Here is a 72,089-nt window from a genome sequence, read left to right on the forward strand (position 1 = left end):
ACTGAAACGGTTATTTAACATCTAACCTATTGATTAGGTCATACAAACTTGGATGTAGGGAAAAATATATACCAGCTTTATCCAAAACTTTTGTGTCCATAAGAAGTTTTTAACGATGAGCCTTCAATCAACACTATGCACTCCTACCATCAAATGATACGGAAGAATGGTTGAACGGCATGGATGAAATACATACATCATCGGGGCCATAGAGCATCAACCACTGTCCAATGGGTCAGTAGCCAATCCGTTTCCCAATTATTTCTTCCCCACGGGACTGCATCCGGCACGCTGTCAAACGGATGGGCTACTGCCGCTGCCACTAGCCCGGTGGCCAGTGGACGGTGCTCTGCGGCCCCCATCATGAAGTATGCCTTTTAACCAGGCCGTTTATCCATTTTTATGGATCATTTTAGGGCTTGGTCCAAAAAATGAGAGGGATATAAATCTTAGGTGACCACATCACAGGAAAACAATAGTGATTGGACATCCACCCTTAAAATCTTCATACAGACCTGGATGAATGGGAAAAAACAAAGATCAGCTTGATCCAAAACTTTTGTGCCCAAAAAAGTTTTTAATGGTTGAGGTTAAATTTGTGATGTGGTCCACTTGAGATGGGGATATATCTTATTTTTGGGATCATACCATGAAATGATCTAAAAATATTTTAATTGAGGGCATCAATGAAACACATACATCATGGTGGGGCCAACAGAGCACTGACCTGGACGGCATCAATGAAACACATACATCATGGCGGGGCCCACAGAGCACCGACGTTGGGGGTTAGCAATTCGTTCTCGTGAATTGAATATCTCGAGCGCGACTTGGCTGCGACCCCTAACCGGCAACGTGGTGGGACCCTGACAGTGTGGATTGAATATCTCGAGCGCGACTTGGCTGCGACACCTAACCGGCAACGTGGTGGGACCCTGACAGTAGGGCTCAAATCGATGTACTCATTGTATATCCAGGGAACGGATTGGCTACGCCCCCTGCCACCAGCCCCGTGGCTGGTGGTCAGTGGTCTGTGGGCCCCACCATGATGTATGTTTTTCATCCATTCTGTTCATCCATTTTTACTGATCATTTTAGAGCTGGATACCAAAAATGAGAGGGAAATAAATTTCATGTGGACCACTCCACATGAAAACAATATTGATTGGATATCCACCATTAAAATCCTCCTAAGGCCCAATGTACTGTTTATTTGACATCCAATCTTTTAATTAGTTCATACAGGCCCAGATGAGGGGAAAAAACAAAAATCAGCTTGATCCAAAACTTTTATGGCCCCCAAAATGTTTTTAATGTTCGACGCTCATTCAACACAGTTTCCTGTAATGTGGCCCACTTGAGATTGGGATATATCTCATTTTTGGTCTGATACCGTAAAATGATCTATAAAAATAGATGAATGGCATGGATGAAAAATATACGTCATGGTGGGGCCAAAGGGCACCAACCACTAGCCATTGGCTGGTGTCAGGGGCAGTCGCCGATCCGTTTCCGTATATGTCCATCGGTTTTTCCGTATTATTTCAGGCCCGAAAAATGAACTAGATAAAAATTTCAGGCGGAACACACCGTAAGAAAGATTGGTTATAAAAACCTTCCGTGGGCCACAGAAGTTTTGGATCAAGCTGATATTTGTTTTTTTTCTTTTCCATCCAGATCTATGCCACTTTATCAACCGCCTGGATGATCGATAAACATTACGGTGGATTTTAGAAAGTTTTTAATGGTGGCTTTCAATGAAGACTGTTTTCTATAATATGGTCCACCTGAAAGTTGTATCTTCTTCATTTTTGGGATAATCACCTAAAATAATATGGAAAAACCGATGGACGGCGTGGATATACAATTTATATATCGAGATGGGCCCTACAGTCATGGTCGCACCCACCTCGTTGGTTCAGGGGTCGCAGCCAAGTCGCGCTCGATCCCTCTGCCCACGAGAGGGACTCAGTGATTGGTCTGCGTCTCGACTGTACTATCAAACGGTAACGTCTTTTGGAAAATGGTATGATAGAGCTGGTCCTTTTTCCTTACACGTGGCATTGTATATGGTGAATCTGGACCGTCCATCTAGTTTTAATTACCATAGATGGCCATTGGCAAAGAACTAAAACAATATGGATGATCATATGCATTCGTTCCGCCAACGAAAAATTGACGGCTGAAGCAATGTTAGTTAACGATTGAAATTTAGCACTATAAACAGATTGATATTGGTATTTTGTCCTCGTAATTTTTAACTTTGATGTCTTTGAGAGATCCCACTTACATGGACGGACCCGATCAACAGTATCTCCTGCCATATGTACGGTGGAGAGGGTTCTCTGCGATAGAGCCGGTCCACCTTTTTTTTTTCCTGGTCATCTAGAGACTGATCGGTACTGCGATCAGCACCTGAAGCAGCTTAGGCCCTGTTTGGCCGGGCAGATTGGATGGGATTGGATGGTATTAGAGTGGATTGCATGGATTTCAAGATAACGACAGCTGCATCACCGGATTAGTGCAAGATCTATGCGATTACTATACCTGGAGATTGCTTTATCTGGTCTGTTTGGCACGCCGGGCCAATCCCGGGATTAAACCTTTCAATCCTTTTCAATCCCTTGAACCAAACACGTCCCAGGCAATTTTGAAGGCATTAGGGTGGATTGGATGGGATTTAAAGGCCTATTTGGCAGAGCAGATTGGATGAGATTAGATTGTATTGGAAGGGACAATCCAGGGATTGGCCAGGCATGCTTAACAGGCATGTTGAACTTCTGCTTAGATTGGAGCAATCCCCTGGGATTGCCAGCAATTCACTGACATCACCATCATTACCTTGAAATCCACCCAATCCCTCCTAATCTCACCTATTTTGCTTGGGACATGTTTGGGTGGACGGATTGGTGGGGATTGGTGGGGTGTAATCCCCAAATTGACCAGGCGGATGAAACATACTCAGTGGTAAATTCCCTGGATATAGGGATTTCATGAGATTGCTAGCAATCCACTAACGCAGCCATCATTACTTGTCATCCACTCTAATACAATCTAATCCCATTGAATGACCCGTCCAAACACGCACTAGAGGTAATGATAGTGATGTTAGTGGATTGTCTTAAGATCCATGCGATTGCTATATCCCGGATCAGATCCCGTGTCTATTTGGCATGCTTGGCCAATCCTGGGATCTACCCTCCAATCCCTTCCAGTCTGCCTGGCCAGACCGGCCCTTACTGTAATGCGTCATTTTTGCCCGCTATAAAGTCACGTGTAGAACATCCCAGCCGTCAAAAAGGTCTATCTAACCATCACGATCACCTGGAGTGAAAGTCAGACTCTTCATTTCATCCAGTGGACCCAGTTGTCAAAAGCAATAGAGGGACGAAGATATGACCCAGAACACAGTTTTGGGCCCACCTGATGAGTGGATTTTCCGGAAGCGGATGGCGTGGTGTGACACACATCACCGACCTGGGTGGTGTGTTGACGTCACTAAGTTTTATCAACTCCACCATGATTCATTTGCTATATCCACACCGTCCCTTCATTTTTCAATATCATTTCAGGGTATTTACTAAAAAAATGAGGCAAATACAAAGCTAAAGCAGTCCACATCATAGAAAGCAGTGGGGATTGACCACCTACCATTGAAAACGTTCCGAGGCTACATAAGTTTTGGATGAAGTTTATATTTGTGTTTTCTCTTGATTCAGGTCTGTGCGAGCTTATAAACGGCTTGTATTGCAAATAAACATCAGGATGGGACTTATTAAGGTTTCAATGGTAGGCGTCATTGTCCTACTTCTTTATGTGGTGTGGCCCACTTGAGTTTTGTATCTGCCTAATTTTTTGTACCATAACCTAAAATGATCTCGAAAAATGTATGAACGGTGTGGATATAACACATACATCATGTCGGGCTTGGTGACGTCAACACGCAACCTACGTCGGTGGTCTGTAGCACACCATGCAATCCGTTTTCAGTTTTCCTGACGTTCACGAAAATGTATTCACAGTAACAGGCCAAACGTTTGATGGCTCAGGTGTGATAACGTGACAGGCTGGCGGTTGTACCTTATCGTTTCTCATCTTTAATAGAACCGCGATTCAACGAGGGCCCTCATTTGCGAGAAGCGGAACACGTGTAAAGATCTGGGTCATTCATCAGGTGGGGCATACGTGCCAAAAAAATTCCAACCGTCCAAAATAAACGAACGTGTGTGGCTCACTGGATGAGTGTACTACCTTATTTTTGGTGCATTTCGTGTTCTCAGGCCGCGCTACCCGATAAATGGTCCTTATCTCTGACACGTGTGGCTCTGGCCGGATATCAAACACGTGTCCCGAGTCCTCCCGCGAGGTGCCCCACGTTGAATCAAGGTCCTCTGTAATACGGGGTTAACCTCCCAACGACGGTCCCCCGCATATCAAGCCAGCCGTCGGCTTTCTAACCTGCGCTTTGTGCGCAGCATAACCCTCCCCGTAAATTACGACAGTGCGATGTATATCGTGTGCCGCTTTCGCACCCTGCGCATCCTGGCAACACCCATCAGCACTCTCGCAAGTCGCAAGCCTGTAAATGAAAAAAAAAAAGAAAAAAGAAGAGAGAGAATCCTATAAAATCCCTCTATCAGATTCCCGCTGAAGAAAAAAAAGAAAAAAAAAAAACATTTCACTTTCATCTGCTCTCTCTATCTGTCGCCGGCCATGGAATCTCGATCGAGAAGCGTCTCCAGCTGCAGATTTCTTCTCATTTCTATCTTACAGGTAAGCAAGAGATCGATCTCATCTCAATCCCCCAAGCCTCCTCTCTCTCTCTCTCTCTCCCTACTGCAAGATTTCTCTCAGTTTTGAAATCTCACTTGATTGATCTGTATCTGTTTCAGATATCTTCGTTCTTGCTAATTCTTGTTACAATTTCAATTTCAGATGATGATGAATCCAATTTCTGATTAGGGTTTATCGTTCCTTAATGTTGTTTCGGTCATTTAGGGATGAATTCTCATGGTTATGATTACTGTTTGTCCGAAAACATCGTTCCATAGAATTCGAATTGTGTCAGATTATGTTTAGCCTTAAAATCAAGAAAATCCGTGGTTTCTTTGATTTTTCGCTTTTGTTTGGATTTCGTCTTACTGTGGATAAAATGAGATTGTATACGGAGTTCAGTAGCTAAGACAATATAATAAGGTAGCCTTCTGTTCATTATGCTTTTGATCATACTGATCCAGCTAATTTGCATCTTGCTTCCCAAAGATGCTTCGATTCGAGAATCCTGATCATTTGATTGTTGAAAATCTCAAGAAAACCTTGTTTATTATTATTATTATTGATTGATTGATTTTTCGCTTTTGTTTGGACTTTGTCTTAGTGTGGAAAATGCTAGATCCTATAAAGAGTTCAGAAGCCAAGACAATATAATAAGGTTACTCACCTTCAGTTCATTATGCTGTTGATTACACAGATACAGCTAATTTGCATTTTACTCCCAAACGATGCTTTAATTGAAGAAACTCTGACTGTATGGCCATTGGAAAACTCAAGAGAATTGTGATTTCTTTGATTTTTTATTTTATTTTATTTTATTTTTTTTTTCAAAAAAAATTTATTTTTTATATTTTTTATTGTCTTTTTTTTAGTTGGGAAAATGCAAGATCCTACACATCGTTCAGAAGCCAAGGACAATATAATAAGGTTACTTGCCTTCTGTTCATTATGCTTTTGATCACCCAGATACAGCTAATTGCATTTTACATCCAAAAGATGCTTTCATTAGAGCATGGTCTAAAATTGGTGTATCGGGTATCATATTGTTCACCACCAATGCAGTCATGTATAGCTGTATCAGGCTATTTTGGGCCAATATGGACTGATACAGCCATATCATACATGGTTGATATGGGAATGTCTTGGGCGATGCGCAGTTTCAGAGAATCCTTTAAACCTTGGGTTGGAGAATCCTGAGTGTTTGATAGTTGAGAGCTTCTCCTGTTAAATGTGAACTGTGGCCCATTTTCTGTCAGCTGGCTATTTGCAGGCCTTTCCTTAAATGGCTATCATAGTCCTTGATTTTTGGGCCATGCATGCCAAATCAAATGTTCTGATCATCATTGCATGTGCCATATGTACGGTGGAGATGTTCTGGATGGTACTCCATGGAGTTCTTAATAAGAGTAACATTGCACTCCCTTTAATTTTTGGGAGTGATTAGACTATTTTGATTTTTGGACTGAATGACCCTACTGTCACATGATTCCAAAGCTGGTAGCGTCATTAGGTTTAGGATGATAAGGAGAGATTAAGGTGGTGTTTTTAGGACCAGTGGGTTTGGGGAACTGAAAAAGAAGAAGAAGAAGAAGAAGCAGAGATCTGGGTATTAAGAGACTGGGAATTTTTGAAGCATCTTCTTCTCTGCTGGTTACAGTGGAAGGAGGCTTAAATGATGCTATTATTTGGTTCATCTTAAAATCTGGAAACATAGAAATGTTTTTATTTATTTATTTATTTTTAAATTTTAAATTTTATTTACTATAAATGAGATTACAGACTTAGTACTTGGCATTCACGTTTCAGTTAGACACACACATACAAGAAAAAAAGACAGCATGTTTCCTTTAGTCATATTTTGAGGGAGGTTATTGTGATAGTCTATGCACTATCGAAAGAGTGTTGGATGTGATCCACTTGATGTATTCGACCACCGTTTCCTTTATGTGGATGTAACATTCATACTCTCTATATTACTTTAACGTAGTTGTTTATGAGTAAAAACAATCATACTAAGGAGATAATCAAAACAGCTAATGTGCTCTTGGCCTCATAAAAATGCGCATTGGAGATTGATTCTGGGTGATGGATGAATTGGGATTGTGTTTGTGCAAAGTTCCAAACATTGGATCTTAGTTTCTCCAGCACATCTGTGTAATGTATAAAGAGATATGCTGGGAAATCTGAGCTTTTATATCTGAAGTTGTACTTGAGCCAGATGTGCTTTTAGATTTGGAACCAGGTTCATGCCGGATCTTGAACTTGATCTGTGCAAATTTGTTTCTTTTCTTTAGCTGGAAAAAGCTACGATCCTTGGATCCTTCACAAAACTGGACCAACCAAGTTGGATACTCGGGTACTTTGGATAAGGGTAATGATGAAGGATCCCCTGTGAACACTGTGAACATGGTCTTTGCTAAATATGCCCCTTAGTTTCATCATAACCTCTCTATCAGGCTACTTGAGTACCTAATTCTGGGCTTGTAAGCACAGTTCTAAACATCGGTTTGGAGTAAGACTTAATTGGAGGCCAAAACTGATACCACTCACCCTGGCTTGCTCTGATTCGGTTGGAATCACTCCAACTTTCTCTCGTTTTGAAGTTCGACTCACCTGGTTGCTTCTTTAATTCACCAGAATACTGGGTCAACTTGGCTTTGGACGATATTTCAAACCATGCATGTGAGCCACCACCTTGGACTTTCTTATTTGTAATTTTATATGTATTTTTTTAGCACATTTCACTAATGCTGGGACAACTGGACAAGTCTAATGATGATGATGGCGGCAGCGGCAGCGGCAATGATTTCACATTAGTCACAATGTTGTGATTGAGCTAGCTAACTCATTCTAATTAAATATTATTTATTGGTTTATAACTCACCTCATTTCAAATGCCGAGCTATGGGTTGTGTGTGATGTCCCAATGATGATGCCTATGAAGCACAGCTATTATAAAATTGATTGCCTAATTATTAGGTTTGTTGATTCGCTCCCTTGAGAAAGTTTCTATGTTCTCTGCTGGCAGTTCTGTTATTGTTGTTTCTCCTATATATTCTATGTACATTAAAAGGTTTGCTCATGCTATGCTTGTTGTATAACAGTATTTTTCTGACCCTTTACAAGTCATTCATGTTGCTGTAGGTCATGTTATTTATATCTGTGGTGGGAGCAGACACATCAGAGGCAGGTTCCCATATAAAGTCTGATACTCCAGCACTGTAAGATCACTTAACATGAGCATGCCACCATGCCCACATATATTGATCGAAGGAAAAGATTTTTGTGAAGACCAATGAAATATATGTTTATGATTATCTATATAATCCTAACTTCATGTCAAATCACCATATTGGTAAATAGTTGGCTTTTGTCACAACTTGAGTCACAAGCTCACGCAATCTAATGCTGATACACAATCCGACTCATGTATATTTAACTTTGTATTTGTACTTTAAACTTTTTTGGTTTACATGTCAAAACCATGGTTCATAGTATCTTCCAAGAGTTGGATTTTTATCTGCACAGTTGTGCTGGACTTGATTGGAACTGGGATGATATGTCTTGAGAATTGTCATGATTTGAACTTCTGTACTTCCGCAAATTTTGATGCTTTTTCTGTATTTACTTTTCCTTTTTCTGTAATTTCTGATCTTTATATTCTCTATTATTTAAATGATTTCGATGCCATTTCGATGCCGGACCCATTCAAATTGGGTTGGTTTGAGCACTGTGATCTGGCTTGGTTCCTGATGATGGGCGCTGAGATGGATATTTTGAACCAAGGTCCAGACTCTTTTTTTAGTTACTTTGTTAGGATAACTTGATTTAGTTTGCGTTAGTTGGTGTAAGGAAATATGAATCATGCTTGTGACATGTTGTGGATAATCCCATGTTATGTTTTTATTTCCCTTTCTTTTACTGATTCCTATCAATGATCGCTCAGCCAATGTAGTATTGCTATTAGGATTTTTAACTTCCCCGAGCTTTAGGAGACTAATTTTCCTTTCATTTCCATTATATCATTCCTTGTCGTTTGTATGACATTCGTAGCTTGAACATGCTAGTTTATACATAGACACACCCACACACATAACAGTACACATCTGAACACATCTGTGTATTTATGCATGTATCTGTTGACATGCTGTTTTCATTCAATAGCCTGTGTAATTTGCTGTGAATTTTACTTTTTCCAGCCAAAGCAATTCTGGAGGATATCGACACCTGTCTGGTTGTGAGAAATGTGGTGATGGAAAGGTTTAACTCAGCTCATGACTTTTTTCTTTCTATACTAGCATTTGCCTTTGATTTTTTTTTTTTTTTTTTCACTCCTTTCGGTTTCATATATTGTTGAGAACACAATCAACACCAAACAAAAATTATGCATTTTGAAACATAATTGCTCAACTTAAACTAATGTACAAATTAAACTAAGTAAAGCAATTTAACACTACGGCTTCCAAGCCATTAGTGGGTCCAAGCACACAGACTATAAAGGATGTGACAATTAAGCAACTAGTCTATAAACATGATAGTGCACATGTGTGTGTGTGTGTGTGAGATGTGCTACCTAACAACTCTTAGTATTCATTTAATCATGCATACATATAATTAAATATTCACCACATAAGCATAATTAAACAAGTGCTCAAATACAATTCAAAACACAAGCGTGTATGGTGGTTTAATTTCCCTACTTCACTCCCGGTGGACCCACTCAACACATAAGTGTATCGGATTTCACTATCGGAGGTTTTAAATCACGTTCACCTCTAACTTTTACAATCCTACACAAGGACCGGCTTGCTTAGAGACTTGTGTGGTTTTGTATAGGCTCACCACGAACCTCGGTCATAGTCTAAAGATTTATGTTTACTGCCGACGGAGGCTTCCATGGAGATTAACATGTACGCACCCGTGTCAGGTGGATTCGGCTCTACACAAGAGGTTAGGTCTTACACAAGAACCTATTCGAATTTGAGTTACAAACTTTTACCCTGAATCATACACAGGGAAAGAGAGTATTGACTAACTCAATAACACTTGTTGAATTGAGACTCGTTGATGTGCCGTATTAGGTTGCTTGATTGATGCTCTTCCATGCTTCAATCAACCCCCCTTTACTCCCTCGATCATGATGTCGATGCTTTACCAAGGCTTCAAATCCAATATCATCCACCTTGCATGTAGTGCTCCTTAAAGGTGATCAAGGTGATGGAATGTTGGGTAGAATATTCTACAACTAATGAAAAGTTGAAATTCCTAGGGGATTTTACTATATGGACACTCTAGAGGTTGATAAACGCTAAAATTTGCCAATAGAAACAGTGTCTAAATTCTAGAGAAGGCTTGGGATCATGATCTTCTTGTAGAGGAGCATATAATGCTCTTTAGAGTGAATAATCATTAAGAAGAGAGTAAGGATTTCATTGGGATAGAGCCTATGAGGTTTTGTAGTGCTTGTGATGCAATAGGGTATATGCAATGCCAAAATCCACCATTTCCACATGGATCCGATTGCTAGATTTATAGGAAAAATGCTCTAACGGATCTATAACAACTAGTCTTTGTTCGCATCGAATTAGCCTATGGAAAAACCATAAATGTTGCTGGACAAATTTTGGTGCCTTTGGTCGGACCGAACATGACCTTCGATCTCACCAAATCCAGCCGAAGGTCTTTCCAGTTGGAGCCGAAATACACTATTTTTCAAGAAGGCTTGCTGACCCTTTTTTGTTCATTTTCGATCGAACTGAATTCACAGTTCAGTGGCACCAAGTCTAGCTGGAGGTCTATTCGGCTATAGCCAAATTATGATGAAATTTAGGGCTGTGCTTGCTGTCTTGTTCCGACCAATTTCGGTGGGACCGAAGGGGTATTCGGAGGAACCAAAGGTTGCTAAATTTGTGCAGTTATTATAACAACTCGGGATTGCTAAAGCCAATCTAAGGTTGATCAATTTAGGCTCCCATGGCGTGAGGGATGATCGATAGAATATTTACCTATTAAGGTTAAGATCATCTAGAGGTTTAGGTTGTTTTGAGTTAAGGGTTAAGATCACCAAGGCACCTCATACACTCGTTCTTTTGCTCTTGATGCTTTAACTTCACTTGTGTCTTCGGTCTTCAGCTTCCAAGGGTTCAACCGATTACATGACATATGGACTCACGTGATTGACAAATAGGGTGCATAAATCAGTGTACTAACACTTTCTACTATCCTTTTGGATATTTCACCAAAGGTATCTTGTGGAGTTTGTGAAAAGTTGGGGTGTTGGTCCCTTCAAGGAAAGGGGAAGTATCCTTTGTTGAGTATCACCCCTGGGGAATATAGGAAGAGCAAAATAATCACATTTTCAACAATGTGATGGAGTTTATCCGGAAGACTCTGAAGATAAAAGTGCTAATTGATAAAGTGCGCTCTTATTATGCTTGAGTTTCGTTGGGTTCATGATATTTGTTTTTATGTGGATCTCATTGCAAATTCTGAATCGAGGAGGGCCAAGGATGTCTTGAGGTGGATGAACCCTCATAATTGTTGGAGTGGAGGTTTTGATGGTTCTTGTATGGGTAATTGGGCCCTTTTGGTGTGGGAGGAATTCTTCGTCAGGATAATAGCCAAGTTTGAATGTTTTTCTCCGGCCCCATCTAATGGTTGGTGGAATTTGAATTTTGATGGTTCTCTGGTAACCCTGGCCCCTATGTTGTGGGAGGAATCCTTTGCTATGATGATGGTCAAGCTTGCAGCTTGCATGTCTCTCTCCAGACATGCTTAGTTGGGGGATACATTACAAGTGGAGGCTATGGGCCTAAGGCCCTTTTGGGGAAGGGTTAGGGATTTTTAAGATTTTTTTGGGGGGCTGCTTATTGTTGAAGGATACTCTAGGAATGTCATTTCTGAGCTCCTAGGACCATTTGGAACCGTGGTCTAGTCTTCATCTTTGATGAGATTCACTGATATCCATGTCAATGGTGAACGGTTTGTTTACCCATGCAAAGAGATGGGCTAACAAGTTGGTCAATAGGTTGGTCAAAATAGAATATTATTACCCAACCTTTTTATTGGGATTTCTTTTCCTATTTCTTGTGCTTCGTTTCACCTTAAATAAAAAATTTGCTCTCTCCCCCTCTCCCTCTCTTTAATGAAGAAGAAGAAGAAATTATATCAAATGGTCAATTGGTCATTTGAAGAAGAAATTATATCAAATGGACGTGTGAAGACACAAACTGGCAACATCTAAGAACTAATATTATGCATGCAGACTTCCATCATCAATTCTTTGAGCAATTATATCAAATGGACATGTGAAGACACAAACTGGCAACATGTAAACCAATATTAGAAGTGTGGGTTGGTAAACCAATATTGGATATGTGAAGACACAAACTGGCAACATGTAGACCAATATTACCAAGTACAATTATATCAAATGACATAGTGAAGATACGAAATGGCAACATGTAAGCCAATATTAGCAATTATGGTTGGTAATAACTTCTTGACACGGATGTTTGAACTGGCAAAAGGTACAAATTTTGTTTAGATGAGTATCAAATGATTATTCACCTATGAATAGTGCATGTAGAAACTTAAAATGGACTTAATATTTAAAAAAGATATTGTTTCATTGTTTGTGTGATACAAATGAAATAATTCTTTGAACTTCCCTCCTCAATTCTACATATTTCTTGACACAGATGTTTGAACTGGCAACAGATACAAATTTTGTTTAGAAAAGTATCAGGTGATTATCATCTACTAAGTAGATGTGGTTGTGTGCAGATACTGCCTTTGTCTTAGTCATCATTACTGGATGTTGGATGAATGAGGACAAAATATGACAAGGGTGCCTCAGTTGGAAAAATTAACATCCACTGAATCAGAACAATATATTTTCTTTAAGAAAGCAGATATAGTCATAATCCAGTAACCATCTTTATCTTTATGCAGGACATTGACATTATTGTGACTTACACGGATGTTTCTGGTGACATTCGAATAGCTAACATCAAATCAAAGGACTTGTCCCCTTCCTGGGTCTGGGAGGATCCGAACAATAAGAACCATGACTGGATAAATGACAGTCAGGTGCCCCCTCCCTCTCTATCTTACTGTTGAATTTGGTATGAATCATCAGAAATACATGTCCAATCATTTAAGGTTGTTGCAGTGTCAGAAAATAGGAATGCCATATGTTTCATGTGAAGCACCAGAAAACTTCTCTTCATATTAGGATTTCATGTAATAGATTTTGACTTCCTGGCTGTTTTGTTTGTTTCCTTCAATTTTACTCTCTCTCTCTCTCTCTCTCTCTCTCTCTCTCTCTAACTGGTGGCTATGGTTCGGTTGCATTTAGATCAAGAAGTTGTGATTGATTTGTGATCTATTTTCGTTATTTAGGACACTATCTTACATTTTCTTCATCTCCCACTCTGTCAGGGGAGAGAAAAGCCATTTCATGTGACGGATGGATCGGAAGAGAGCAATAGAACTTTTACTGATGAACATAGTGAAGGAGCAGTTCAATATAAACGAGACACACAAGTTAGTCCAGTAAAGATACAGCGTCGGGTAAGAAATGCCAAATTCTTCTACTCCCATTCTCTCCATTTTTGTGGCATGACGTGTTACATTTTCTCATCTTGCAGAAAATGCGACAGAAAAGACGAGAAGAGCGAACTGCAGAACTAATCCGACAGAACCCACAGACAGAAAACCAGATGCAAGAAGCAGCCATCGAACGCGCAAAGCAGTTTAACAACACTGTCAGGGGGAAATACAGCATATGGAGAAGAGAGTACAGCAACCGGCACTCTGATTCGATTTTGAAACTTATGCGGGATCAGATCATAATGGCCAAAGCATATGGGAGCATTGCTCGGTCCAAAAATGAGAATTATCTGTACAACTCTCTGAAGAAACATATCAGAGAAAGTCAAAGGGCTATTGGAGAAGCAAATTCAGATGTTGAATTGCAGCCGGGGTATTTCTCTCATCTTTTCCCGCCAGTTTTACCACATTCTGCATTCATAGTAGTCACGCTAGAAATCTCTCTAATTACAGTGCGTTTGAACGAGTGAAAGAAATGGGTAATGCTTTATCAATGGCAAAAGACAAGTTATATGACTGCGCTCTAGTTGCAAGGAAGTTACGGGCCATGCTTCAGACAACCGAAGAGAGTATTACTGCACTGAAGAAGCAAAGCGCATTCTTGATTCAACTTGCAGCGAAGACACTCCCCAAGTCCATACACTGCCTCTCTCTACAGCTCACAACAGATTACTTACTGCAGGATCGTGGTAGCAGAGAGGTTCTGGATGCAGACAAGATTGAGGACCCTGCTCTCCACCATTATGCCATATTCTCGGATAACGTGCTTGCCACATCTGTGGTTGTTAATTCCACTACGCAACATGCACAGGAACCTGAGAAGCATGTCTTCCATATTGTCACAGATAGGCTGAATGTTGCAGCTATGAAGATGTGGTTTCTTGTCAATGCTCCAGCAGATGTAACGATCGAAGTTAAGAACATTGATGATTTCAAGTGGCTCAATTCTTCATATTGTTCTGTTCTCCGCCAGCTTGAATCTGCACGGATAAAAGAATACTACTTCAAGGCAAATCACCCGTCCACCCTCTCTGCCGGGGATGAGAATCTCAAATATAGGAACCCAAAGTACCTGTCTATGCTGAACCATTTGAGATTCTACCTACCTGAGGTGTACCCGAAGCTTGACAAGATACTGTTTTTGGATGATGATATCGTCGTTCAGAAGGATCTGACACCTCTTTGGTCCATCGATCTTCAAGGGATGGTGAATGGTGCAGTAGAGACCTGTAAAGAAAGCTTCCATCGGTTTGATAAATATCTCAACTTCTCGAACCCATTGATATCTCAGAATTTTGATCCAAATGCTTGTGGATGGGCGTTTGGAATGAATATGTTTGACCTCAAGGAGTGGAAGAAGCGGAACATGACTGGAGTCTATCATCGGTGGCAAGATATGGTAAGGAACTTCTTCTTTCTTTTTCTCTGCAAGCTCTTTCCCCATTTTCTGGGAAAATGGAACCTGGGTATACTGCACAAATTTCCTTATTTGGTTCCTTGTACTCAAACCGGACACATGGTAAAGTAGTCGATAATGCAGATTGTTCATTAAGTGGTCCCATCATGAATGGAACACTTGATTGGTGGACGTTCCCCGTTTGATACATGCTGTTTCCAATTATCATTTTGATCATGGCTGATCTGTTTTTGATGGTTAAAATCATCTGATCAGTTAGATTCTAGTAGGGTGGGACCCACCCAATGAACAATCTAGAATCAGGGTCATGGACCTTTGTACCACTTGTGCATTATTTATTTATTTTGTGGGAGCAGAGGGAGCAACACTGATTAATGGTGTTCTAAATAAATAATGTCTTTTTCCTCTTTACACTGTTTTGCCATGTAGCACCAGTGGCCGAAGCGTGCTGCTTTTCTTGTTGTCCCACATGCCAATGCTTCTTTTCCCTGGAGACCTACATGTTGGTGTTTGCACTAGGATGAGGTGTTTGTCATAGAGGTGGGCATCGAGCCGAGCCGAGTCAAGTTGAGGTGGGCCAAGCTCGGCTCGGCTTGTCCATGCTATACTTGAGTTCGAGCTCGAGCTCGAGCTCGGCCTCGAGCTCAACATTGAAGCTTGGCTTGTTTGCCAAATCTATCGAGTCGAGTTTGAGTCGAGCTAGTGGTTCGAGTCGAGTCGAGTTTACCTCGGAGCTCGAGCTTGTTGGGTGAGATATTAATGGATTCTGTTCTTGATCCTCCTCCATTGATGAAAAATTCAAAAATCTTAGGAGAATCAAGGCAAAACCTGATGAAAAAATCAAACAAAGCTTCGAATCAGATGAGGAAACTTGTAAGAACCGATCTGCTCTTGATCTTCTTCCACCAGCAGAAATCCAAGTACTAAAAAAGAAACAGAGCAGAACACAGATCAGAAATCCAAGTAAAGAGCTCTAGCCAAGCAGATCATTGGATTTCCTTGAAGCTCTAACAAATCTGAGAAGAACCCATCTCGGATTTCTTAGGTTTCTTGCCCAAGAAGTAGATCTCAAGAGATTGAAATCATACTATTGTGGAGCTGAAATGAAAACTGGTGATGGTGGTCCGGGCGGGCGGGCATGCAGCTGGCAGCGGGTAGAGAAAGAGTAGAAAGGGAAACGGGGGCGCGTGCGGTCGGGTAGAGACTTTAGGGTTTTATTTATTTATTTATTTATTTTAAGTTAAAAGTTAAAACTTATATTAATATAATATATATAATATATAATATATTTATTAATTGAGCCGAGTTGAGCTTGAGTTCGAGCTTCGAGTCGAGTCGAGTTGAAATGCCCCCTGGTCGAACTCGGCTCCAACTCAACTCGAGCTTCAAATAATTAGATTGACTCGGCCTGAATCGGCCATTCAAGCCGAGTCAATCCGAGTTGACTCGAGCCGAGTCGAGCGAGTTTTTCGAGCTAGCTCGACTTGTGAACAGCCCTAGTTTGTCATGAGCTAGGATCCTTTGGCCTATCAGGATGCCTGAGCATGGATTGCAGGGGATATGCCTAAAAAGACATGAATACAAAGGATTGTTCTACCATATATTATGAAATGATTTACTGCACATCCAGCTCTCGTTCCATATATGGATACAACAACATGCAACACAAGCAGACAATGAACTCTCCTTTTCCGGTTATTTATTTATTTTTTAGAGCATGAACTTGAAGCAAATAGATGGCTCTTTTCCATGCTGGCTCTGATGATGACTTGCTTGGATGAGAGTCTCTGAATCCTAAGTTTTGGGTCTCCACTTCCATGAGAAAATATGTTTGGAGATCTCTGTCAGGGACTGCTCGTCAAGTGTCTACCTCAAGAAACCAATTAGAGCATCTCTCAGGATTTTTATAGTTCCTTAGCAGCTGCTTCACTCACCACCAGCGTCTTCTTAGTAACATCTCTCCTTTCTCTTCCCCAGTCCATAGAAGCCAAGGCCTCAGCTCAGGGCATTTACAAAGTTCATACCATGTGTTTCTGGATTGTTAGCCTGCTGGAGTCTTATTGCTCCTGATTCAGTCCCATCTATTACTCTTGCCTGATGATGATTGCTGCCCATCAATTGGGGGTGATTCTGAGATTGCTCTGCACTGCGCAACTCCTTTGCAAAATCAACATGGATGATTCTGCCCCTAAACCCACCTCGTTGAGATGATTGATAGCTCTCTGGGCTTCCCACTCCCATTTGAATCTAATAAAATAAAACCACGATGTCTGCCAGATATTTTGTCCCTTGGTAAGAAGGTATCAATCACCTCCCCAAATGGTTTGAAGCATCTGGTCAATTCTTCTTTTTTGTTGTTGAAAGGAAGCTTGATAGGAGAGGGTGATCAGATCCTTCTTTGGATGCCTTTCAAGTTCAAGAGCTCTCCTGCAGTCCACCTTCGTGGAGTTGTTCTTCTTCTGTTAGCACAATGCTCGATTTGTCCAGTAGTTGACACATCCGGACAAAAGAGTAATGGCCTTGGTGTAAGCATCAATGGCAGCTCCAAATTGATCTTTCTCAAAGGTGTTGCTGTCTTGATTCAGAAGTTCGGCTTGCTTGGCTGTGATTGGCACCACCGGTACCATCCCCCTCCCTCCTTCCCTCTGAGATCTCAGAAAAGTAGAATAAAATCAGAGGGATTTTATTTATATTTATATTTTTCAGTCACCGTAGACATCTATTGATTTTCTGAAAGTCAAATCTGACACCTTCCAACTATGTCGGCGCCAATAAATGCATCATTCTCTTAGCAAAATGAAGTACTCACAATGTGTTTTTTTTTTGGTTATGCAGAATGAAGAGCGGACCCTTTGGAAGCTCGGGTCGCTGCCGCCTGGTTTGATAACATTTTACAACCTGACCTACCCGCTGGAACGAAGCTGGCATGTGTTGGGGCTTGGTTATGACCCTGCTCTCAACCAAACCGAGATCGAGAATGCGGCTGTCATTCACTACAACGGGAACTACAAGCCGTGGCTAGATCTGGCCATCACCAAATACAAGGTATACTGGTCCAAGTTTGTCATGTCAGATAATCCTTACCTTCAACACTGCAACATTAACGAGTGGACTCTTCAGCCTTAACAGACAACAACAGGACGAGCAAGCTGTGTGACTGACTATTCTTTCTTTTTTACATCCATTCATTCTTTTCCTGCTAATGCTAGTCCTCTCTGTATAGCCAAATGGCAGTCAAGGAGTACTTTTAATGCCAATACTGGGAAAGCAATTCATTCTGTGAGATATGTTCCATTCATGCTGATATAAAGAAGAAAAAGAAAAAAGAAATTACAAGTTGTAGTGATGAATGCTTGTCACTTATTGAGATATTTTTGCTGTCTTCGATTCCAAACCTTTTGTTGATTTCACAGATGCGCTTCCTTAAACTCCCGAATTGGAATCTGATGATCAGAGAGTCTGCGATGAAAATGCAGTGGGAAGAAGTCCTTTCTCACTGCTATGAAATGAGAAGGGCAGGAGTTGTTATCGCAGATCCTTCCTTGCTCCCTCCGATCCTTAAAGCCTGCACGAAGCTTCAGTTGAAGAAGCATGGCGTCTCTGTCCACACAGCTGTAATCAAGAAAGGGTTTCAATTGTGTACTTCTGTTGCCAATTCCATCTTGGATTTTTACATCAAGTGCGTGGAAGTTGAGTCTGCTTTGAATGCTTTTCATTGCATGGGAATCAAAGACTCTGTTTCGTGGAATGTGATGATTCATGGGTGCCTTAATCATGGTTTGACTGTGGAAGGGCTTAACTTGTATGGGCAAGCGAGGCTGGCGGGCTTCATACCCAATGTCTCCACTTTGATTCTTCTAGTTCAGGCTTGCTGGAGTCTTGGACCCATGCAGGTAGGTTTTTGCATCCATGGTCTCATAATCCGAAGCGGGTTTCTATCTGTTGTTTCAGTTCAGAATTCTTTGTTGAGTATGTATGTAAAATTATGTGACATGGAATCTGCACGGAGGCTGTTTGATGAGATGTCTGAGAGAGATGTGATCTCTTGGAGTGTGATGATCAGTGCATGTGCACAGAGTGGGGAAGCTTGTGTTGCGTTGTGGTTGTTTCAGGAGATGTGTTCTGTAGGTGTTGTTCCAGATGGGCACACTACGGTGAGCATTCTTGGTGCTTGCACTGCTCTAGGGGACATTGGTAGAGGGAGAGTAATCCATGGCTATGTGATTCGTCATGGTTTTGAATTTGATTTGCATGTGGGGAATGCCCTAGTTGATATGTATTCAAAGTGCACAGACGTCGAGTCTGCATATGAAGTCTTTGATGCCATGCCGCAAAAGAATACTGTTTCGTGGAATTCTTTTTTATCTGGATTGGTCCATAATGAGCAGTATTCAGAGGCATTGAGACTGTTTGATTCAATGGAAAAGGTGGGAATTGAGTCAGACGGGGTGACTCTGGTGAATCTTCTTCAATTGTGTAAGAATGTTGGAGATGCAGTTGGATGCAAGTGCATCCATTCAGTTATAATTCGAAAAGGATTTGGGATGAATGAAACAGTGTTGAATTCCTTACTGGATGCGTATGCAAAGTGCCAACTAGTAGAGCTTGCTTGGAAGTTGTTCGAACGGATGGGCAAAAGGAACATGATCTCGTGGACTGTGATGATTGGCGGCTTTGCCCGTTGTGGCAAGCCTGATGAAGCCATATCCCTATTTGAAGAGATGAAGCTGGCACAAGAGAAGCCCAATGCAGTTACAATGCTGGGCCTTATAGATGCGTGCTTGACTTTGGCAGATTTAAATAGATCAAAATGGGCACATGGTTTGGTTATTAGAAATGGGATGGCGGATGAAGTGGTGGTCGGCACCGTGCTTTTGGAGATGTATGCTAAATGTGGGGATGTAGATGCCTCGAGAAGAGTGTTTGACGAAATGCCTGAGAGAAATGTAGTATCATGGAGTGCCATGATAGCCGCATATGGTATAAATGGTCATGCACGAGAAGCTCTTGCCTTGCTCCGTGAAATGAAATTTCATGGTGTGAAGCCGAACAAGATAACGATGCTTTCAGCGTTGTCAGCATGCAGCCATGGAGGGCTCCTTGAGGAGGGACGCTCTTGTTTTGAAGAAATGATCCGCGAGCATGGTTTTGATCCTGGTTCAGAGCATTACTCATGCATGGTGGACATGTTGGGACGGGCCGGGGATCTCAACAAGGCAATGGAAATGATTGAGAACATGCCCCAAGGCATTGCGGCCGGTGCTAGCTTGTGGGGCGCACTATTGAGTGCTTGTAGGAACCACGGGAACAGCGAGCTCGGGAGTGGAGCTGCGTCCCATGTTCTTGAGCTAGAGCCATCAAGCTCGGCGGGTTATCTGATTGCATCGAGCATGTATGCCGCAGGCGGGTTGTGGAGGGATGCGGCGAGGATGAGATGGTTGGTCAAGGAGAAAGGGGTGAAGGTGGTGGCTGGTTACAGTTTGGTGCATGTTGATCAGAGGGCTCATAGGTTTGTGGCTGGAGATAGGGCCCACCCACAATCTGCAGAGATATATGCAATGGTTGAGCATTTGCACGGTTGTATGAGGGAAAGGAAAAATGATTCCTCCTACACTATCTAGGATTCTGCAAAATTGTTCTTTTGCAACAACTTACTCGCAAGGCTTGATTAGATGAGAAACACTCTAGCAATTTCAGTGACATAAAGAATAGCTGATCTGTGGTATTCATGCTAAGTAGAGATCCTGACAATCCGTTAAATGGGGTCCACATCAAACATGCCCTTGCCAAAAATCTGACGTCTGTCTGTCTCTCTCTCTCTCTCTCTCTCTCTCTCTCTCTCTCTCATAGACGATAGTCGTACCCATGTTGGCCTCGCATAGTGCGTGTATTCATCCAAACCGTTCAGCCTGGTCACTCCACAGTGAAAATGGGACACCCCAAAAATCAGGCTGATGAAACCATCAGGTGGCCCATCACGTGATTTTGGGTGGTTGTCCATGGTCTTATTTTCCATGATGATGGGATGGGCTGATTTTTGCGCATCCAATATTTATGGTGGAAGCTGATGTAGGGGTTAGATGGCATCTACGTAACTGTGGGGCCCACATGCAGGCAAAACGAAACTCCTCTAGACAGGGGTATTATTTCTTGTCACTTGGTACAGATTCGGCTCGGCAGAGGGGAGGGGAGGGGAGGGGAGGGGCTTGCAATATTTGAAAACAGAGGGTAGGTGTTTACAAATATCTCCATCAATGTAAGTTGGATAAACAGGCTCGTTATAAATGAAGTGGGAAAGCAACACAGTTTGATGAGCGGCCCATCCTACACTACATCTGATCATGGCTCACATTGCTTCCAGTTACCAATTCTCATCATTTGACAAAGTTCTTCCAAACGGGAAGGGGACGGTCGAGGTTGAACTAACAAAAATCTATAATCTATTGGTCAATGGGCTGGATCAGGGCCAATGAAATTCAAATTTTGAATAGGTCCCAGCCCGTTAATGGCCGTAGATGGTAGCAGTTGGGCAATTTGCCAATTGACACTCCTGCTTACCATGTTGTGGACCCCACCATGATCTGTGTTATATCCAAACCTTCCATCCATTTGGAGAGATCATTTTAGAGCAATGAGCCCAAAAAATGTGGCAGATCCAAAGCTCAAGTAGACCGCACCACAGAAAGCAGTGGGGGATTGAACGCCTACCATTGAAAACTTCTTGGGGGCCACGGAAGCTTTGGATCAAGATGATATTTGTGTTTTCCCTTCATCCAAACCTTATAAACAGGTTGGATGTCAAATAAACATTATGGTGGGCCCTAGGAAGGTTTCAACGGTGGGGGTCACTGTCCCCGCTGCTTTCTGTGGTCTGATATGCTTGAGCTTTGTATCTGCCTCATTTTTGGGTTCATCCACTAAAATGATCTCTCCTAATGGGACGGTGTGTATATAACACATACATTATGGTGGGTCCACATAACTTGGTGACATCAACACACCACCAAGGTCGGTGGTGTGTGCCACACCACGCAATCCGCTTCCGGTCGAGGTGCAGAACTATGAACATTTGGGGTCCAATAGTTCGTTACTTAGCGGATTGATCTGATGGGCTGCAATGATTTATCGCCCATCTATTTTTATTCCTCCGATGAAGGGTTAGGATCATCCAATCGGGGATTTTTTTGCGTCATCACCAACTGCGTGGGCCCATCAGAACAACGGTTCAGATCACTGAATCAAGGGCCCTGTGCGCAGAATGTAGACCATTGCTGCATTTCCTCCTTAACCGTCTACTTTCAGCCCACGAATCGAAAGGTCAGGATTATCCTATACGGGAGATTTTTAGGGCCATGATCCATCCATGGTCTGGACCAACATACCAACGGTTTGGATCAATGGACGGTCCCACCTATCCTGGGTGTAAGAACTTAGAATTCTTCCATACAATATTCAAATATGAAATAATAAATGATGTGGGCAAAAAGGGCAAAAAGGGAGGCGACAACCCCAAGTAAAATCATCAAAGGTGTGCGGAAAAAATAAGGCAAAAAAGTTTGAAAAATTCCAGCTAAATGCATTGTCTTAGTGTCCATGACAGCGATTTTCCTTGACCTGATCCATATGATGACAATGTATTTGGACGACTGATAACGACACCCATGTCAGTGTGTCCCACCAACCTTTCGCTTTCCCTGAAAAAAATAAAAATAAAAATGAAGATTTCATCTTCATCAATCTTGCATTGACATGGATCTGTTGAAGATGACGATATTGTCTGTGATTAGGCCATATGATCTTTGTAGCGTCACTATCGTCACCAATCTCTACGGGTCCATCAAGGAGACGTGGCTCACATTGTGATGGAGACTTCACTGCTCGCGTATCAGATTGGAACAGTGGTAGTGGTTGGAGTGGTCCCTGTAAGGCTGTGTTTGGATGCACAAACGAGTTGAATTGTGAAAGTCTCTGTTAATCAAGAAGGTATGACAAAAGCTAGTGATGGTTTCTACAATTCAAGAAAAGGAAATGAAGATGGTGTCGTTAATGCCGAATGACTTAGACAATTGTTCACATGTGAGGCTTGTCATAGTAGAAGAGTGTAGAGACATGAGAATTTTAAAAGGCTATCACATATGCCATTTTAAAAAGATGGACTACATAGTGGATTATATGGTTTTTGAACTGTTGGCTTTATGTGATCACACGGAGAAATATGCGACCGCGTAAGTTATGCTTATGCGATTATGCCATTGCATACTTATGTAATGACATGATGTCCCAACTGTAGCACTGTTCATTGATAGGGGTTTTTAAGCTAGCTACTATAAGTAGCGCGCAGTGTACTAGTGGATAGGAAAAGCAGATTGAGATTATTAATGATAGATGGAGGTCAATGATAGAACATGTTCAATGCCTCACCCTTGTTTCCTTCGCCTAATATTGCTAATGAAGGAAATCTTATCAATGAAGAGGAGGCATAAGCATCGCCTCTCGATCCAATCCGTCTTACTTGGCCTCCCCAACAAACTCTTGATACGAAATCAACGTCCCGCCATAGAGATCTAAAGTCTTTAGATTTCTGACCATTGGGACTTAAATTTTTTTTTTTTTCTTCCATTTCTCTAAATTTTTTTTTTCTTCCATTTCTCTCCCACTTTGCTCACCCCCGCATTTTCCTTACTCTACTGCTCTCTCTTACTTTTTTTTTTTCTCTCACATTAACGCAAATGTACAATATCTTAACCCTCTCTCTCTCTCTCTCTCTCTCTCTCTCTCTCTCTCTCTCTCTCTATAATATTCTAATACTCTCAGTCTCACTTAGATCTCTTTACTCTCTTACTCTTCATCTCCCATTCCATCCAAGGCTATAAGTTTACAAGGCTCAAGTAGAAGGTTTTGACTTTATGTTTCAAGAATTAAGGGTTTCATTTTTTTTTTTTTTCAAGTTACAAGGCTAGAATAACAAGGTTAGATTTCTCTCCTACAAGACTAGGAGGCTCTCTCCCTCGTAGAATACAAGGCTAGAAGGCTCCCTTTCAGATTTTTTTTTTTTTTTTTCATAAATTTGAAAAAAAAGTTCAGGGAGCTGTGGGACCACATGTGTGATACGCATCACATATGCGCGCAGTCCCCATGGGTCGCACGGGATCACTTATGCCACTTGACAACATTGGTGTAGACAATACTCTGGGAGTCTACATTCTGATAGAATATTCTAGAGTTCTCTTGTTAGTTCCGGAGCCAGCTACTTAAGCATGTTCTTTCCATTTGGTTTGGTGGTGAAACATGCATGTGTCTAGTGAGCTCTAGACCTTAATTATTCGCAAATTAGCATTTTTTGGGTTAGTCCATGGTAATTGAGCTAAGGGGGGCTGGAATGTGAGTGGTGTTTGGTAAACATTTAGTCAATCTATCCATTGCCTCTGTTCTATTTCATGCAGTAACATGACCCTCTGTGTCTCCTTTGCTTACTTAATCAGCTAAAAAGGCAATGGTCAACGTCTGCTGGGCAGGCAATCACAAAACTTTTGCCAATCCACCATTTAAAAGCCAACACTAAATTGCTAAAATGAAATACTAAGATGACGACGGCAATGATGATGGATAGGATGCTCCTGTAAAGGGTGATCGATGCACAATGCTCTAATGATTTAGAGGATGGCCCGACTACCTGATGCTGTTATACTCAATGCCAACACCCCCACAGGTGCATGCCATCATTCCATCTTCACCCCCGCTCTAGAAACTAAGAAAAGAAGTACATCAAAAACAGTGTTTGTATGCACAAGTGAGTTGAATTCAGTTTAATATGGAGGAAGTGACAAAAACCGAAGATAGTTTTTGGCATTAGGAAATAAACCTTTACATTCCTCCAAGGCCCGTGAGTAAACTATGAGAATGCAAGGGAAAGTGAAATTGTGACATTCGCGGATGGTCAACTGACATCGGCGCTAGGGGAAGGAAGCCCCTTGTTTGTTTTGCTAGAGAAAAAGTGAAGGAAAGTACTTTACATTTTCTATAGTTTGGGCTGCAATTTTCAAATGGGAGTGTCACACAGAGGGAAACCTCCTTTGAAACCATTTGACTTTTTGAAAAAAAAAGGAAGGGTTTTACTCCCTTGCCAAGGACGGCAAATGGATTTCCTTCTGTTTTTATGTAATCCAAACAGGGGAAATGTCAAATCAAAGGGAAATTGTTCACTTTCCCTAGTTTACCTCCAATTCAAATGAGCGGAATGCAATTTGGAGCCCAGTCCCTCAATATGAATGCGTAAGAAGATAATCACACTATGGTATTTCTACTTCTGTTGATCAACTATGCAATTCAACTTGAAAGTGCATCCAAACACACCGAAAAGACAAAAATAGGAAGTGATTTTTCTCAACTCCAAGTTTCTGCACTAATTTCAACAGGTATGATAGCATGTGTAACAGTTGAAGTACAGCTTTACAAACTTACCAGTGCTCCCTCTCAGTTATAGAGACGCGCAATGACTATTCTTACAAGATCCAACTCTACCATCAAACCTTTACCATTCGCACCAGGGGTGAGAACTTCCACCGGCACAATACAATCTGGGTTTCGAGTCCTCTGCAAACGGGTTGAGGTTTAAATTTCCTAGCCTGTAGCTTATCCAAGGGATTAAAATAAATAAAATCACAAGATTGTAATAACACGTACCAGAACCTCCATAAAGGAAATTATTTAGAATGATGGAAGCTTCCCAGTTCTTGCACCACTGATTTCATCATCCACACGCCTCGATCTAAACGGCATCAGTGTGGCGTCCGAAGAAGCCTAAAGCATAGAGGGATGGTAGTTGCGTGTTGCTTTCTCAAACACCTTACTGATCACTTACCGAACCAATATAACAAGAATACCACATTTGCAGGATCATTGGGATGGGATCCAATCTAACCAAACACCCCATCTCTCAAAGGCCGTGTATAAACGTCGTCTCTCTGATCTATAACAGCCATGATAAGTTGATAACAGACCCTATTGTATCAAGGTATTCAAAAATGGTTACTTAACGGCTGTAAACGGTGGGGCCTGTTACGCGATACAGGGCTCTAACGCCTAATTTGAAAAAAAAAAAAAAACAAATGGCCCGTAACAGGAAGATACATTTTTTCCTTTAGGAAAAAAATTGACAGTTACAGGGCTGTAACAGCTGCTATGGCCTGTATTATGGTTCATACAGCTGGCTGTTACTGTTACCAAATACATTGGTTGTAATCATGTCATGCTTTTATTTCAAGGCATCCTCAAGTACTGGTGTATATGCATTTCTTTCATCCGATAATCTCTAGTTGCAGGCTTTCTCATTACCCCTATGGAACTGACATGCCTCGCTTATGCCATCATGCTACATCCACAACACCCAAACAAGAATTCATGGAAGAAATACTCTGCTTCGACTGCAACCTACTGACTACTGTTAAACAACAATAGGCTTTCCATCGAAGTCAAGATGGCCCACGTTGGCCCAAAGAATTTCTGGTCTTTGGATGTGCGACATGGTGTATGGATAGTTTCATGGCATGAGCACCGGACGATCTATACACATCTTTGCACTCATGTAGATCCGCGTCGCACGTCAACAGCACCCACTCGGAGTCATCGTCCAGGTACTTGAGATCCATCATACTTGTATCATCTATACTAAATCGCTTCGCAATCTCTTGTTGTAGTTCTTGGAAGCCCCAAGAAGGATGCAATCTGAACCGTATGTTCTCTTCCCCAAATGCGACTTTCACTCTGAAAATACTGTCATCTCTAGATACATGGGTGGGCTTAGGCCAAGAAGATAGGCTTCCAAGAGAAGGATGCTCACTGAGGGATTTGTGGCTATGGGACCGAGCAGGAGGTTTTTGTTCCTCTTTGCTTGAGTCATGCAACTCTGCCTCACTATAAGCTCTCTTCAGCATGCCGCTTTGGTTCTTGTGCAACTCTGCCACAGCATGTGAGTTCTGGTGGGCCATGGTGGAGCAAGAGAGGCTTGAGCTAGAGGTCTGACTGCACGAAGAAGAAGGTGATTTTTTGCGAGCAGTTGAAGTGCCTAAGACGCCTTCGGCTTGTGTGGTTGAGGACTTCGAATGATGATTTGTCTGTTTCAATGTGGAAAACGTGCTGCTTCCTGATAGATTTTGAGAGGTCAGATCAGAACCATAAGGTTTTGTGAAATTTGGGTATAGTGAATCAATGTTGAAAACTCCCTCGGCACCTTGGACTGAGTCAATCACCACCTTTAGTTTCCTCAAGGAGTGGCCAACTTTCTTGATCTTTCGTGAAGGCCAGCGAGTGATGCCGTGTTGCCTGCATATCCTTTTCAAAGTGGTTGGGCACACTGCAATAGAGAAAAATATGCAAGCAATCAGGCTTGAATCTCATTTTTAACATTCTAAGATCATGGATCTTGCATGGAGTAACGGATAGAGGTGCAACCATTGTTACGAAACCAGCATATAGAAACAAAAATCTTGTCTGATGCACATTTTCACACATGTCAAAATGGTAATCAAGAATTACAATGTATATCTAATTTAGGAGCTTGTTAAGCCCACACGTGGGTACAACTCGGCCAATGCACACACATTCATCACCACATGCCAGTGTGGCAGACATGTACAAAATCCAAGCCATTCATCAAAAGGGTATCACTGTACTTTTCCCACCACAAGAATCAGGTCAGCCCATTAGTCAAGTGGACCAAAATTAACTGAAAAAATGTATGGTTGTAAGAAAATTGGCTGAAGAACCCATCCACTTATTTCTACATCATGGCAGACCGAGTGGACCACCTTTGTCTTGGGTAGTAAGATCTACGCGGTGAATCCTACATGATGGATGGCTCGGTATTGCACATGTGCTAGGCTTGCATATATAATGATGTGTGCATTAGCTGAATTGTAGATGCATGTGGGCTTAGAAAAACTCTTAGTTTAGATTGTTACTTTGTTTTTATTGCGGGTTCGGATGCTCAATTGAATCGAATTGCAACAGAGTAACTCTATAATGTGGAAGTGAACTAAGGGGGGCTGGCCACTTTCAGTTCATAGTTGTTAAGGGATAAATTGTGCTAAGCCATATATTTACAAGAATGCCACTACAATATCTTTACAAGAATGCTACAATGGCACAACTCATCTGTCTACAATAACGAAGCCATATGGATAATTTTAAGTCCAACTTGTAACTCATGGAATTGTAAACGGGGGTTGCTTTTAATTGCGAATTAAAATGGTCCCACTTCCATCTTTGTTATTTCCTCTAAATTTGATTGAATTATTGCAAACCAGTCAAGTTGTCTAGTTGACTATCCAAATGCAACCTAAATATTAGAAATATCATGTATAATTATTTATGCAATTATATTATGTGTGTGATCACCAAAAGCAATTGGGGCCATCAGTAAAAGGAAATATATACGAAGCCAAATAACAACCATGAACAAGGTTTTGAAAGAAAATGGGGCCATTAGTAAAAGGAAATACAGACAAAGCCAAATAAGAACCTGAACAAGGTTTTTTTTTTTTCTTTAAAATTTTTTTAAGGTAACATAGTCTCGAACGCAAGACCTTGATGTTGAAACATGCCCCATCAACCACTGAGCTATGGGCTTGAACCCCAACTATGAACAAGGTTAAAAAACACCATTTTCTAACCGCACACCAAACACAAGTGTTATGATGATGATGCATCAGATGATAAACATGATACAGAAATCTAACTATAGAAGGTGTGCTTCTCTTCTCACTGCATACCACATTTGAAAAGCACTTCTCAAAGATGAACTATGGGAGATTATGTATAACATGAGCATCTTGGTTAAAAAATATTGGCAACAACACAATAATGAATGTGAAATGCCCCAGTAAGCCAAGCAATAATAATAAAAAAAAAAAAAAAGAAAAAGAAAAAAGAGAAAAGAATAGGTGTAGTACCATGAAAGTGTAAGCATGTCCTCTTATAACAGAAAATATAGAATTGCATAGAACAAGAATAGGAAAAAGTGAAGACCAATGCAACCTTGAAAAAATTATCCAAAGGAAGCCGGCATTTTTAAAAACCAGGCCTCATCTCCTACAGTGGCTAAATGGCGCACACATGAATAGGTCACGTACACACATGTGTACGTAGTGTTTTTAAATAGCTTATGCTACATAGAGTAGCAGCTTAGCTTTTATGCTACGTAGCTCATGAAAATAGCTCAAGTCAGGTGTAACCTACGATACATGCTATGTAGCTTACACTACATGTTATTTATTTATTTTTTATTTTATGAAACATTAAAATTAATTAATGTTTTAATGATTTGTTACATCTTTCTATTTTAAATAAACACTAGTCAATATTTTCAATGATTTCTGATAAAATAATATAAGTACCATAATTAAATCAGTTTCTTCGCTGCTACTTTAGTTTTATACTTAATCTTTGCCCTACTTTTCCCATTATTTTAAAATTTGTTTAGTCGCACCAAATATCATGAAATTTCATGATATGTGGTGCAACCAAGCACGACCTTAATTATAAATTTAGTAGTAATATGTAGCTTGTGCTAAATACAATGTAGCTCACATCTCGCGCTTCAAAGGGGTGAATGCCACGCTACACGCTATTTGCTATTTAAAACATTGGTTTTGATTCATGAGGGAAGTTATGGTAATAAGTTTAATGCTAATATAAGTTTCATCACATGCATGGATGTGGATGGAGGTAGTAAGAAAAGACTTGATGACCTATGGTCTAACAGAAGGTCTGGACCTCTATAAAGTGGAACGGCGGAATGGGATTCTTGTAGCCAACCCCAATTAATTGGTATAAGGCTTAGATGATATATAATCAGCATAAGGTCTTATATACTTTGCTAGAAATAATCTTTTTACAATCAATACTTTCTACAATATTTTTTTTTTTATTAAAAGAAGAAGAAGCTTAAAAGCTTCACTTTTTCCATCATCTTTTCACTATACAATCATAATAGAATTATTATACAATATTACAATGTTATGCTATGTACAGTGAAAGCAATCCAGCTACATGTAAATGGAAGAAAAATCCAAGGCTGTGTTTGGATGCTCAAATACCAGTTTATTTTTTATTTTTTATTTTTTCACATGCACTCACACCCCCACACACACCCACGCACTCATGCCACGGTGGGATTTCACCACAATGGGTACTCGAACCCATGACCTCGTGTTGAAACTCTTGTGAGTCTACCACCCAGGCATGAGTAAGGACCCAATAATATGAGATGTTTCAGAATTCCCCTCATCTTCTCCTCTCTCTTCTCTCTCTTACCACGGCTCGAACCTGCGAGCGTCTGAAGATGGCCTTTAACCTTTTTCCATGCGAGCGAGATGAGCCGTGGTGGATGCACCACTCCACTCACAATAAAGGACTAAACCCCAAATTGCAAGTTCAACTTGAAAAGCATGAAATTCCAATCAGTGATTGGTCATAATTACAAATGAAAATGATCCAACCTCCATTCCGGTCATTTCTTTTCAGCTCAATTGATAATCCAAATGCTCCCAAATTATAATGCATGAGAGTTACCTCCAATACTCTTTGCAGCATCTTTCAGGTTCCCGGCAAAGTATTGCTGAAGAACTTGCAAGCTGATAGTCTTCTCTGTTTTTGTTCGTTTCTTTTCCCTTGCATTTCCAGAACTCTGACTGCGAGGTTTGCGAAAAGAAGAATCCCCACCACTGACATTATCCTTGGTCGAATCATGGCGGTGATCGCTATGAGCAGAGACATGAAATCCTTCTGGCTCCTGCTTTCCAAATTCCAACAGCAAGGAATTAGGAACCGCAGTGCATTCGCCCTTCCGTGGGGCCTGTGTGGAACTCGTAATCCATGATGATTCCTCCCCAGAAGCTACTACTGAAAGAGTAATTCCCTCCTTTTGTGTTCTGCCTCTATTTGATCTTTCATCTACAACAGGGAAAGATTCCACCAGTGTCGCACCAGAGGGTGTAATTTCACTGACTGGAAAAATGGTTTCCTGTTCAAGTTCCTTTTCTGTGATGACCCTCAAGCTCCGGCAAAGCTGTTGTATAATGACAGACAATGAGCTGAGCATCAACTTCTGTTCTTCACTACCTGTGCAATTCACGGGTAAGAACAACTCCAAGACATAGTCGACAAGTCCAGTGTAAATACTCCGCAAACGAATCGCAACTGCAGCCCGCAACCCAAACATCCTAGCATAGTGAGACAGCGGGTATTCTGTCTTGCTGAAAGCGGTTATGTTGGTTGAGAAACATGGCTGATTCGACGTAAACGCTTTCCCCACTACACCTTGGCCTCTGAACAAGTGGTGCTCAGAGCACGCCTCATGGAAACCCCAAATGCGAGGATCCGTCCCATAACAAGCGATGTCCCATGTTGAGACGCAGTTGGTGTAGTTTTCATCTGAGTGCCTGCAGCCTTCCTTGCCTTGTTGAATACACGGGACCCATGTCTGAGCTAACGGCAATCTATGCGTCTCACAGACTGTCCTCAAAACCTCTAAAATCTCTGGCAACACAACTTGGTAAGAATTGCTGCCCACCTGACAGAAAGGAGTCCTATTCATTATTTAGAAAAAGAAAATGATGACATTATATGTTATGCTTTTGGAGCGACTATCAAATTACCTTTACATGGGGAATACTCAAGACTTCAGAAGTCCTAAGATTGACAGCCTGCAAGCAAGCAATGGTTTTTTGCTTAGTGAAATAGGGAAAGGAAGCTAATTTCACATTTTATACTTCCATTTTTGGCTTATAATTTTGAGAAGCAATGCTGATGTCGGATACTTGAAGTGAATGTAGCAGTCATTTAAAAAACCGACATTTTCTAAAAGATAATATCTTTTCCCTCTATTTAAATCCCAATATTCCATATTTCATACACAAATAGATATTAGATTTTAAGTTGTTAAAACAAAGAAGTAGTTCATCTGCATCAGCCATCCAACTGAAGGCCATCTTTGGATGTCCTCGGAAAACTAATTTTGTAGAGAAATAAGAAGTCCATGTAATATTGGCATTTGGGTGGTCTCCTAAAAACTGATTTGGGTAGAATTGGAGCCAAATCAATGCAAGTCTGCCCCAAAATGCAATTTGGGCATAAAAGTGCCCATTTCACCACAAATCTCGAGAGCATCCAAACACACCCTAAGTGTTGACTTTCAGTAGATCATGCTTCATTGCTCTACATAATTACAGACGACTTGAAAACTAGGAAATATGACATTGAATTTTCCCAGAGAAAAGAAAACAATTCGAACCTGGAGGGCGTTGCAGATGTTTTCAAGCTCGGAACGGTAGTTGACCTTTGTGGTAGTCATAACAACCTCCACAACACCCAAGCAAGACTGACTACTCTGCTCAAAAATAGGAAGTGCAAGAGTACCACGAACGTCGTATTGATGAGCATAACTGACACGCGGGTACTCGTCACTGCTAAAATACCGAACATCTGGTGTCCACTCGGGTAACTTCCCAAGAAAAACTCGGCCAGGTAAACCAACTGCCTCATTCGAATCCTCCTCGGCCGAGAAAAGGTAGTTGATTGAGACTGTCCGGTAATTCACAAGCCTCTGACAATTGGGATCCAGTGAGAAGGGTTGATCACAAGTAGTAAGAAATCTTCTGCCTCCTCTCCTCACCGGCACCCATATCTGAACAAGAACATCACCATCTCTTGTAGAATCCTTAATACGTCTAAGCGCTTGTATCACTCTCTCTTTCACAGACGAAGCGGGACCAGGGTTCGCCCTCGGCTCAATCCACCACCTTCTACTCGCTTCGGTGGTTCGATTGATCATCTCAAATTCATCTAAATTCCTACTTTCCTCAGTTGGACAGGACTCTGATTGGGCCAAACACTCGCCACTTTTTATTGTGTTCCCGTTAAGAGATTCAAGTACGACAAGATCTTCTGTTTGGGTCTTGACCGAAGGTGGATTCTCAGCAAAACTCAATCTTTCCTTGTCATCTCGATCAGCATTCTGTGGAGAGTGTGGATTGGAACTGCTGCTGTTAACATCAGATGAAGGGGAAAAACACGGAGAATCGAGAAGATCGGTAGAACCACACGCATTTGGTTTTAAAAAATCAGAGCAATCGGTCATCTCTAACCAACATCCATCTAACAAGAGATCATCCATGGGATCGAAATCCATTGCAGCAGCATCTGGGAAAGCACTGCCCAACATGGAACCTTGCTGAGAAATATCATTTTCCATGATGGGCTTTTCTCAACACCACTCCAACAACCATAATTCGCTCCAACTGTAGAAATTCATGAGCAAAATACCCGAAAAATTAATAGAGAAGAAACGGCACAATTCTCAGCAGATATGCTTCCAAAATAGATTTCTTTATTGGGTTTTGAAAACTAAATCTTTCTGATTACAGAAACATCATCATAAAAGTCTTAGTAACTGAAATCATATACTGCATTAAAAAAAAAAAAAAGGAACTCACTCTATCGACATTTTTTCCTTTTTTTTTTTTTTTTTTCTAAATATGGGTTTCTATCTTTCTCTTTCAGTATCCAAATCAATCCTATTTGCAGACAAAAGCAGGCACAAGATTACAGGATGGAAAAAGAAAAAAGAAAAAGGGAGAAAAACAAAAAAGAAAAAAGAAAAAAGAACCATTTGCCAAACAGTCAAATCCATCACAGTAGTTGAGAATCATAATCCAAAATCTCAAAAAGAATCCACTTTCAACATATTCTCCCAACATGGTCTTCTCACCTTTGCTTGAATTTCAACCCCAAACATACTCATCAAAGTCTTTTAAAAATACATATCACAAAATCCAATCCTTTCTGATTGTGAAAGGACTCCACAAACCCAGCCAAACACACATATAATAAACAAAGAAACAAACATCCTCCCTCCAAAACAAAAAAGCAAAATAAAAAAGAAGAAAAAGGAGAGGAATTGAACTCACTTTGTGAAATTTCTCTTCGTTTCTGACATGGGTTTTTCCTCTTTTCAACACCCAATTTCAGAAACAGATAACAGAAACCCCACCAACCTCGTATCCCTACACATAACTTTTTTTTTTCCCAAAATACCCCTCTCATAAGCAAAGGTAGAATCTATGCTGTGGGTCCCACATGTGCCTTCGGATTCCCAACCATCTCTATTTCATGGCCAAAGTCAACTGTAGTGGGAGGCCTTCTATGTTGAAGGAGAATCCAAGAACAGTTGTGAGGAATTCTGAAAGAAGATTCCCAACCATCTCTATTTCATTGCCAAAGTCAACTGTAGTGGGAGGCCTTCTATGTTGAAGGAGAATCCAAGAACAGTTGTGAGGAATTCTGAAAGAAGATTTTGAGAGAGAGAGAGAGAGAGAGAGAGAATAGTAGGGGCAAATTGGGAAGAGAATTTGTTGACTGAAGAGGTGGGAACTGTTGCATTGTTAGATTCTCTCGCCGACATACATGCCGTGACCCTGATTCGCACCGCTTCCAAATATAGTAAGTTCTACTGTACACGTGGCATTGTAGATGGGTACCACCGAAACCGTACAAACCGTCGTTCCCAATGTGGATGGGCCATGACGCGTGAATCACACGAATCGGACGGTGTCAAGCATCTGATCATAGGCTGTCAAATGGACGGCTGGAGAGAGAAATGGCGGTTGTGCGTGGATCGAGGAAGTTAGGCCTGTGCTATTTGGATTAAGCTTCTCAGTGGGGCCCACTACTTGGCCGGTTTGGTGGATGTGTCAACTTAGCTCTCCTGAGGAAGAGTGATCACATGCATGCACTTTCTTTCCCACTTGTGTCATACGTGTGGTAAATCCTAGCCGTGAAAAATATGGACAATACCATTAAGATTACAATCCGTGAGAATTGCTCGGATCAACTCATTAAGTAGCCACGTCTGTACATTGAATCAGACCATTGGATGTCAATTGCTACGGACGGTCCGATCTTCTAGATGAGTGGGCCAGCCTGACAGTCAATGAATTTGACCTTCATAGTGGGACCATATTTTTCACGGATCGGATTTTCACACGGGCAACAAGAGGAACTAAAAATGGGGGCTGTACACAAGGGTTAATACACACTGCATCGTTACTTGCTGTGTAGGCTAAGATCATACGTGCGAGTTCTGACTGTTTTTTCGAACGATACGTGGTACGGAAAATGATCGGATACCGAGCGGATTAGGTGTTATCCGCTAACAGGTTAGTAGGTATTTCCCGTACAGTGGGGCCCACATTGATCTATATTTTGTATATCCACACCGTCCGTCAGTCTTTTCAGATTATTTTAGAGCATGGTACAAAAACAGAAGAAGATCTAAATCTCGAGTGAAGCACACCATAGGAACCAGTGGTCATTGATCGATCACCATTAAAAGGTTCCTAGGGCCCACTGTAATTTTTATTTTCCATCCAACCTGTTGATAAGGTCAAATAGAACAGGATGAAAGGGAAACATAAATATCAGCTTCATAAAAAATTTCTGTAGCCCCAAGAATTTTTTAATGGTTTGATTTCAATCCCCTACTGTGTGGTCCAGTTGAGATTTGAATATCCATAATTTTTGGAACCATGCACTAAAATGATCTTAAAAAACATATTGACGGCGTGGATATACAACACCTACATCTAGGTATGCCTTACAATCAATGAAACACCGACTAACACCTAATCGGTTCACCTCGTTTTCTGCCCGCTTTAGATTCCTGCCGCACGTGACTCCCAATTGGGTATTAGACTTCAGATTGGGATCGGGCCGGGCCACAGCATGTAGGGCCGTTAATGGGTTATGATGGGCCATGTATCAGGACAATCTCAGTTTCAAGCCAACCGATTAAAATATGTGTGCATTTAAATCTAGTAAATCTATTATGTGGCCACCATGCTCTTTTTGGCAGCCAATCAGAAACTCAGGTGGGCCACAACACAGGGAACAATTGGTATGATGACAAGGACCATTAAAAACTCAGGTGGGTCTGATCGTTTTTGGCATATGACATGCACCCCCACCACAATGAGTGGGCCACACCACATGATTTTAGCGGTGTTTAGCATGACTTTGGCCCACCTGAGTTTACAATCCAACCGTTCTTTTGGGTGTCAAGTAGAATATAAGAGTGTGCAACATGACGGTTGATTGGATGTCATATACAGGTCATGGTGGGTCCCACGTATAGAGCTGTAGGTTCAGTTTCGCCGCGGATAAGACCATATATATAGATTTATATTCCATGCGGTCTAAATCATGGGAACTTCCCATGTGGTCGAGCTGTGTGGGGCTCACCATAATGCATGTCGAACATCTATGCCATCAGTAAGATGCACTATTCCATTGTAGGAATCGGGCTTAAAAATCAAGTCAATTCATAACTTGTGTGGGCCACACTATGTACAAAAGTTGAGAGAGTTTACCCTTCCATTATAATATTCATAATCATTTTTTGTCCCCATTGAGATATGGTTCACAAATCTAGTCCATCCATTATTTGTGTCCAACTTGGATGAGGGGTCAGGCTAAGTTTCAGACACATCCAAATTTAGGTGGGCCTCACCAATTGCTTTTATATATTTTAGGCATGTCTTCACGTGATTTTAGATGGTATGGCTTAACTCAGTTCCCTATAAAGCTGATTTTTGGGACATTTCATAATTTAAATAGGACTCATTAAATACAAAGTGTTGATATTAGACATGCATAAAGCTGGCCCACACAACTTAACCTCACAGGGAAGTTTCCATGAGGCATGGGAAAACTTTGACCCGACAGTACCATTATATATATATATATATGTGTGTGTGTGTGTGTGTGGGTGGGAAAAGGTACCATGCGCTCTACCTCACAATAAGCTCCCGTGAGGTTGAGTTGTGTGGGCTCCACTGTGATGCGTGTTGACCATCAACACCGTGCATTTGATGGGTCCCCTCTAAATTATAGGATATCCCAAAAATCAGCCGTATACGCAACTTAGGTGGGCCATACCATCTAAAATCATGTGAAGACATGCCAAAAACATATAAAAGCACTTGGTGGGGCCCTAAGCTTTAAATGCTGCTGAAACTTGGTCTGGACTATCATTCAAGTGGGACACACATAATGGATGGGTTGGATTTGCAAAGCACATCTCAGTGGGCCCAAAAAATGATTATGACTGTTTTAATGGTGCACGGCCCCTTCCCACTTCTGTATGTGGTGTGGCCCACACAAGTCACGGATTGACTTGATTTTTGAGACCTAGGCCCACAATGGAACGATGCATCTGACTGATGGCGTAGATGTTCAAAACGCATTACGGTGGGGCCCACACAGCTCGACCGCATGGGACAATCCCATCAACTTGAGCGCATGGTACCTTTACCATATATATATATATATAGTTCCCATGAGGTAAACTTTGACCCGGCAGTACCGTTGTACATATATAAGGGTATTGTGTGGGCCTCACCTAATGTGTGTCAAGCATCTACCTCATCAATTAGATGCACTATTCCATGGTGGGCCACGGGCTTAAAAATCAAGTCAATACATGACTTGGGTGGGCCACACCACATACTGCTGTTGAGAGGAGTTACCCTCCCATTAAAACATTAATAATCATTTATTGGGCTCACCAATATGTGTTTTACAAATCCAAACTATCCATTATGTGTGTCCCACTTGGATGAGAGGTTGGTCTAAGTTTCAGCCGCATCCAAAACTTAGGTTGCCTCAATCAAATGCTTTTATATGATTTAGGCATGTCATCACATGGTTTTAAATGGAATGCCCCACATGAGTTCATTATACAGCTGAATTTTGGGATATCCCATAACATAAAAGGTACCCATCAAATTCACAGTGTTTATGTTTGACACACATCATGGTGGGCCCACACAGCTTGATCTCATGGGAAGTTCCCCCGAGGCCGACCTCGTAGTTCCATTTCCCATATATATATTGGTAAAAAGGGCTGGACGATACGTCATATAATACTGCTAATCCCAGACCATATCTAAATCCGCCCGTTCTTATTTATTTATGAGAGGACGGATCTAATATAAGATATTTAGGATAAACTTAATGTACAAATCGACGTGTGGGGCCTACCGTGATGTTTTAATGACATCCAGTCCGTCCATCGTGTGGACCCTCTCGATCCCAACTGACCCAAAACTTAGGACGGCAACGTTACATGGAGCAGTTGTGGTGAGGATACCAACAGTTAGAAACCTTCCATTCTGCGTTTAGGGCCTACTTGTTTTGTATATATCATCTAATCCATTCGTCAGATGCATCTGAAGCTTGGTACCTGCAATGCATGTGGATAGAGTGGTTTGGTAAGCCCACACACGTGTCCATGGAAGCCCATGTACGGGCTGCTCCATGTGCCACCGTGGCAAATGGCTGTGAGATCCTAGCCACCAATCAGGAGGTGGGTTTCCATTCTGTAGGCCCCCAGATCCAAGAACCAGATCAGATCCACTTATCAGGGAGATCAAGGTGGATGGTTTAAAATTTACTTGGTCAAGCTTTTTCAATCCATCATTTCTTTTGTAAAATCTGGCCCACCTGATAAGTGGACCGTCCTTTTTTTAATCTGCCAAAGAACCTAAACGGTTGGGACTAATGTGATGGAAGACTTGGATCTCATGCCTATGGATCACCATCATACAATTATGCTAATCTAAGACATGTTGAAGCAATTTGAACCGTCCATCACACGTGGCTCACTTTCCATTACCCATCCTTCTAAAAGAAACAGTTTGATCAGATGATCCTATCATCTGATTAATGGCTTGGAGAATGGACGATCGTATTTATAATACATGGCCTGGATCTGCACGCGCGTGCTTTTTTAGCACATATGCCGCAGATCATCCCAACTTACGGTTGCAATTGCTCTGAGGTGTATTTTGTTGATTTTTAATGATCCGGTGGGCTGAATATAAACATTACAACGCACATAGCTGCATTTGGACTCTTTTGCATCCAAATCACACATCTGGACCGTCCATTAGGTCCATTCCTCTCTTCAATGGCAACATAGAAAAAATCATACTGATTGAATGATCCAGACCATCAAGTTAGTTGCTTGCAGAAATCGATGGACTAGATTGTTCGTTAAAGACAGGTCTAGTCAGGGATATTCCAGACCATACGAATTCTGTAGTTTTTCCAAAGTAATGAAAGAACATTATATTAGATCTAATGGACGGACCAGATAGGTGATTTGAATGCAAATAAGTCCAAATGCAACTATATGTATAGCAAGGTTTCCTACCATATTTCTTTCTACAGCCATAAAAACAGTAGTATAATAAGATTCCGTCCGGCGAATGGCTATCCAATCTTTTGAAATTTATTTGCCGTGTTTGTCTGGCCCTACTAGATTTTAATGGCACTAACTTAGATATTCATGGCACTCTTCATAATAATAATACAAATGCTTTAATCTGATACTTAGAGATGCTCACACAGCTTTATTATTAGCGTGTGGGGCCTATTTTAGTATTTGTATGACATTAGAGCCGTCCAACAAATTTACCATTATGAAAATTAGAAGCCCCAAAAATACACCCATCTGATCATTAGATGGGCCCCACATCAATGTGGCGGTTTTTGGAGATTGTTAATTGTTTAAAAAAAAAAAAAAAATAATTATTTATTTAAATTTTATGGTGTGGCCCACCTGGTAGTTAGATTTAACTTTTATTTTATTTTATTATTTAATTTTTTTTATGACATTCCATTTTTATAGTTGGGATACCTTATTGGACTGGTTGGATGGTATCCGTCATGAAAACAACGTGGCCCCATTACAACTGGTGGTATAAAAACAATCGATTTTTATTATGCCCACACGCGTGTACAAGACTTCCCTTCCACACGACACTACACGTGTCTGGCATGAGAGACCAAGATCCAAGCCGTCCACCAGATAGGCCTTACCATGTAGATAATCTTTCTAAAAAATGAAGCATATCTATTCTTCAACTGGTCCACAATGCCACAAACAGGAAGATGACCTCATAAAAAATTTCCAAGCTTACCATGATGAGCCCAACAAGTGAAATGGCCTGATTTTTATGCGGAAACATCTTAACGGTGGGCCTCATCTTATGGATTGATTGGATCTTTTCATGCATACGTCATGAAGGCACATGAGGTGTTGTCTAGATGGGCTACCTTGTACACGCTTGCAGGCTTAGCAAACCTCGTCCGTAAGTCGCCCCCTCGTGCGTCATGTGCCATGTAAGTCGTTTTGTTTTGTCTTGTATTTTGTTTTTTTTTTCTAATAAGTTGTGGTCTACCACTGTATTTTTGGCCACGAGAAGAAGTTTAATGTTCTGGTAGGGTGTGATGGATTGTACGTAGGTACTTAGATATTAGCTGTGAATTCAACACGTGATATACAAGTAATTCGAACGAAGTTGTTGAAAACGTGGGACCAGATTTAGATGTATCATGAATCTAACATTACTCTTATTTGATCTTATGATTGTTGGACTGGCACATATTTATTTGGATGGTTAAAAATGAAAATATCTTAATAATCCCCTTTGGTCATACTGAAAGTTAGAGGTGGGTATGATCCGACTTGATTCGGACAACTCGACTCATCTGACTCGACCACAACCGAATGGTTGAGTCGGTCCAAACCGAGTCGAGTTCGAGTTACCCAGTAACTCGACCTGACTCAACCCGAAACTCGATCCGGTTAGACTCAAATCGACTCAAAACCCAACTCGACCCGACTCTCTAACCCTACCTGCCACACCCTACCTTGACCTGATCCCAAACCTTCTCTCTCCCTCCTTCATCCTCCTCTTCCAAGCCCGGCAACCACCCACCACCATCACCCTTCTCCTCCTCCTCCTCTCTCTCCTCTCCACTCCCTCCCTACCTCATCCTCCTCTTCCAAGCCTGACAACTAACCACCACCATCACCCTCATTATCCTCCTCCTCTCTCTCATATCTACTCCCTCCCTCCCTCATCTCTCAATCCAACTCAGTGCTAACTCGACCCGACTCGGTACTTCTGACCGGATCAAACTTAGTCCGAATCAGTCTAGGCTAGACCAAACTCGGATCGAGTCAGGCATGTTGGACTCGGTCTCAATCGGATCGAGTTTGAGTCAAGCCTATTTCAAAACCGGATCGAGTCGAGTCAGCCCTAACTCGGTCCGACTCGACTCGATGACCAGCTCTACTGAAAGTGCATTGTGTAAACACTGTTTATCAAGAGTTTCGACAACACAAAGCCTTGTGGGGTCTACCGTGATGTCTATGTAAATTCATTGCATCCATCTATTTCGCCAACTCATGACACAAGAAACAGTGGGAACGAATGCCCACCGTTTAAACTTTATTCGGCCCATATAAGTTTTCATCAATGCTGATATTTGTGCTCCATCCAGGTGGGAATCACTGGTGGCATATAAACATTGTGGTGGGCCCCAATAATATTTCAATGGTGGGGATTTCCAACCCAACTTTTTCATGCTATGTAGTCTACTTGGGTCTTGGATCTACCTCATTTTGAGACCCTCATCCTAATGTGATTTGAAAAAAAAAATTGATGAATGATGTAGATTTTACATGAACATCGGTCTCTCTATTACAGGGAAATCATGAGAATTTTACCATGTGGTAAGCCTCATTGATGATAGGTGATAGACTTGATTAAAAACAAAAAGAAAAAAGAAAAGAAAAGAAAAACCGAGTGGGACAGTCCCTACCGTCGGAGGGGAAACCCTTTATCCATCAAATGCGTACCACCCATCATCATTCATTTCAACCATCCATTCACATTTCATGACACACACACACACACATAAAGGTTCTATACGGTTTAGCTCATGGGAACTCCCCATGAGGTCGAGCTGTGTGGGCCCCACCATGATGAACGTCGAACATCTACCCCATCAGTTAGATGCACCATTCCATAGTGGGCCTAGGGCTTAAAAATCAAGTCTATCTATGACTTTTGTGGGCCACACCACATACAAAAGTTGAGAGGGGTTACCCTTCATTAAAACATTCATAATCATTTTTTGGGCCCATTGAGATGTGGTTCATAAATCCAGCCCATCCATTATGTGTGTATCACGTAGCCTTTGCTCAATTTTTTGGTAGTGCACTTGGATGAGGGGTCAAACCAAGTTTTAGACACATCCAAATTTCATGTGGGCCCCACCAAGTGCTTTTATATATTTTAGGCATGTCTTCACATGTTTTTAGATGGTATGGTCCACCAAAGTTCTGTATATAGCTGATTTTTGGGATGTCCCATAATTTAAAGGGGACCCATCAAATGCATGGTGTTGATGTTTGACATATATGATGGTGGGGCCTACACAGCTCGACCTCATGGAGAGTTCCCATGAGCTCGACCGTTAGAACATCCCCCCACCCACACACACTTCTTAAATTTTTCTGCAACCACTTGATTTCATCGAGTAGATATCGAAAATATCGATGCCATCGACAGATGCTCAATCCAGTATTCGATGGCATCGAAGGATCTTTGATGGATGTTAATCCCATTGAAGGTCCCATTGAAAATGTGTGCATAATTGCCTAAGTACGTGATTTGTTTCCTATTATGATCGGGTAGTATATATCGGGTGTAGTCGAAATTAATGTAATGATGAAGGGAATTAGGGCTTTCTAAGTTGTTGTAAAGGGTTAAGGGCTTAGCTAGGGTTTCAAATGAGATTTGCGGCTTGTTCGAATTCGTAAGATCTACTATCTCTTATAATATTGCTTTCATAGTGAATTACTCATGCTTTGTGTCGTGGTTTTTTCTCAAAAAGATTTTTCCACGTAAAATTCGGATTGCCTTCTTGTTGGGTTTATTTGTGTGATTATGATTACTTTGCTTGATTCTAATTTATGTGCTTCCAAGAGTCTCAACAAGTGGTATTAGAGATAAAATTGGAAAGCAGATGAAATCTAAAAGTAATGTATCAATGGCATCTAACATGAAGTTCGATGTAAAGAAGTATTTCAATAAAAATAATTTTGAACTATGAAAAGTTAAGAGAACAATATCCTAGTTCAATAAGGCTTGAAAGATGCACTCTTTGGAAAGTGACCAAAAACTATGAAAGAAAAATAATGGAACAATTTAGATAAGAAGACCAATATCTCAATCTAGTCGTGTGTAACAAATGTGGTCTTTTATAATATTATGAGAGAAAATTGCAGTAGATACATGGACGAAGCTAGAGAACATCCATACGAAGAAGTCACTAAAGAATTGCTTGTATCTGAAGCTACAATTGTTCAATCTAAAGATGATAGAGGGGGCTAATGTTGAGGCTCATTTCAATAACTTTAATAGGCTCATTTGTAAATTGTTAAACGTGAATAGGACGATGAAAGATGAAGATCAAGCATGCATTCTATTGAATTCTCTTCTAGAATCATACGAGTCGTTTAAAGACTTATTATGCATTGATAGGATGATCATTAGTGTTGAGACTATTATCTTAGCACTTCAGTCGATGAGGATAAGAAAGAAAAACGGTGACATGGGTGCTTTTACAGATGTAATAGTTACGATGGGGAGAAATTCTGAGTAGAATAGTGGATCTTCGTGATCGAGATCCAAATCCAAAGGCAATGACAAAGACAAACTTAAGTGGTAAAATTGTGGCATGACATGACACATGAAGAATGATTGTTAGAATCCTAAGTCAAGGAATGAGAAATCAGAGAGTTCTTCTAGAGAGTGTGAAATAGTACATGTTATATGATTAGGTCACACGAAAAATCATCCTTAGTTGTGCCATCATATTCAACGAAAGATTAATATTCTATAATGATGATCACAAGGAAGTGAAAAAATCAATTGTGTACGGTCAAATAGACAGAGATGAGACACAGGCTGATACTAAGACACAAACAGAGGTATATGAGTACGTGGAGCAACTACTTGTGAGAAGGAATCAGTTAAGGGATCATGGGTTACTAGTGAGATATAGAGATGACTTGAATGATGCATTTTTTCCTCATTATAGATGAGGGGGATTCATCTACTTTTCAGGAGGCTCTTAACGAGATGGACTCCCTGTGCAAGAATTTGACGTGAGAGCTAGTGGAGCTTCCTATCGGCCGTAAGACGATCGGGTGCAAGTGGATCTTTAAGAAAAAATATGATAGGTACAAGGAAAGGCTGATAGTGAAGGAATATGCTCATAGAGAATGTGTTGACTTCACTGAGATATTCGCGCCCATAGTAAAGCAAGTATTTATTAGATTCGTATTGGCGCTGGTTGCCTAATACGATCTCAAGATGGAACAAATGGATGTGAAGACTGCTTTCCTATATGAGAATTGGAAGAGAAAATTTACATGAAGCAACCAGAATGTTTCAAAATATTAGTAGCATATACCAATGTTTGCGGGTTAAAGAGGTCGTTGTACATTCTTAAATAGTTGCCTACACAGTAGTACAAGAAATTTGATTATTTTATAGGAGTCAGAGGTTTACCAGGAGTGAGTATGATCATTGTATCTATTATAAGATATTAAGTGATGAAAATTTCATTATCTTAGTATTGTATGTTGATGACATACTTATTACCAGTTATAACAAGTTTGAGATCGACATACTGAAGACTCAACTATCAGAAACATTTGAGATAAAAGATGTGGGGGCTACATAAAGGGTTCTCAGCATTGACATATACAAAAATAGAAAAAAAGAGTAGACTATAGTTATCTTAGATAGAATAACTTGAGAATGTATTAGTGAAGTATGAGATGGATAATGCAAAGCTGGTCAACGTTCCCCATATAGCTCATTTTAGGCTTTCTTCCGAGTAGTATCCTGAAACAGATGAAGAAAAGTAAATTATGTCTCATGTGCCTTATTCGAGCATGAGTAACAGTTTGATATATGCCATGGTCTGTACAAGATCGGATATTTTATATGTGGTAGGTGTTGTTAGTAGATATATGTCTAACCCTAGTAAGTAACATTGGAAGGCAGTGAAATGGCTACTTCAATATATCCATGGTACGCAGGACTATATCTTAACATTTGAAAAATCAGGGGACAAGTTAGTAGGTTATATGGATTCAGATTGTAAGGATAATATGAATAATAGAAGGTCGATTTACGGTTACTCGTTTGTGTTTGCGGGTGGAGCGATTAGTTGGATGTCGAAGCTTTAGTCTATGGGGGCACTTTCCACAACTGAAGATGAGTATATGATAGTAGCAGAAGTATTCAAGGAAGCAGTTTGGTTGAGGGGATGATAAATCAGTTGGGGCTTCAGTAGGAGGATACGCTAATTAATTGTGATAGCGAAGTGTGATTAATTTGGCGAAGAATTCTGTTTATCACTCACGTACTAAATATATTGATGTGCATCGTAATTTTATTTAACGGGTGCTTGAGGAATGAGATGTGACTCTTTAGAAAATACATACAAGCGTGAATCCGACTGACATGCTTACAAAGATGGTTCTCATAGAGATATTCAAGTTTTGTATAATTTCTTTAAGCTTGGCGAAGGCTTAATGGGGACAGAGTGTGCATGAGAAGTGATGATGAAGTTATGATGGAAGACAATTAGAGATGGTGATGGCAAATGAGCAATGGAGAATGAAGATTGAAGATATTGTAGAGATTATTGTCTAATATCTTTAATATGTCTGTAATAGGGTCTGTTGATGTTATCGACAAACCACTCGGTCTTATCGAGCAGATGTCGATAATGTCGATGCCATCGACAAAAGCTCAATCTCGTCGAAAAAATTTGAAAAAATCCTAATTGATTCCTGGACAATTTTGTATGTTGTTACTCGATGGCATCGTAGGATCTTTGATGTCATCGACATGTCTTCAATGGATGTCGATCCCATCGAAAGTCCCATTAAAGATGTGCATAAAATTGCATAAGTGTGCGATTTGTTTTCTGTTCCAGTTAGGTAATATATATATATATATATATATATATATATATATATAGGGTGTAATTAGGATTATAGTAAAAATTAAGGGAATTAAGTTGTTTTAAAGGGTTTAAGGGCATAGATAGAGTTTTAAAAGAGATTTGAGGGTTGTTTGAATCGGTAAGAATTACTATCTCTTATAATCTTGCTTTCATAGTATTTTACTCGTCGCTTTGTGCAGTGATTTTTTTTTAATTTTTTTTTTACAGGAGTTTTTCCACGTAAAATTTAGATTGTCTTTTTGTTGGATTTATTTGTGTATTTGTACTTACTTTGCTTGATTCTACTCCATGAGCTTTAATTATAAGTCTCAACAATATGAACTGTGTAACTTTCACTCCATGGCCTATCTATAACGTGCTCAAAATGATAAATGGTCTCCGTTTATGCACGTATGTACACTGCGCCAAAAGAAACGGAGAAAGTGATTCCCATAGTAATCTCTCCACACAGTACTACGGGTTAATATGACAAAGCCCGTGTGAACTTTCACATGCTTTACCATATTTGGTGACAGTATGCCATATTAGGCACGACAATATATAAGGCTATTGTACACTCCACACATGTGTTAGCATGGTGCATACGTGAGGGATCTAATCCATCAAACATGTGAATGAGTTGAAGAAAAACTTCATCCAAGCTTTTGTGACTGTTGAAAACTCCTTGGTAACCCCATATGTTTTGGATTAAGGTTATATTTGTGTTTTCCCTTCATCTAAGTCTGTGTGCTGTTATGGGCAGGTTGGATGGCAAATAAAACTTTATAGTGGGCCCGAGGAAATTTTTAAGGGCATTCAATCCCTTTTTTTCTATGGTGTGATCCACTTGAGCTTTGGATATACGCCATTTTTGGGCTCATGCTATAAAATGATATAGAAAAATGGATGGACGATGTGGATGAAACACATAAATGACCTGCCCCGTGGAGCTTGGGACCCGTCGTACCATCTTATGGACGCGGACTTCCTGCCATAGGTTCTCACGGATGTTCCTAGGAAGCTAGGTGGGGCTCACTGTGATGTTTTTAGAAATTTACTCTGTTCATTCATTTTTTTAAATCTTATCTTAGTACATTTATAAAAAATTATGTAGATCCAAAACTCATTGGTGCCGTGCTAAAGGGAAAACTGTGGAAAGAAATGTCTACCGTTGAAATCTTCTTGTGTTCTAACTTGATGTCTATATGCCATTTAAACCATTTATAAGGTCATAGCCACTAGTATGAACTGAAAAAAATAATATTAGTTTGATTCAAAACTTTTGTGACCATACGAATATTTCAACGGTGGTTGCCCAATCCCCACAGTTTCTTCTATTGTGGCCCACTTGAGATCTTGATCTGCATGATTTTTGGTTTCATATCCTAAAATGATCTCTCAAAATGAATGGACAGTGTGGATTTCTTATAAAAATCATGATGACCCACCAAGCTTCCCAGGACAGACTTTCTAGGAAAGGCTTTCAGGAAATCGGGTCCGCCGCTGACCGGCAGAGATTCCGCAGTGACACCTCCGTTACTGTAATCGATGCTAGTCGATGCTCTATTAGTTCCACCATAATGCATGTGTTTTATTCACGCCATCCATCCATTTTGCCAAATCATTTTAGAGCACGATAGAGTATGCGATGCAGATTTAGATTTCAAGTGGACCATACCGTCGGAAATAGTAGTGACTGAATGCCACCGTTAAAAACTTCTTAAGAGCCATGGAAGTTTTGGATCAAGCTGATATTTGTGTTTTCCGTTCATCCCGTTCTGCATGATCTAATCTACATGTTGGAATATGGCAAATAAACATTACAGGGGGCCCTATAAACTTTTCAACATCGAGCATCAATAGGCAATATTTATGTGGCGTAGTCCTGATATTTGTATCTGCCTCATCTTTAGTCTCGCTCCCTAAATTGAACTAGGAAAAATGAATGGATGGCTTGGATAAAACACATGCATAATGATGAATTCATAGAGAACCAACACTATCATAACCGCATGGATAACCACCGAATCCCACTCCAACACAGCAATCCTCAAGCTCAGAAATATTTCCTTTTCAAAATTAGAAAAACTTTGATACTTTGAAAAGTGTGATGGATGATACGCAGTCACTTAAAAAATTACAGACATGGTACATAATAGTAAAATTAAACAGTTCAAATGAAATTACTGTTATTCCAGAGTCTAAATAGCTGATTCGTGAACATTTATTGGATGGTTAAATGAAAAATATTCAAGGGTTCTTTTTCCATAACAAGCATATGCGGTTGAGAGGCTACAATTTATCTACAGAGGGCTCACTCTAGTAAAATTTATTTGAATTAATACGTGCCACTTGTATAATTTATGAGTTCCTGCTTATTGATTGTGATATAAGGGCTAGTATCATAAAAACTCTCTTTAAGAATTTTAATTTTGGAGCACTGCTAAGCTCACATACATGTGTAATAAAGCTTATGTACATGTCACATATGCGCCAACATGGCATTATAGATCCAAGGTCCAATTCATCAATCAAAATGGTACCATCATATAGATGCCCTACGTCAAGAATTAGGTTGATCTACCTATGGGGTGGGCTAAGGTTTGTTAAACAAATGTATATCCTAAAATACTTTGGAAGATATTTTTTTAAACCCATCCACATATGTTCTAATATTGAGGCTCGCATGCTAATTAATGGAATCAGATTTTATTTTTAGAAAAACATGCACGAGGTCAATCTAACCTGATAGATGGATTATCTCTTACATATGTGAGCTTTAGTGCACATGTTTGTGTGTGTAACTAAGCTCTTAGTTTCTCTACACCCTAATCCATAGCTCAAGTGGTAGACTGAGTGACAGATACCTCGTCTCAAGACAGGTCTTGGTATTGATCCCTAGCGGGGGTGGCTAACAGTGAAGTGTCAACTGACAGTGGGGTGTACTAACAAGCTAACAAAAAAAAAAGCTCTTAGTTTCTCTTTAAGACAGTTCTTGCGGTTTCCAAATATGAATGGTCCATGTGATGCAGCACCCCATGAAATCCCAGGGCCCAACTTTTACCTTGATTCCAAACTTTGGTGGGCCATGGCAAAAGAAAACAGTTTTTTCCATTGATCATATGTATCTTATTATGACCCACCAGAGTTCTGGATCGTGATGATAATTTGGGCCTTGAGGGTTTCATGGGGTGCCACATCACATGGACCATTCAGATTTTGGGCCCATGACACATGTGCGAATGTGCAGAGGTGAGCATTCCTCTCTATATATGGTCGCGCATGCATGGAATGTACATGAACTTGGCACTTGCAGTATACAAAATCTCTAATTATTGTTAGCTGAATTAGGGTACATGGTGGCACACGCAGGGCATGTGGAGATAGTTAAGAATGGAGAGAGAATTCTGGAGGGAAAAAGTACAGCTACATACAAATGCATTCGATCTACACCTTTTTTTTTTCTAAGTTTTAATGCCTACTTGAGTTTTTGATCGGCCTTTTATTTGGGCTTACATCCTAACATAAGAAAACACACACACACACACACACACACACACACACATCAGGTTGAATGTTATAGAGTCATCACAATGGGTCTACATAACCTTTATTGGACAGCTCCCTTGATATCATATGAGAACTATGTGTGGAAAAAAAACAGAGAGGGGGGAGTTATTTACTCAAAACAAATAGGAAATATTGAGAAGGACCAGGTAAAACCCAAGGCATCTATTGACACAATTAAAATTCAAGTCATTGTTTATAAGCATGTTGATTTTCAAAATTCTAGGAAAACCATCAACCATAAAATCTTTTTGTGTCCCGTGGAATCTTAAAGGCCACGACTTCCTAAAAGCTGATTGCATAGACAAAAAGATCTGTTTTCCCTTACTTTTATATAGAGTGGAGATGAGCTCATCGTTTAAGAAATCTTATTTTTCCAAACAACTCACTTATTTAAGCACTAAAACATACTTTTAGGAGACGAATGATTAAAATTCCCTGGTCATTCAAAAAATAAAATAAAATTAGAAAGTGCTAGAGTCGGGCATTTTGGGGCCTATGACACTACGTCCAATGTATCCAACATGTGCAGCCCACCATTATCATGTAAATCAGAAATCAGGCCAATCCAATCATCAAGTGGGCTACTATAGAAGACAGAAGATAACGGACACTACCCAAAATCCTCTAAGTTCATGAGTGGCCCACCTGATTATTACATCCGTTTAATTTTTTGTTCTTACAATGATCATGGCTGCACACCTGTTGGATGAGTCAAATGTCATACATATACCACATACCTTCAGAATAATCATTGTTGAGGTTAAAATCTGGACCACCCTCCACTCAATGCTGCAAACCCTCAATGGACCCTGGTCCTACATAGAAAGGTGAGTAAAGGAGACCCTGACTTAAACAAGGGACCCTCCAATGCCTAAGTCAGGCCTGGGAATCTGGGTCTAAGCTGCGTAATATAGAGAGAGGGTGCGAGATCTTGCGTGCCTGTTGTAATGGGGTCCCCTAGTATTTATACCTATGGGTCAAGCGGATCGTGTCCGTCAATCTTGGCATGATCTACTCAATCAAGCGGATATTGCAATCGTGGAGATACTCCACAATCTTTGGATCATGTAGCATATCATGTCTTAATGGAGCATATCTCTAGGCGTGATCTTTAGCTACGTCCACATTGAGACTAGTTTCTTAGCTCAGACCTCACCCTATCTGAGTCCGAGGCTAAGTATTTGTGGTCGAAATTCATAATCGAGTCATCAGTGTCGGAGTCTATTAGGCATGCTTATTCAGGACTTAGCCCTCGGCCTCTACGTTGAGGATGGGGATGAGGACGAGGACAAGCTCCCGACTTAGCCATCCTTTTTTGGATGAAGATGAGGATGATGACGAGGACGAGCCCCCAGCTTGGCCAACCTTCTTCAGATGAAGATGAGGATGAGGACGAGGACGAGCCCTTGGCTCGGTCAACCTTCTTCGGATGAAGATGAGGATGAGGATGAGGACGAGGACGAGCCTTCGGCTCAGTCAACCTTCTTCGGATGAAGATGAGGATGAGGATGAGGACGAGCCCCTGGCTCAGCCAACCTTCTTTGGATGAAGATGAGGATGAGGATAAGGATAAGCCCACGGCTCGGCCATCCTACCTCGGATGAAGATGAGGATGAGGACAAGGACGAGCCCATGACTTGGCCAACCTTTTTTGGATGAAGATGAGGATGAAAGCTCGTCTTACCCGGCTTAGGGTCGTCATCTAGAAATTCATTTGCACTCGACATGATGTTCTCCTTCATCTCCTTCGGAGGCCCTACTAATTGGGTTGGATGGTCCGGGACCGACCTTGTTTAACCTTATCAAGATTTTTCCATAACAGAAGCCCCCTACTCTCTTAGTCCAAGCTCAGACTTGGAGAGTAAATTCCTGGGAAAACGGGGCGACGCCTTGTTGTCTCTGCTTATGATGACGGTTGGGATGATTGAAGCGTAATCACTGCGATGATTGCGCTTTGGGTTACACGTGCAGTACGACGGCTACGACTTTTCAGATACAACCTCTAAATGAAGGACACGTGATGATAGTTACGATTTGCAATTGGTAGTGTAGAGGAAACAATGCTATGAGGTCATAGAGAAGCGAGAGGCCGCTTGCGCCATAAATAGCTTTTAATGCCGACGAGACTTGGATCTGGGAACGCTGACTCGAGCTTATCAATTCCCTCCACATGTCTCCTGGTGACAGTGCCGAGCCACCTCGGCTTTGGGGACAACTGTCTGTAATGATGGCGCTGAGCGATGGGAGGTTTATATAAACCCCTCTCGCTCTCATTCGCATTCTCCTTCTGCATTATAGGTTTCTCACTTCCTGTTCCTTGACTCTTTTCAAATCGCCTCTGCCGGAAAGTGGTTTTTCCTCACTAGATAAAGGGTTTTAGATAGTCGGAGAAGGAATTTCGCTTGGAGGAAGGGTTTTCGATAGCTGGAGAAGGGATTTCACTTGGAGGAAGCTGCCGGAGTAGAGAGATTTTCTGCCGGAATGAATCGCCTTCAGCGTAGTGAGTCTTTCACCATTTAGACATTTTCTTTTACAATATCAAGCAACTCTGATGAAGTTGAGGAGGTACGAGGAGCGAAGACTGACTTTGAACTGGGGACCACCGATTCAGGGTCCGAGAACTCTGAAGGTCCCTTTGAGGCCATACCGCTTAACCCCTCGACCCGGAGAGCTGCGGGTTCGAGGACTAAAAGCCAAGGCAAGAGGTCGAAGAGGGCACTTAGAGATCCTTCTGGATGGTCGAAGGCAGGCACGTTGAGAGGTAGACCAAAGCCCTTGGTCCCTAGGGGCTCGGTTCTGGTGAGTCCGAGATGGCTTGGATTCGTGAAGACTATCAGATCCCGGACTCGGTGCACATCCGAGCTCATTCTCCCACTGATCAAGCTGGTCTTCCTGCTGAAGGAGAGATTGCTATATTCACTAGCACCCTCCAGTGCGGGCTCCAACTTCCCAACCACCCGTTTGTGCGCGAGCTAACTGCATAACTGAAAGTGGCCCCAGGCCAGCTGGTCCTGAATGCCTGACAAATCCTAGTCTCCACATTCCTCATCTGGCACCGGGTGAAGAATCAGAGGCTAACACCGGACGAGTTCTTGTACTTGTACATGGCTAAGTATGAAAGGAATGAGCCGTCCTGGTATTACTTCTCTGCCAGACTCCCATGTATCCCTGGTTTGGTATCCCGAATCCCTACTTCCAACAAGGATTGGAAGGGGAAGTGGTTCTGGGCCTCGGGAGTGTGGGAGGCCCCAGCCTCTGAACTGTGTAGACTACGGGCCCGGGTCCTTACCAAGTTCGCCAACCTAGGTCGGGCACTTTTCATTTTGTTACACTCTATATGTTTGACTTGTCTTTTTGTGTTCTGACTGGTACTTTACTTCTGCTCGTAGTCCAACCGTGATCTCATCCCTCCAGAAGGCCTAAGTAGCTAAAGCCAGAGTGCTCGCTGAAGACCAACACGCTTGGTTTGAACTCATTAAAGGGGAGAACCTAGTGTCGTCTAGTTTCTGTAGACTCCAACCCACTCTCTTCGCTCTGGGTAAGTGGGGTAAAGGTCCTCGAAGACTCTGTTGTTCTTCTATGGATTTTGCTTAGGCGTATTTTGTTTTTTTTTTTTTTTTGGGTAGGAATGGAAGCAGGTGGCTCAAAACAGAAGAGGCCGGTGGTACCGTGCCCTTCGATGAACGTTGTCCTTGCTAGTGAGTCAAGGACCAAGGTGACACTGAAGAAGAGGAAAACTTTCGAAGCCGAGCCTGCCCAAGTTGAAGCTGCGCTCGCTCTAGTCGAAGCAGAGCCCGTCCCAACCCCGACCCTTGCCCCTGAAGTGCAAACCCCAGAGGCCCTCGCTGGAGCCAAGCCTATCACCATCTTGACTCCGACTCTAGAGGGGTAAGCCTCCGAGTTTCTACCCTCGCTCCCTATTGGCCCCCCGGGATAGGGGAAGTTGTCGAGGAGATTCTTGATGCCAATGCCCCTACCCGTTCCACAGCCCGCCTAACTGCTGCTGAGATTGACTTCTTGGTAGGTAGAACCGACACCCTGGTTGGATACACTACCTCGCCCGAGGCTGCGGCTCAAGCCTCCGAGGCTAGCGGAGTCGGGCGAGATGCCGACCCTACTCCTCTAAAGGTCATCCCTCCTAGTTACCACATGGCTTTGCTGAATGATTGGGTAGCCAAGCATGTACCCGAGTCGAGCATAGCTAGCACCCTCTCCTGCAACTACACTAAGTTCATGAATGACTACGCAGTGGTCTACTACCAGTGGCTGCCGATGATGGTGGAGGTAAAGGAAAGGTTGAAGGAGATGGACCGACTAGAGGCGGAGAAGGCCGAGCTCGTGGCGGAGAAGGCTGAGCTCGGGAGGCTTCTAGATGCTTCAGCTACCGAATGGGAGGAGCTGAAGAGGGCTGCGGATGAGGGCTGAGCGAGGGGGCTGATGCAATTGAGTTAAAATCATGTTATGAATGGGGTGAAGGAAGATAGATATGATAACATGGAACTGATTGTTGATGTCAAAATCCGGATCACCCACCACTCAATGTTGCGGACCTTCGACAAACCCTGACCCTACGCAAAAGGTTAAGCAAAGGAGACCCTGGCTAAGCTGGGGGACCCACCGATGTCTAAGTCAGGCTAGGGAATCGGGGTCTAAGTCGTATGTAGGGAGAGGGTGCTAGATCTTGCGTACCTGTGGCAATGGGGTCCCCTGGTATTTATACTTGTCGGTAGAGAGGATCGCGTCCGTTAATCTCGGCAAGATTTACTCAATCAGACGGATATTGCAATTGTGGAGATATCCTCCACAATCTTTAGATTGCGTAGCGCATCGTGTCTTAATGGCGCGTATCTCAGGGTGAGATCATCGGTCACATTCGCATCCAGTTCGATATCCAGGCTCATCGTGCCGAGTATCATCATGGGCTCAGCCATGGCCTCAGCACGCGATGTGTCTCTGCCTGGACTCGACCTTGGCCTCAACATACGAGGTATCATCTGTATTCTAATTCGGCCTCGGATCATACAGACGTGAAGCCGAGTACTAATAGTTGGAGTTTGTTGATAAGTCATTGGGGTTGGAGTTCATCTACCAAAGCTGAGGATGAAGATCAGGACACGGCTCGACCACTCCCCTTCCGACGAGGACAAGGATTCGATCAGGATTCTAGTTCTGAGCCCTGACTTGGGAATTGGTCCTTAATGTCGTATCCTTCTTCTGAGGCCTCGCTATCAGATTCATGTAACCTTGGCTGACCCCGATTGACTTTGTATGAATTTTCCTATAACAGAAACCCCCTACTCTCTAGGTCTGAGCCTGGATCTGGAGAGTAAATACTTGGGGAAATGAAGCGACGTCTTCTTTCCCTAGCTTTTGATGCGATTGGAGAGATCAGGGTGTATTCAATGTGATTCGTACACCTCTGACTCCGCATGTGACACAACAATCGCAACTCTTCGGTTTATATCCTCTCAGTAAAGGATACGTGGTGACAGTTACAATTTGCAGGCGACGGGGCGAAGGAAGCTGGACCACATGTGTCGGAGGAGCGAGGAGACGCCCGCGACTTTAATGACATTAAATACTGAGAAGATTCTGACCTCAAGGCGCGGGTTCGGACGTATCACCCTCCTCCATGTGTCCCTTGGCACCACGGTCGAGTTGTATCGACTTCGGGATTAGTCGCTTGTAATGATGGCACCGGGCAAAAAGGTGGTTATATAAACCCCTCCCAACCTTACTCTCACACTTCTTTCGTTCTCATTCCTCCTGCTTCTACCTTCCGAATCGCCTTCTGCTGGAAATCGCCCTTCGCCGGAAATCTCCTTCTGCCGAAGGAAGCGTTATTATTGCTGGATAAAGGATTCCTGACCATCGGAGGGGAGATTTAGCCTAGCGAAATATGTCGGAGTTGAAAAAACTTCTGCTGGAAGGAATTGCCTACAACGCAGTGAGTCCACCACTTAAAGCATTTTTCCGTTATGTCGAGTGACTCTGACGAGATGAGTTTGGTTCAAGGAGCTGGTTCAGAGTCTGAACTAGAGACTTCAGCCTCGGGATCCAGGGAGTCCGAAGGTCCTCTCGAGGCTATACCCCTTAGCACTTTAGCCCCGCCGTAAAGAACCACGAGTCAGAGGGCCAAAAGTCGAGGCAAGAGGCCGAAGAGGACTCTTAGAGATCCCACTAGGCGATCAAAGGTAGGTTCCTCAGGAGGAAGATCAAAACCATTAGTTCTTAGGGGATCGATCATGGTCGAGTCCCAGATGGCTCAGCTTTGTGAAGATTATCAAATCCCTGACTCGGTTCATATCCGAGCCCCTGCCTCCACAGACCAAGCAGGCTCTCCAGTTGAGGGAGAGATCATCATTTTTATATGCACCCTCCAGTGTGGGCTCCAATTTCCCATCCACTCATTCTTGCGTGAGCTAACAACGCAGTTGAGGATCGCACCGGTACAGCTAGTTCCGAACTACTGGAGAATCCTCACCGCCATTTTCATCCTCTGACATCGAGCAAGGAACCGAGGTTGACGTCAGAAGAGTTTTTGTCTTTGTGCATGGCCAAGTCTGAGAGATTGGATAAAGCCTGGTGGTACTTCTCGACTAGGCCTCCTTCTTCCAACAAGGATTGGAAGGGGAAGTGGTTTTGGGCCTCGGGGGAGTGGGAGGCCCCTGCGTCTAAGCTGGATGGACTACGGGTTCGAGTCCACACCAAATTTTCCAACCTAGGTTGGGCACTTCTTTTGGTTGTATGGCATCCTTAATTCATCCTTTCATGTTCTAACACATCACTTCTGCCTATAGCTCAGTCGAAGGGGCCCCTTGACCTTTCCGCCTTCTATAAGCAGCAAGTCGATCGGGTCCAAGTGATCCTTGTGGACCAGCGTGCCTAGTTTAACCCCATCAACTAGGAGAATTTGGTCTTGTCTGGCTTTTGCAGAGTCTGGCCCACTCTTTGCCCTGGGTAAGTGGGATTAGAGCCTTCAGAGATTTAGTTGCTGATTTTTATCCATTCTGTGGATCTTATTGGTGTTGACCTCTCTTTCTTTTACAGGAATGAAGACAAGCGGTTCAAAGAGGAGAAGGCCCTTGCGCTCTCTAATGGATGTCGTCCTCTCCTCCGAACCAAAGACGAAGAGGAGGAAGGCTTTTAAAGCTGAGGCCGAAGCTACCCCAGCTATGAGACTAGCTGGAGCTAGGCCTATCGCAGCCCCCTCTGAGGCTGTTGCCGGCATTCCTCCAACCCCTTCCCCCGAGGTTGTAGTTACTGATGCTCTTGCCAGAATTGAACCTATCACCATCTCGTCACCTTCAGTGGAGGAACAAGTCCCCAAAGCTTTCCCTTTGGTGGTCGTGGGTCCTTCTGAGGTGAGAGGAGAAGTAATAGGGGAGACTCCTTGCATGGTTGTTTCTTCGCAATCTGCAGTCCCCCTGCTGCCAGGGCTGAGCCCTTGGTCAGTCAAGGTGATATCCTCGTCGGGTATGTGAACATTCCTGATGTGGCTGCCCAAGCTTTAGTGGCCAACAGGGTTGGAGGAGCTTCTGCACCTTCTCCAAGGGAAGGAGCTTCCACAACCTCTCCAGGGGTCTTGCCTCCTAGTTTTCATATGGCCCAGCTGAACTCTTGAGCGGCTAAGCATGCGCCAGAGACGCGGATAGCCGACACTCTCTCTCTCTCCGCCATGTCAACTTGATGAACGGCTATGTAACAGTACGTTACTAGTCATTGCCAATGATGATGGAGGTGAAAGAGAGGCTAAATTAAAGGAGATGGAACGGCTCGAAGCAGAGCGGGCCAAGTCTGTGGTCGAGAAGGCAGAGCAAGATGCACTGCGGGTCGAGCTCGAAAAGCAGTTGGAAGCTTTAGTTAAGGAACAAGAGGAGCTGAAGAAGGCTGCTGCTGAGGGGTGAGCAAGAGAACTCGTGATTTAGGGTGAGATCAACCAACTTCAAGCTTGCTTGGATGTGGTTGAACCCGAAGTCAGTCGTTTATGCCAGACTAACGAAGACTTGGAGTTTAGGGCCACAGAAGCCAAGTTGGGGCTCGAGGTGATGAAAGAGAAGTTTGAGGCAGAGCGGCAGATGGCGACGAACCAGTTAGTTTAGCAATAGAGGGTCCTTAAGTCTGTTGCGTTTGCGGAGAAGGCTTCCTTATGGGCAAAGCTTGAGGCTCAAGCGGTCTTACAGGCGGCCGCGACAGTGGCCAAATACAAAGATTCCACTGAAAGGGCCAAGGAGCTGGATAAATTATATTACTTCGGTTATAACACTAGTTTTGACGCTTTCCTCGTCGAGGTTAGAAGGCTTTATCGAACTCTCAACTTCGATGCCCTCATGGCAGACACCGCCGATGACGCCGAGCCTGTCATGGCATACAAGCCCAAGAATGCCCCTCCTGTGATGGAGATTGCCCAAGGTGCTCCTGTAGCCTAAGCCACTGTGGACGCTCAGCCCCCCATCTCGGTAGCTGGTCCCTCTACTCGGAGGGAATAACAAGTTTTCGTTTTTTTTTTTTTTTGTAATGTAAATGGATTTCTCTTTTATATCAATGATAATTATTGGCATACGGCTTGTTCGTGTGTGTTGATTGTTGTGATAATTCTTAGATGTATAATGTTTTAAGGACCGACCCTTTGAGGGGCCAACCCCCCCATGAATGGCGTGCTCAGTTGCTTTTATAACGAGCCAACCCTCTTCTCAGGAGATCGGGTCGTCTTTAGGCTTTTTTCCTGCATGTGAGGGGATCCTTATGTAGAATTTCGTGGGTTTTAACATCCCAACCCCTTCTTGAAGGGATCAGTTCGTTAAGTTAACCTCTTCTTATGAGAGGCAACTTCTTCTGTTTGTAGATTGCTTATGTAGGAAAAGGAGAAACTTTTATTAAGGGTCTCAAAAGGCTGGTAACTAAGTAGTACATTTATTGAGGGCCTTCAATGGCCGATAGATCCACACTGGTAGTATATCTTCAAGTGCTTAACATTCCAAGGATGGGGGAGTGGACGTCCCTCGAGATCTTCCAAGTGATAGGAGCCTGGTTGGGTTGATCGAATCACACGATAGGGCCCTTCCTAGTTGAGCCTGAGTGTCCCAGCCCCTGGTTCTGCTGTATTTTGAAAGACGCGATGGAGGACCAAGTCCTCTGGCAAAAAACGCCTAGTCTTAACGCTTGAGTTGTAGAATCGTGTCACTTGGTGATGTCTAGCAGTTACTCGGAGTTGGGCAATATCTCTGGCCTCTTTGAGCAAGTCGAGGCTTGATGTGATGTGCTCAGCGTTCTAATCTTCCTGATAGTTTGACCCGAACTGTCGGGAGACCGATCTCGACTAGGACGATCGCCTCCGAGCCGTAGGATAGAGAAAAGGGGGTCTCCTCAGTAGATGATTGAGCCGTGGTCCGATATGTCCATAAGATGAATGGGAGCTCCTCGGCCCAGTTGCCCTTCGCTTTCTCTAACTTCATTTTCAGGTGGTGCTTAATGACCTTGTTTATAGCTTCCACTTGTCCATTGGACTGCGGATGTCGGGACGAGAAATAAGCGTTCGAGATGCCGAGCCCTCTGCACATGCCCCTGAACTTACTATTATCGAATTGCTTACCGTTGTCAGAAATGAAGGTGCGCGGGATTCTGAATTGACAAATGATATTCTTTCAGACGAAGTTGACCACTTTCTATTCGGTTATTTTAGCCATGGGTTCGAACTCGGCCCATTTGGTGAAGTAATCAACTGCGACAATAGCAAACTTCACCTGTCCTTTCCCTGTGGGCAGAGGTCCAATGATGTCAATCCCCCACTGAGCAAACGGCTACGGCTCACTCATAGGGGTCATTTCTTCCGTGGGTTACCTCGGTATTGCCATAAACCTTTGACACTTATCGCACCTTTAGACATAATCTTTCGAGTCCTCTCGGATGGTCGGCCAGAAGTACCCCTGGCGGAGTATCTTTAGAGCAAGGCTTGGTCATCGGAGTGATTACCGCAGATGCCATCATGAATTTCTCGTATCACGTAATCCGATTCTTCAGGGTGAAGGCATCTGAGGTAGGGCTACGAGTAACCCTTCTTGTATAGGACTCCATCCATGATAGTATATCAGACTACTCTGATCTTCAGGCGTCGAGCTTCCAGCTTGTCCTGGGGGACCTCACTAGATACAAGGTAGCCATAGATTGGGTCCATCTAACTTGGTGCGGTCTCGACTGGGTTAACCACTTCTCGTTCCATTTGGTCGATGCTCATGCTCTCTATGAATTCCACAGGGATGATCCAAGGAATCTTTCCCTCTGTGGCTGAGGCTAACCTTGCTAAGGCATCGACCTAAGAGTTCTTTGCCCTTAAGATTTGGTTGATGGAGCAAATTCAGAACCTCTCGATCAATTTTCGGTCTTCAGCTAAATAAGCCACCATCCTGGTTTCTCTAGCTTCGTACTCGGTGAAGATATGGTTCACCACAAGTTGGGAATCACATCGCACTTTAAGGGACTGAACCCCTAGACTCGTAGCCAGTCTAAGTCCTGCTTACAGAGCTTCGTATTCTACTTCGTTATTGGAGGCCCTAAAGCTGAACCTGATGGCGTACTGGATAGTTGTAGCGTCTGGCACGACCAGGACAATTTCCGCCCCAGCTCGCTTGGCGTTCAAAGACCCATCGACATAAAGGATCCACCTCCTTTCCAACTCCCGATCTTTGGTAGGCGATGGAAATGGTGGGATTGCCGAGGCTGCTTCTGCTTTGGTATCGTCATTCGAGATAGTGAACTCTGCTATGAAGTCAGCCACAGCTTGACCCTTAATCTTAATCCTCAGACGGTATTGGATATCAAATTCTCCGAGTTCTATTGCCCATTTTGTAAGCCGTCCGGAGACATCTGATTTTTGAAGGACCTGCCTGAGTGGTGAGTCGGTTAGGACGATGATGGTATGTGCCTGGAAGTACGGTCGAAGCCTCTGCGCTGAAAAAACTAGGCTGAGTGCCAACTTTTCGATACTCTGGTATCTGGTCTCTGCGGGCACCATCGCTTTGCTCGTGTAGTAAACGAGATACTGTTTGTTTCCTACTTCTTCGACGAGTGCAGAGCTGATGGCCGAGGCCAAGACTACTAGGTATAGTAGTAGGGGCTCGCCCTCTTCCTATTTCGACAGTAAAGGAGGCGAACTCAGGTATTGTTTTAGCTCCTGGAATGCCTGTTCGCATTTAGAGGTCCACCCAGCCTTCTTGTGACCTTTCAGTTGTTGGAAGTAGGGGATGAAATTGCAGTAATGACCGCTTTAGTTGAAGTAGGAATATGCCAATATGTCCTAGAGGGGGGTGAATAGGACTTTTAGTATTTTATGACAGTTTAAAATCCTATCACTCTAATCCTAAAAGTAAGCATGCATCAGGATTACTATAGAGTAAGCCTACTGGCTCCCAAGCATAGTAGAGGATCCAATCATGAAACTATTTGAGAGATAAACAATATGCAAATCAATTTATGATGGATGTGACTATGTGTGAGGTGTGATCTTAGATAATCAAGTATGAAAGTATTTAAGGAAATCACATAAGTAATGGAAGGTAATAGCAATCACAAACATAGTCATTTTTATAGTGGTTCGACTACTTGTCCACTCCATTTCTGGTGGACGCACTCAACCCTTAAGTGTACCAGATCTCACTAAAGGAGGTTTCACAACAGGTTCACCTCAAATTGGAGGTTTTAAATCAGATTCACCTCTACACTTAGGGTGACATGACGTGTTTACACAACACAAATTATGCTCCCATGAGCAAGGGTCAACAGACAACACCCGACTTTTAAGACCCACTGGCCAAGGATCCACACAAGGAACCTAACAGAGGTTTCACAACAGGTTCACCTCTAATTGAAGGTTTTAAACAGGTTCACCTCTAACCAGTTTATGCCCTCCACAGAGCAATGGTCAACACAAAGCACCCCCATGTACACTCCCACCGGAGGCTTCCTATGAGGACTTGCAAGGGATGAGAAACACCTTAGACCCAATCTTAAGAAGGAATGATCACAAGGGTCCTCTGGACTCTAATGACTTACAGATAAGTAGATGAGCCCCATTCAGCGTGTTGTCGAAGATCTCCTCCTTTGTTGACGAAGAATCTTCTACTTCCTTGAACTGCAACTTAGAAGATGTACCAATATATGGCGACGGTTGGGTCAAGGTTATGATGGAATCCTACTCTATTAAATATTTTCCTATAAAAGAGATAAAATGATTCCAATCATCTATGCATTCAAGGCATCCCAGCTTAATGATTTTCCATTAAGGTGGTAGCTGAAGGATCCTTGAATGCGGAAGTTCATTCCCCAATCCACTCTATTGAATGTCAATGATGAGGGTGGATTGGAGGATGAACTTCCATGAGAGAAAAGGCTTAGGGTATATGATGTAAGGTTAAACACTCAAAAGTACTCTCTATTTTCTCTATCCAACAACTAAGGGAAAGCTCTCATTAAATAGGCAAAAGGTTCCAACAGATATAAAACGGTCACATTTTTGACAGAGTTCGATATCATCGAGCGTATACTCTCGATAACATTGACTGGCTGCTCGATGACTCAAACGCTTTTGAACTCTTTTGCTAGCTGGTCGAGGAAATCGAACATGTGTTGATGTCATCGGATTGCGAACTCTGATTTCATCGACACGAGGTTCGATTCCTCGACATTTGAAAATGTGAGAGACTTTCCTTTGAAGTTTTTCTGGAAAAAGAAATGATCGAGCATCACTTAATATCATCGGAATTTGAATATCGATGATATCGAGGGAAGTGTCGATTTATCGATAATTTCAAGAAATTTTCCTATAAGCTTGCTGGACAGATTATGTCTACATTCGATGACATCGACCATGCCTCGATATGATTGATATTTGAATATTGATTTTATCGAGTGACCCTCGATCCAAGAAGAACAACCTGAAAAACTTGCTAGATAGATTTGTGTCCCAGACCGATATTATCGAAGGGCTTTCGATATCATTGATATTTGAATTCTGAGGATATTGAGGAGCTCTTCGATATATCAAAGATTACATGATTTGCCTTAACAGAACTTGGACACAACATACTTGATGTCGATTTTATCGAGTCTACTTCGATGGACTCGAGATTCAAATTTCGATGATATCGATACATCGATAATTCCGTCCAGAGATTTTTGTGGTTGCTGGATGACTTATGTCCTCAATTTGATAATATCGAGTGAGCTTCGAGGACATGGATAACAAGAGTCTATTTTATCGAACCATGTATCGATAAATCGACAAAGGTAGAAAACTTAAAGATTTTTCTGAAGTTTTGAAAAAGTTTTCTAACCAAAAACTTAAGATGTTCTTTCCAATTTTTAAGGGTTATAATTACATGGTGTTTTGGGACATGCATGGGATATGAGACTAACATTTACCTGTGGTGAGTTCGGGCACACGTCCTGTTGAGATAGTCGCTTGATCAATCTTCCTATGAGGCTCCTCTATATAGCTAACTCAATGCTCATGCTAATTGACAAACCAGGGCACTTTCAGGGGAGACATATATTGGTAGCTCTGGAGATAAACCATCCGAGCACTACCACTCGACCAGGTAGACATTGGATTTCCTTCATTGTTTGCAGGGATATCATGTTGAGCAGTGCTTTTATCTTCTCAGGATTCACCTTGATGCCTCTCTGGTTGACTTGAAACTTAAGGAATTTGTCAGAACCGACGCCGAAGACACATTTGGCTGGGTTCAGCTTCATCCAATACATCAGGAGGATTGAAAACGTCACTCCGAGGTCGGCGAGGTGGTCGGATGCTTTAACGCTTTTGACAAGCATGTTATCGACGTAAACTTCCATTGTTTGTTCGATCTGCTTGGCAAACATCTGATTCACTAATCTCTAATATGTTGCCCCAACATTCTTCAGGCCAAAAGGCATGACCCGATAATAGTAGAGCCCTTTGTCTGTGACAAAGGTGGTCTTCTGCCTATCTAGGGGATGCATCGGGATTTGATTATACCCGGAATAAGCATCCAAGAAGGAAAGGAGCTTGTGACCAGCCATATTGTCGACCAGTTGATCGATTCGAGGTAAGGGGAAGCTATCTTTAAGGCAGGCTTTGTTCAGGTCCGAGTAGTCGACACAGACCCGCCACTTCCCACTTGATTTCTTCACCAGGACCATATTGGCGATCCAGTTTGGATAATATATTTCTTCGATGAAGCCGACGTTGAGGAGGTTGGAAACTTCATCGGCTATGGCTATGTATCTTTTGGCATTGAACGTTCTTTTCTTCTGTTTCACCGGTTTATGACTCCTGCCCACATTCAACCTATGGACCATGACATCGGGAGAAATTCCTGGCATATCCCCGTGTAACCAAGTAAAGACATCCTTATGTTGCTGTAAGAAAGTTATCATTTGAGACCTCTGCTTGAAATTCAGTGAAGATTCGAGTTGAATAGTTTTGCTCGGGTCGGCTTCCTCGAGTGGGACGGTCTCTAAGTCCTCGGGGGGATCCTCCATAGGGTCGAGGGTGTTGATGGTGAGGGTCTGCTTTACTGACCCTTTTCTCATGGCTATCGCATAACATCTTCGTGCTTCACGCTGATCCCCTCGGAGATATCTGACTCCTCCTTCAGCGGGGAACTTCATCATCAGGTGGTATGTGGACACAACTGCCCTTATCACATTAAGGGAAGGTCGGCCCAAAATGACGTTGCACATTGACGACACATTGACGACAAGAAAGTCCACAAGAAGTGTGGCTTGGTGTTGTCCTTCGTCGGCTGTCACAGGAAGAGTAATGGCTCCCTCGGAGATCACCCTATCTTTGGCAAAGCCGTGTAGGAGGGTTTTCAAGGGTCGGAGTTGTGACCTATTGATTCTCATTCTCTCGAAGGCTTCAGAGTAGATGACGTCGACTGAGCTTCTCGTGTCGAGCAAGATGCGGAAGACCTTGCGGTTAGATATGGTCATAGTTACCACAAGAGCATCGTCGTGCGGGTGCTAGATCTCGCGCGCATCATCTTCTGTAAAAGTCAAGCTGCAGGGATCGAGACGGAGCTCTTTCCTCGGCCTTTTGGTTAAATGGACATAGTGCTCGAGGTCCAAACTCTAAGAGTGGGCTTTGTGAGTTCTGTTTGAGTCGCCTCCACTGAATGAATCTCCATAAATGGTTCGAATTTCAGCAGGTTCTTTAGTAGTATTGCTCGGACGTTCTTCTTTCTGAGCTGACTTCTCCTTCTTAGCATATCGACGCAAGTAACTCTTGCAGATAAGGGTCTCGATCTCGTCTTTGAGGTCTACACAGTCGCTCGTATTGTGACCATGATCATGGTGGAATCGGTAATATTTGCGCTTATCTCGATTCTCTGTGTCAGTTTTCATGCAGACAGGCCAGTTTATGAGTCTCTGACCCTTGATATCTAACAATATCTATTCCGCGGAGGTGTTGAGGGAGGGTGTAAGAATGGAATTTGCCCTTGGGTCTTTGGCTTAGCTGAGATCGCGAGGAGCCCGGTCGTCAGGCTTTTTGCTGGACGACCGAGGTTCTTCGTTCCTTTGCCTTTTTTCTTTTGATGACGTTTTAGTAGCTTGGATGTTCCTGCAGGAGTTGGAGAATTCCTCAGCATTGGTATACTTCTGAGCCCTGCTAATGAGCTCGGCCGGGGTAGTCGGTGGATTTTTCCCAATTGAGAAGGTGAACTTCCCTTCTTTGAGGCCGCTGAACATGGCTGAGAGCGCCATCTTGTTGTCGTAATCTTCCACTAATAATGCTTGCTTGTTGAAGCGGACAATATAATTCTTTAGTGGTTCTTTGTTCCCCTGTTTGAGGGTGAACAGATGAGTAGTCAGCTTCCGACTCTTCTTACCAGTGATAAACTGGGTAAGGAACAATCTGCTAAGCTTCGCGAAGGAGCTAATCGATTTCGGTTTAAGTTGTTGATACCAACTCCGAGCAGACCCGGAGAGAGTTATCGAAAAGGCTCGGCACATCATGGCATCCGTAGCCGACTGGATTTGCATCCACGATCGGTATAATTCCACGTGCTCTGAGGGGTCTCCGAATCTGGAGAATTGGATGATAGGGGGCATCCTGAACCTTGACGGCATCACCTCGTCCATGATTGCTGAGGCGAAAGGAGGCTCGGTCTCTTCCATCATCGTCTGGATTGCAGTTGGGACAGACGCAGAGCGCTAGTCCTTCTGAAATGCCTTAAAGTGGTCTCGGAGCTCCTTAAGCTGTGCTTCCAAAGTATTCTGATTCTTAGCTATTGTCTCCTGGAAGGCATCCATCATGTCAGTTGTCTTGCCGCGCCTGCTCCTCTCTAGCCGATGACGGAGGTCGGTAGGTGCTAGAGCCAAAGTGGCGGATACATAAAACTGTTCCATGTCCAGAGCGGGTTCTGGGATTCGTGTGGATTGCTCTTGGGGCACTGTGTCGTGAGCACGGTCGGGATCTCGTGCGGACTGTTCTTGGGATCCGCTGGCCCAGGAGTTGACCGGTTGCTGTCGTGCTTCGGGCATTGGGGTGGCTTCCATTAGGTTTAATGGCGGCTGCTGATTCTACTGCGCCTTCATTCGGCTGATTTTGTCTTTCAGTATCTAGACTTCATTTTGCAACGCCTTGTATTTTCCTCCTCGGCTCCTAGTTCGTTGGGACGGTCCTATTGGAGCCGACTCGGTATACAGTAACGAAGAAGACTGGTGTTGCCCACTGGGTTCGGGTTCCACTACTATCGCCTTTTTCTTTCCTCTCGCCATTTTCGGTGAATCCTACTAGCTTTTCGTTTGTGTTTCCCACAGATGGCATTAAAAAATGTTGATGTCAAAATCCGGATCACCCACCACTTAATGTTGTGGACCTTCGACAAACCCTGGCCCTGTGCAAAAGGTTAAGCAAAGGAGACTCTAGTTAAGACAAAGAACCCTCCGATGCCTAAGTTAGGCTAGGGAATCGGGGTCTAAGTCGTATGTAGGGAGAGGGTGCTAGATCTTGCGTACCTGTGGCAATAGGGTCCTCTGGCATTTATACTTGTCGGTAGAGAGGATTGCGTCCATTAATCTCGGCACGATTTACTCAATCCGGCTGATATTGCAATCATATCTTAATGGCGCGTATCTCCGGGCAAGATCGTCGGTCACATTCGCATCCAGATCGATATCTGGGCTCATCGTGGCGAGTATCATCACGGGCTTAGCCATGGCCTCGGCACATGACGTGTCTCTGCCTAGACTCGGCCTCGGCCTCAACATACGAGGTATCTGTATTCTGATTCGGCCTCGGATCGTACAGACATGAAGTTGAGTACTAATAGTCGGAGTTTGTTGATAAGTCATTGGGGTTGGAGTTCATCTACCAAAGCTAAGGATGAAGATCAGGACACAGCTCGGCCACTCCCCTTCAGACAAGGACAAGCATTCGGATCAGCTGATCAGGATTCTGGTTCCGAGCCCTGACTTGGGAATTGGTCCTTAACGTCGTATCCTCCTTTCGAGGCCTTGCTATCGGATTCATGTAACCTTGGCTGACCCCGATTGTCTTCGTACGAATTTCCCCATAACAATGATGATGGTTCAAATTTAAATTTGGTGAATGTTTTCTATGGTTGTTTATACCCTCAGAGGTTTTATAGTGAACCAATCATATCATAGGGTGATTATTGGATTTTCCATTAAGAGGGAAACTGGTATAGGATTGCAACTTGGGTGGGGTGGGTTGGGTTGGGTTGGGTTGGTTCGGGCTAAGGGACAGCTGAGCCAAAGAAAGCTCCCCAACACGCAATTTGACTGGCTCCAATTTGACCCCAAGGCGCCCAGCCCAAACTCAACCTGATTTCCTCCCTACCTGATCCAACTTGACCCAAATACTTGTATTTATTCCCAACCCGACCGATATTTGTTCAAGCCGAACCCAATTTCGATTGCCATTATCCAACTTGGACCTAAAATAAGAACCTTGACAACCCAACCCAGCCCAGCCTCACCTGAATTCGAGTTTGGTCAATCTGGTTTAGGTTGATCCAAACCTAAGTTGCAGCCCTAGGGTGTTGTTACATTACTTGGGAATAAACGATTAATAGTTTCTCTCTAAATGTTAGGGTTTGATATAAGATACTTCTCCCTTTTGAAACCTTAATCCGAAAGAATTCCTTTCCTTCTAGAAAGATCTGATAAACATTATTAAAATAGGTAGCAAAGTGCATAATGTTCTATTCTTATCTTTGGTTGAGAATTAGTATCTTTGGTGGACTTTGTATCATCTTTAGTAAAAAAGAATCATCATTGATTGAGAATCGACATCTCTGGTGGGCTTTCTTTTATCTCTTCATCTGGCTACAAATCCTTAGTTAACAAGGTTTCTGATCTTTTTTTTAATTTAATTTAATTTAATTTAATTTTTTCAAAAATTTTCACTTTCACATCCATGGTTCCTGATGCACGTGCCTTCTTATGCACGTGTGCATTTGTAGGTGCAAGGACTTAGCATGTGCTACTGAGCTGGGTGTATTTATTACTAGATATGTTTTGTGGATCCATGACATGAATGAGTTTGTAATATCATGGACGAAAGAAAGAAAAAAAAGAAAGAATTACATGACTTATGGGCCATGGAGACATTTTTCATGGGCCATGGTATCATTATAGTTGGGTCCTGATCTAGATTGCTTCATCTAATGGGTCTCCTTGGAGATGGACTGCCCAAAATTTCCTGATTGTAAAATCGAGGCCATTCAATCTTTAGTCTTTCTTGGACTCAACGTGGGAGATTGATTTTTTTTTTCCTGAACTGTCTATGTAGGGTGATGATGGAAAGCTGTGATTGTCCTATCAGGGAGATTTTCATGGCATTTCCCTATAAACGGTATGGATCATGCAAACATGGGCCCACCTAAGAAGTGACTAATCCCTTCATTAATCTACCTCCATTCAAATCACCAATCATGGGGCTGTTAACAGGCTGGGCCTGACTAGTGATAATGGCTTCAGCCCAGTTTCTAATAAAAATTATGATTTTTCTTGGCCTACCCCAATCTAGGCGTTTTAATTTCCACGCTTTCTCCGAGAAAGAGCACTTACTTACCGATGTTGATCGAAACAATTTCCAAAGCACAAAAGAAAATAAGGTATACCAGTAAGGTCGTCGAACTATGTGGGCCCCACCATGATACGTGGAATCGTTTGAACCGTGCATCTCTGGTGCCTCGCCTCTCGGTGTTGATAACTTGATATGCTCAGCTGTATACGGTACTCAGTTAATCCAATTCCATCTGGCACAGTACAAAATCATGCCTAAAACACCTACAGTCACTTTGTTGGGCTCATGTTAGTTTTGGAATTGCCTGAAATTCTGTGGGACCTCTCATCTAGGTGGGATGCACATAGTCGACGGGTCGGATGTCTGAAATACATCTCGGTGGGTCCCACAGAAAATTATGAAGGTTTTCAATGAGCTGACATCTAGTTTCCACTATTTCCTGTGGTGTGGCCTACCGAAGTCATGGATCAGGTTGGATTTTGGATGGTAGTCCTACCAGGGAGGGTCACATCTGATGGACGGGGTGGATTTCTACGGTGGGGGCACATAGTGCTCAACCTTACTGGAACATTTTCCTTCTTATTCTTCTATGTTGCTGTGGTAAGAGTAGCCAGCTATATGTACGAAATTGGAACTGTTCATCAGGTGGGCCCACCTTGTATGCTATGTGATTAAAAAAAAATTGGCCATTTTAGTCATAAGGTGGGCCACTTTCTCTCAGAGACTACTACTACTGCCGATGGGGTCCACATGCTGAGATGATAGGACGACAGGAACATCCACGTTCTGAATTCTAAACCATTCGGTGGGCCACCATGCAAAACTTTATGACGAATGGATGGCTATGATGGTCGCTTATAGATGAAGTTACAGTGAATGAGAATCCATTGCAACCGTCCATTCTTTTTGTATGATGGCCGTTCACTTGATCAATGGACTAGGCCAAGGGCCAGATCCTTGGGCCAAGATTAAGGGCCCAAGTCCTAGGTCTAAAGGCTGGGCCACCCGTCCCAATGCCACCCACCAATCTTTTCGCAATACAATTTGATTGAACATCCAAACGCCCCAGTGATCAACGGGCGGGATTACGACCCATGGACCCTACGTGTGGTCCACTCTAACAACTCTAAATCCAGCCTTCACGTTAGGAATCTGAGCCTATGTTGATTGACCAGTAAAACCTCTGCGGGTCCGTTGTGATGACTTTGACCAATACATATGGACCGTTCTTCGGAATGTCCCCTAATTTCAAGGGTGGTGATTTGATTTCTCCAAGGGTGAGATTGACTACCAATCTTTCTCCTGATTAATTTCTAGAAGGTCACTCACGAGATTTGCGGCCTAAATGTGCTATCTTTCTTCAACCACCCATGGGCTAACATCATTTGAGCCTTTTCATATGGGGCGCGGTTTTGGTGAGTCCGAGGTAACAGATTTGTGGGTTAGTCCCTGACCGTGGGGCCCACCTTGATGTATGTCTTGTATATCCACTCTATCCATCAGTTTTTGCAGCTCATTCTAGTGTATGATCCCAAAATCAAAAGCATATCCAATTCTCAAGTGGACCACACCACAGGAAACAGTGGTCATTGACCATTAAACGCTGCTTGGGCCGTAGGAATTTTTTAATGGTCAATAACCACTGTTTCTTGTGGTGTGATACACTTGAGATTTGGATCTGTTTCATTTTTGGGACCATCCCCTAAAATGAGCGGGAAAAACTGGTCGATCGAGTTGATATTCAACATATATATCACGGTAGGCCCCACGGTTGGGGACTCACACACTAAGCTATCAACCGGACTCACCTAATCCGCGCCCTTTGAAATGGGTGTCCTAGAGTTGTACACGAGTCGAGTTAGCTTAGTTCGCTTGCTAGACTCGACTCAGTGAAGCTTGACTCACCTCGGCTTGAAATTGGAATCGGACCGAGTCGAGCTGGTTTACAGAGCTTTAAAAAAATTCGAACCGAGTTTGAGCTTGCTCGAGCTCGACTTGACTCGGATCGAACCTCAACTCGAATTGACTCGGATGGAATCGAATTGGTGACTTAGTTATTTTGATATTGATGCTACTCGCCGGGTGTTTGATGAAATAACTTAGCGAAGTGTTGTTTTGGGTGCATACATTCTCCGTGGGATTGGTTGGTGGTGAGGAATGAATGCATACGAAACAAATCACTACAAAAGAAAAAAAAAAACTTTATATTATAAGGCTTCCCTCATATCTTTATTTTGATGCTGCTCGCCAAGTGTTTAATGAAATACATGTAAAGTAATGCTACTATTTTGCATTATGTGAGAAATTGAAAATGCACTTAACTGTTTGAGAAAATGTCGCATAGGCTCGAACTTGGTTTGAACTGGCCAGAGTTGCTGACTGAATCGAGCCGAGCTGGCCAGTTAGGAGCTAGGGTTAGATATTAGCCGTGCTAAGCTTGACTTGATTCAACTCGTGTGCAGCTCTAGGTGTCTATCTTTCTACTCGCACTGAACCATAAAATGGAATTGTAGGGTCTTGATGCATTAGGATGTGTATAGTGTTCTTGGCCCCCAATGTGCACTTACTTGGCCCACCTAAACTTTGGATCAGTGTCCACAAAGTAGACAGTTGAGAAGAAATACAACATGGTCATGCGAAAGAAGCTAAAGATATGATCTTTCAATCTAAAGGATTTTCACGGTATCCCATCCATGGTGAGGCCCATCATTTCGACAATTTACATGGTCAAATGATGGGCCCATCTTCACAAAGCCGTAGGGATTCCAACATGAGGACGCCATTTGTTATCACCACTAATGACCAAATAACACATGAATGAATATATAATACACCCCCCTTGCCTTCCTTATTCAGAAAAACAGTCCCATGGCCCACCTACACCATTCTCTCCTCCTTGTGCTCCCTCTCCTTCTTACCCGCAAAACAACCTTAGCCGGCCACCATCACCACTCTGATCAATGGCTTAAGTGTAGGAATAAAAAGTTTTTTAAAAATAGATTTGAAAAATCTCGAAAAATAAATTTTGCCTTTGTTAACTAACTTGTCTTAATTGTATTTAGTTGAGTCTTACGTTGAAAATTTGTTAAGAAAATTAAGCCGTTATATTAAAACTCATCACTAATATTTGTATTGGAAAACAAGGGTATCTCATGGAAGCCCATCGTATATACCAAAAAACTTTATTAATCAAATTTGATGTGGGACTAAACCCATAACTCATAAAAATATATAAAAATTTTAAATTTGGAGGGATACCAAAATATTTGAAATTCCTCATTTATTATATATTTTGAAACAAAATATAATATTCTCCTACTTGTTTCAAAATAAAAAATATTTCGGTTTAATGCATAATAGTTGTGCAATAGTGCCGATATCACCATATACTTGAACTGATATTAGAATAAGTAAGATAAATTTATAGGAACTAGGTGACAGCATAATCTTGACTCCGAATTATTTTTGTGTAAATCGCAAGTACATGCCACTTACACAAATCTTCCTCTGCTAGTGATTCTTTGGTTCGGTCTTTTTTGGTCATGCACCATTACCTGAATTTCATGAGTGTTATAGAGAATTTAGATAAATTCTTATGAGTGGCCTCCACTTCCACACCTATTTAGGTGAATTCCATTAAGTGTATGAAATATTGTAAATACTATCAAATATATGGCTATGAATTAATTAAGAGTTCTAAAAATTCATCATTATGCGTTATTTCATCGATCTGTTACACCATAGAAG

General features: G+C 42.4%; 4 protein-coding genes and 1 long non-coding RNA gene across 9 annotated transcripts; 3 read left to right on the forward strand and 2 right to left on the reverse strand.

Moving 5' to 3' along the window:
• The first annotated feature begins 4,412 nt into the window (after positions 1-4,412).
• Positions 4,413-18,149, forward strand: LOC131237019 (probable galacturonosyltransferase 3). Of its 4 annotated transcripts, XM_058234635.1 has the most exons (9): positions 4,413-4,773; positions 7,918-7,994; positions 8,973-9,033; positions 12,727-12,864; positions 13,216-13,347; positions 13,425-13,759; positions 13,840-14,785; positions 15,233-15,337; positions 16,306-17,611. In XM_058234635.1, exons 1-8 carry the CDS (start codon positions 4,714-4,716, stop codon positions 15,320-15,322), a joined length of 1,839 nt encoding a protein of 612 aa, XP_058090618.1. In that variant the 5' UTR covers positions 4,413-4,713; the 3' UTR covers positions 15,323-15,337; positions 16,306-17,611. The 4 variants fall into 4 exon arrangements, with proteins under 4 accessions (XP_058090618.1, XP_058090616.1, XP_058090615.1 ...); XM_058234633.1 differs by lacking the exons at positions 15,233-15,337; positions 16,306-17,611 and adding an exon at positions 17,639-18,149 and having other exon boundaries at positions 4,415-4,773; positions 7,900-7,994; XM_058234632.1 differs by lacking the exons at positions 15,233-15,337; positions 16,306-17,611 and adding an exon at positions 17,639-18,149 and having other exon boundaries at positions 4,415-4,773.
• A 60-nt stretch (positions 18,150-18,209) lies between these two features.
• LOC131237018 (pentatricopeptide repeat-containing protein At2g17210) lies at positions 18,210-20,538 on the forward strand. Its single transcript, XM_058234631.1, has one exon. It carries the CDS (start codon positions 18,217-18,219, stop codon positions 20,422-20,424), a length of 2,208 nt encoding a protein of 735 aa, XP_058090614.1. The 5' UTR covers positions 18,210-18,216; the 3' UTR covers positions 20,425-20,538.
• Positions 20,539-22,606: 2,068 nt separating this feature from the next.
• On the forward strand, positions 22,607-25,461 carry LOC131237020 (uncharacterized). Its single transcript, XR_009166975.1, has 2 exons — positions 22,607-22,735; positions 25,268-25,461. It is a non-coding gene; the product is annotated as an uncharacterized LOC131237020 (long non-coding RNA).
• LOC131237017 (protein NLP4-like) lies at positions 25,163-34,047 on the reverse strand. 2 transcript variants are annotated; one of them, XM_058234630.1, is made up of 7 exons: positions 33,769-34,047; positions 32,094-33,099; positions 31,459-31,506; positions 30,374-31,373; positions 27,033-27,155; positions 25,487-26,945; positions 25,163-25,396 (listed from the first exon to the last, which is right to left on the reverse strand). In XM_058234630.1, exons 2-6 carry the CDS (start codon positions 33,051-33,053, stop codon positions 26,275-26,277), a joined length of 2,802 nt encoding a protein of 933 aa, XP_058090613.1. In that variant the 5' UTR covers positions 33,054-33,099; positions 33,769-34,047; the 3' UTR covers positions 25,163-25,396; positions 25,487-26,274. The 2 variants fall into 2 exon arrangements, with proteins under 2 accessions (XP_058090613.1, XP_058090612.1); XM_058234629.1 differs by having other exon boundaries at positions 25,487-27,155.
• A 30,751-nt stretch (positions 34,048-64,798) lies between these two features.
• Positions 64,799-65,464, reverse strand: LOC131225049 (uncharacterized). The gene has a single exon (XM_058220477.1). It carries the CDS (start codon positions 65,462-65,464, stop codon positions 64,799-64,801), a length of 666 nt encoding a protein of 221 aa, XP_058076460.1.
• Positions 65,465-72,089: the final 6,625 nt, after the last annotated feature.

Source organism: Magnolia sinica, chromosome 2 (genome assembly GCF_029962835.1).
Source record: "Magnolia sinica isolate HGM2019 chromosome 2, MsV1, whole genome shotgun sequence".
Lineage (NCBI taxonomy): Eukaryota > Viridiplantae > Streptophyta > Magnoliopsida > Magnoliales > Magnoliaceae > Magnolia > Magnolia sinica.

Excerpts from the sequence above, each read along its gene's own strand:
- LOC131237019 (XM_058234632.1), top strand. The coding sequence starts at position 4,714 with ATGGAATCTCGATCGAGAAGCGTCTCCAGCTGCAGATTTCTTCTCATT. Across the intron at positions 9,034-12,726 it reads AGAAATGTGGTGATGGAAAG|GACATTGACATTATTGTGAC; the intron begins GTTTAACTCAGC and ends ATCTTTATGCAG. Across the intron at positions 13,760-13,839 it reads GATGTTGAATTGCAGCCGGG|TGCGTTTGAACGAGTGAAAG; the intron begins GTATTTCTCTCA and ends CTCTAATTACAG.
- LOC131237018 (XM_058234631.1), top strand. The coding sequence starts at position 18,217 with ATGCGCTTCCTTAAACTCCCGAATTGGAATCTGATGATCAGAGAGTCT.
- LOC131225049 (XM_058220477.1), bottom strand. The coding sequence starts at position 65,464 with ATGGAAGAGACCGAGCCTCCTTTCGCCTCAGCAATCATGGACGAGGTG.
- LOC131237017 (XM_058234629.1), bottom strand. The coding sequence starts at position 33,053 with ATGGAAAATGATATTTCTCAGCAAGGTTCCATGTTGGGCAGTGCTTTC. Across the intron at positions 31,507-32,093 it reads ACATCTGCAACGCCCTCCAG|GCTGTCAATCTTAGGACTTC; the intron begins GTTCGAATTGTT and ends GCTTGCTTGCAG. Across the intron at positions 31,374-31,458 it reads TGAGTATTCCCCATGTAAAG|GTGGGCAGCAATTCTTACCA; the intron begins GTAATTTGATAG and ends CCTTTCTGTCAG.